Source organism: Castor canadensis, chromosome 19, assembly GCF_047511655.1.
Source record: "Castor canadensis chromosome 19, mCasCan1.hap1v2, whole genome shotgun sequence".
NCBI lineage: Eukaryota > Metazoa > Chordata > Mammalia > Rodentia > Castoridae > Castor > Castor canadensis.
The window spans coordinates 35,815,441-35,887,529 of record NC_133404.1 but is presented as its reverse complement, the minus strand read 5'-3'; the positions used below and the strand labels follow the sequence as shown (position 1 = coordinate 35,887,529).

Sequence of the window (72,089 nt, the reverse complement as noted above, 5' to 3'; positions counted from 1 at the left end):
AAGCTCCTAATTGAGCTCTGTGGCAGAGTGGGGAGAAGTCTGAGAGAAGATCAGCGCGGGTGATGTGTACCCAAAGCAGGGAGTTGCTTCTCCTCTTAGGGGAAGCTTCCAGACTATGAAAAGGCCCTATTTATTGAGCCCCTAACATGGATTTAGTGTAGACCAAGCAAAGGGCATATATGATCCTTATACTGTCCCCGTGAAATATGGGCTACTTTTGCTTTACAAAAGAGGAAACTGAGGCACGGAGTGGGGTCATGTATGAGGTGACCCGAGGTTCAGACCTGGACAGAACTCACCCCGCCCTCCCCTTAAGCACTCTGCACTGTGACTCCCACCCGTCCCGTCTTCATTTACCATTTCCCTTTTCTCATGAAAATTCTGACTCCTCCTCTTGATTCACCTTTCCCTTCTGTCTCCACATGGTTTCTGCTCAGGGAGTTGGTGACTCTGCTTCTTTTTTTCCTTTTCTGCCTTGTCACAACAATCAAGTTCACCAAAGCTTTCTTTAGTGTTTGAACAAGGTCTTTACACAGCCTTCCAGCAGCCTCAGACCTTCTGACTGTCTCAGCAGCAGTTCATTCTGTCACTTGCTTGGCTCCTACTGTCAAGACTCGACTTTGGACTTCTGTGCCACTCTCTGCTGTGACTCATGGCAGCCCTGTGTTGGCCAGGCTCTCAGTGATTTGCACAATGCTTTCATTATGTCAATTATGTCACAGGTGAGCCCCCATCTCCAAGCACCTCTTCCTGGTTTCACCATTTAGGACATCGTGTTCCACTAGATAATCCTGTCTTCCAGTTTGAGACTGACTAGACCCAGGGTGGATATTTGACCCTGGGTAAGGAGTCTTTTGGGTGGCCACAGGTGCTCAGAATCTCTCAATGAAGAATTTCCTTTGAGAAACACAGAGACTGTAATCAGGTATGAGGGCCATGCCAGGACCTCCTGGAGACTGCAGATGTGGACATAGGGAGCCATGAAAAATTACAGACCCTCCAAGGAACAGGGAGCTGATGCTGTAGGCACAGGGGTCTCAGAGGAGACCTGCAAGCCCATAGGGTGAGGGGTGGAGGAGCTGTGACTGCTTTTTCAGATTCTGTTCTCTGTTCTGTGATAAGTCTTCTTTCTTGGTAGAGGAAAACCCTTCTGGGCCAGTGTTAGTCACTGGCTTTCTGTTTTCTTTTTATACAACTGGGCTAAGCCCTTCCAGGGGCATGGCAATTATGCCAGGAACCTGAATCTTCTGAATGCCCTGGTTTGGTGGTGGTGGGGGAGTGGTCCCCATCTTGGATCCCACGGCATTCATAGGTCCTCAGCAGGTGCTTCTGCCTGGTGGTTGTGCCTGGGCCTCCCTGCAGGTGAGCTCATTTGCCTACAGACTCAGTTTTTTGTGATGAAGTACCATTAGCCATGAGAGATACAGCCCAACCATTAAAAACTATGAAGAGAAGGCAGTTATGTCTCAGACATGGCCTTTTTCCTATTCTGCCTTCACTCTAGAAAGATTGATACACTTGTGCAAGACTCCAGTAGGTGGAGACCAAAGGAGTGTCTTTCTTTGGATGGCCACTGGTGGGTTTTTCTCTGGATGGCCCCAGAGATACTTTACGAAAGTTTGTGTTGCTAAGCAGGGAGAGAGACCTGGCTCAGCTAGACAAAAGAGGGCAGTGAAAGTGGGGAGTAGTCCAGGTCTGGAAGCTTGCACCCAGAGCACAATGTGGGAATCATTTGGCAATGACTATGTGGGGGTGAGAGAAATGGCTTCCAGAGGCAGATACTCTACATTTCTCATAAGATAAGCAGGTGAGGCTCTACCCTGTGCTCAAGGTGTCCTCCAAAGGCTTCTGAGTGGCAGCTTTGTTGTGACTAATGGCTGCTTACAGAGGGAGGAGATTGATATCCAGACTGTAGGAGGGGCAGAGATGAGCGCTGCCTTAGTGTTTGTCTCCTCCCCCTCCTCACCCCCACTGGGAAATAGGATTGAGAGTAGAGTGGAGGAAGGACGAGAGATCCAGGGATCCAGGTATGGTGGGCTCTGGGAATCCCTGGGAAGGATTTCCAGGCTCACCTGAGCAGTGAATTGTGGGGAAGGATTGAAGACCAATGTTTCTGTCCTAGTGGGGATGGTGGAAGCCTGAAGCTTCGTGAACACTTGGATGGGGAAGATCCAAGGGAAATGCCAAGGTAGAAGGCTGACGCTGAGACTGTGAGACAAAGGAATATCTCTGAACTTTCTAGTTCTATTGTCAGGGTTCTGAAAATATGGCTAGGTTGGACTCACATCTTCATTGGATGGGTCCGAATTAAAAAAGCAAACAAACAAACAAAAAAACCAACCCCAAAACACATTGAAAACCAGAAAAATGCCAGCAAAAAAAAAAGAAAAAAAGCAAACAAAAGCAACAAAAAACCCCCCAAATTACAACTCTTAAGGGTCTGTTAGGCTAGCACTGATGTTACACTTCCTGGGGGCTTGGGCAGAACCCACTGCTCAAATATTGGAGTAATTTCAGTTTGGCATCTTAAGATTTTAACTCTAATATAGCAATGAAAGTCATCGCCTTCTTAAAAGAGAGCCACTTTTTCTTACTTTCATATGTGTTTCCTTTCTAAGCCTTATTTTCACAGCTAGGAATAGGTTCCTTTTAAGTTTCTGCATAAATAACCTTGTCCCATTACAGCAGGGGTAGGAATGAAGCAGTGCTGTAATGAGTTGGTTCCAATAACACCTGCCCAATTCAAGCTTTATTTTGCTCCAATCCTTTGCTCAAAAAGATAACTACTAATTATACATATATATATATTTTGTACCTTAGGAAAAGAAAAATGGAACTGAGGACATACTCTTCAGTTACTTCACTCTCGAATCTAAAAAAAAACCCGAAAAACAAAACAAACTATCCCTTCACTGAAAATATTTGAATCAGCTCAAACAAACTTTAAAACTTGAGTATACACCTTTGTGAAGCTCATAACAAATAGCAAACAGATTTAGACAAAGGAATGGTCACTCCTAAAACTTCACTTCCTGCCACCTCCTAATTCAAAGATGAAGGTGTTGCTACCTGGCCCAAGTTGGCCCTTAGGAGATGGATAGATTTTCCTTAGAGGCTCCCATACCTGCCTCTTCACAATTAGACTGTGAACTCCTTGGGGATAGGGAATGGCATCTGTTCTGCTTCTCAGCTTTGCACCTGGACTGTAATGAGTACTCAATAAATTTTATTATCAGTGGAATGAAAATGCCTTAATTCTGCAAGCTTTTGGTTTGAGGCGCTGGTTTCTTGCAGCGGAGCACATGCATTTTAAAATTCATTGTCCCACGTGCAAATAACAGCATTTAGCCTTTGCCCATCAGTCCTGCTATGGACATGCTTCCCCCTTGGGAGGAGGCTAGGTTGAGACTCCACAGTGAAGCGATCTCATAGTCTAGAAATTGCAATGGAGGGTAAATGAGAGATCAAGTCCCCAAATCCTCTAACTTACATCAGAGAGAAGGGTTCACAGAGTTTGTGATTTTCTTTCTTTCCTCAAACTGTGCCCCCCCCTTTTTTTCCAAACACTTTGTCAAAAACCATACCTCCAACATAGCCTGGAGGGTTTGTACCCTAAGACCCACATATTGTCCAGAAAAAGACCCAGGCTGGAGAATTCCTTTTCTTAAACTTTTTTTTTTGGGAGGGGGGTACACCTATGACTTCCTTAGTTCAGAGAATGGTAAGTGAAATGAGATCTTTGTACATGTGTTGTCAAGACATGGGTGAGGGGTGGGGTGGACACAAGGTGATTCCTTCCTTTGGCTTCTCTGGCTATAAAAACTATCCTTAGAGACTTGCTATGACTTCTCTCCTAGAAGTGCCACTGCAAGTGCCAGTCTGTGAGGATTGGGAACTGTGCCTGGGGGTCAGAACAGGAAGCTTTGAGCCAAGCCTGAACTGACTGCTCACACTAGCAATGGTCTCTGTGCTTGCCAGGTGCTTGGGAGTGATTCTATACAACAGAACCACTGAGTGAGCAGAAGGCAGGCTCTCGCATTATTGTTTTATGACAAGATGTTGGAGGTCACACACATCTAGCGTGTGACCAGCAACAGACCAGGCTTACAAAGAGGGCCGAAATTCATCACCAAAGTCAGTTCGTAGGAAGAGACATTTGGTCTCATACTCATGATATTTTACCTTGGAAAGAGCAGGTCATGAGTGGAGGAGAATCAACCTAGGGGACTGAAGGGAGGAGGGGGGCTCATCCGTAAAAGAACTTTCTTTGAGGTCACTTCATGCTGCCTCCCCTTCCCCTGGCCTATTCCAGTCACACCTGCAGTTGCTGAATAGCAGCTTCCTCAATGGCCCAGCTTCCAGTGTGCCCCGGACCAGCCCTGAGTTGGGTAGCCAGAGAACCAGGTTGGGCACAGACAGAGAGCAGAGCACCATCAATAGCCAGGAGGAGAGATGGTTGACCTCCTGGGGAGAAGCAGAGCCCACATGGGCCACGACATTGGCATTAGGATAAATTGCCACTAGACTATCTCTGCAGGAGGTGGGCGTTCCTGAACTGAGACATAAGAGCACAGGACTGAAAAGTTCTATCACCTCTTAAGGCAAAAAGGTAACACTTCTAAACCATGGGATGAAAATACTGAGGACAAGGAGCAGAGAGGCCCCCCTCCAATCCCTCCCCCTGCCACAACATTTATGGATGTCAGATAAAAATGTCTATGCATTCAATTTTACAATTATGATTCTTTGTACACACACATACACACAGATTAATTTCTTCACGCTTTTCAATTGTAAAGTGCTCAGAACTTGGTCTGCAGTGTAGACTTAAGAAACAGGTTGATTGAGAGGGTGAATATGTGCAAATATTATGTACTCATGTATGAAGATGGAAAAATGAGACCCGCTGAAACTGTTCTAAGAAGGTGGGGAGAGGCGGATAAAGGAGAATGATGGAGGGGGTGGATCTAAGATATATTGTAAGCACTTCTGTAAATGTCACAATGTACCCCCAGTATAACAATGATATGCTAATAAAAATAAAATTAAATTAAAAAAAGAGATTGAGTTACTAAAAGAGGCCCAGTTAAGGTTTTTAACTGTTGATGGTAGACTTCAAATATGATTATAACCCTCTACTTCATCTCTTACTAATTCTAGATTTTCCCTACTGGTTTGACCAGCAATTTGAGTTCCTTTGGGCCCTTTGACGAATTCCCATGATGGGGAATGCTGCTTAGTTGTTTGTGGTTGATAGTGTGAGGAATTAAAAGAGTTTTTTGTTTGAGTTGCTAGAGGGTTTTTTCCAGCTTGATATATAGAAGAAGAATAGACAAGAGAAATTAACTCCTGAGAAAAATGCTTGCTGTGTCCTGGGTTACAAACACGTTCACGAGCTTTGAAAGAATAGTGGGAAGAAAGAGGAATGTCAAGGTAACTTGTCAAAGGAGTGACTGACACTTGGCAGGAGCTGTCTATCTGATGCCACTGGGCAAGGTCTCCTTTTACAGCATTGTGTGTGTCTCTGGGGATGGTGTGACCTGGGTGGGAGTGTGGCTGAGCGTATGCCAAGGAAGGTACGGTTTATGAGTGATGTGTGGGATCGATATTATTCTCAGCTCCCAGCATGTCATGAAAGAAGAGAGCAGAGGAGAGGGGAGGGGTGAGCAGTTATGGGAAAAAGGGGAGAAAAGAGGAAGGATTCATTCAAAAGTTAAAAAGAATGGGGAACAGATCATGAAGCTGATTGGAGGAAGAAGCTCAAAGAATTGGTGAGGATGCAGGGAGAGAAAAAACCCTGGCCATTTGGAGTGTGGGTGATAACCTGCTTTCCACTAAATGGATTTTCAGGACCACTGATGGTCCATATGAAAGGGTTTTCTGAGTGGGATCTGTAAGATGGTTCCTATGGTAAAAGTGAACAAAGTCTATTGCCTAAGCCAGCCTGGGATGCAGTGACAAGCAGTCCTTGTCTTTGGAACAGGAATGGCCTGGCCCACACCACAAGCAGGACCTGACCTTTTCTTCCTCCTCTTCTTCCCCTCAGAACTCCTGTGAGTACCCCTGACTCGGACAGTCTCCTTTACTCCACAGTCTTGTAAATGGTTAACAGAAAGAAGAGACAGATGGGGAGGACCAGAAATGAGGTGCAGAGAAGAAATCCATGGAGAAGGATGTGGTTTGAGCCCTGTTCATGTGCAGTCTACCCTCTGTGAAACTTTTTGGGGCAAAAATTCCCTGCCCACAGAGCAACCAGACTCCTGTAAGCCCCCGAAGGATATTGGAAAAGGACTCTTGGGTCAGTTCAAATTCCACATTCTTGGAAAGAAGGCTGGGAGACACTGCATTTCCTTAAGCATCACAGCTAAGCCCTGCTCACTTTGAAGTTAACACAGCATAGGGCTAATCCATGTTTGTGTCTGAGTTTTGACAAAGGAATGGAGCACCTCTATCTTCTCATGGAGCAACAAACATCTAAGACATTTCAGGCACTAGGCTATCTTCCTTGAATTTTCTAGCAACAAGAGAGGCTTCTGTGACTACTTGGAGAGGGACCTCACAGTTGGATTGCCTGGGTTGGGAAGGGCCATGCCCTAAGAGCTTTAGGGCATCTGAAAGTTAAGGTGTGAATGGATGCACAAGGACTCTATTTCCTTGGGATCCTATTGCCTCTAGTATGTGTGGGCTGAAGGAAGTGAGCTTGGTGTTAGGAAAGAAGAGAGTAGAATAACTGATTTGGGGATGGATGAGGCTCTCAGAAGCTTAGAGGAGTGGGGCAGTGAGGTGTCTAACATGGGGCTGTATGGTGTCAGGGGGAGCTTGTCACACAGCTGAAGTTTGAGCCTGACTTTTCTGGGGAGCCTTGGCAGGTGATAGGGTTTGAAGTATTTTGGGGGATGTCAGAACCAACTGGCAAGTAGGAGCAATCAGGGGGACTCAAGGGTAGGAGCAGGGGCTGTCATGCTTGTGTTCTCACTCACAAGGTAGCATGTATGCCTTTCTCAGATTATCTGTTCCAAACCATTGGTAACCCCCACCCCTTCTTTTAAACCATCTCTAAATGGCTTGAATAGTGGTTGTCACGTTGCTTCTTCTGCAATCTGGAGTGGCCAGGGCATCAAGGCCTCTGACGAATGTGACAACTTTAGGATGGATTGCTCTGTGAGCTTTCCAGGTTCCCTAACATACACGTGAGTATTAATTAGCACTGGATTTCTAAATGGTACTTGGGTGGGTCTTATACCAACACATTCTTTGCCCTACAACTATTCTTGCCTCTTTTCATTTTATGATTTTGAGAAACTTTGCTTTAAGTAGCTCATTTTAGTCTAGATCAGCAATTTATCTAGTATTCAATTCATTTAGTTGGGAACTCCATGTGGAATCCCGTCAATTATCTACCTCTTTCATAGGTATACAAGAATGTAGTTTTTGGAGCAAATTTATTTCAATTTTTTAATCAAATGATGGTGCCAAGCTCTGTTGGGCCCATGTTATTTAGAGAGCAACATGTTAGGAGATAGGTAGAAGGTAGTCTCCATTGTATATTTTTCTCCCTTGTAGCATTTGGAAAGCCATGAACCTGTACTACCACTTTTGCATGTGTACACAATGCACACATATACATACATACACAACAAGACTGAGCTAAGGTTTCTCTGTGTTTGGTCAAACCACGATTTAGCCTTTAGTAAGCTTCTGTGGGTGAAATGCCTAGGGTTTTCGTCTCCACAATTGATGGCAAAGAGTACAGATTCCTTAAAAGTGAGGAATGTGGCATGTGATGCCCTTGAGAGGTTTGGTATTGCCTATGAATACACCCCCATGCTCACCTTTTCTGATGTGCCCTAATCTTTTGTGTTTCGCTTCTGCTACAGTCTTGCCATTGACTGTTTATGTCATTACCTTCAACATCAAGACTAAAAAGGTTCAAACATAAACATTAGAGAAGACGTTGAAGAACATGCGCCATCTGGCCCAGGCCTGTCTGCCCCTTGGTTTGCTGTTGGCATCATGATTATGGCACACCCTCTGATTTAGGCATTGCTCGTGGCCTTGCTTCTGCCTAGACTCCCATGACCCTTTCTCCTTTAACTCACTTCCACTAGGTAATTCTTACTCATCTTTCAGATCCCAGCTCCATTGTTCATGGAGAAGTCCTAACGTAGACCAGGGCTTTGAGCTCTCACTGAACATGCATTTATTTCCTTAAACACCTATGACAGGTAAGTGTCATGGAGTTATTTGCAATCTCTTATCAGGCAGGAGCCATCCTTTTGCTTGCTTTTATATTCCCAACATACAGCCCATAATAGGTGCTCAATAAGTATTTGTTGAATGCATGAACGAATAGGTTTAGTATTTGAATCTTGTTTCTACTTTGTGCATCTGGACTTGATGATATCCTGACACCCAGTGAGCACCCTTTGCCAAGTGCCAGCTCATCTCTAGAGACAGAGGCAAACTCTGAAAGAGTCCATTAGCTCAGTGACTGGGGAAGAAGCTGGCTGCTCTTCTCCAGACTGGGCCCCAGCAGAACCACAGAGTGGCTGGTTTGCCTTCTGACTCATTGGTACCTTTGACTTCTCAGTCCCTCTCTTCCCTGAACTCCTCTCTCCACTTTCTTATCTTACCAGGCTCCCATGCCTCATATCCCTGTTTTACTTTTTCCCCAGTAACCTTCTCCAGTCCTGGTTTCTTTCCTGGCTGAAAGGCCTAAGGCCTTCTCCCTCTCTAAAGCTCCCACTGAACTGTCGATTCTGCCCTGCACTGGGCTTTAGTTTCAACTGTTACCTTCAACTGCCACTGGAATGTTCCACCCTTAGCATTCTCAGCGGTTGGCATCCTCGTTCCACAGCTAGACAGACTACAAGGCCCCAGGTTAGGATCCTGCTGCCACCTTCCTAATGGGATCACCCTTCAGTACATAGTGACCTCAAAGGAGTGCACGGTTATTTGATTCTTCTAACCAGATTCCTGATTTATGTTTTCAAGCATTTATGGTCATGTGTGTGACTTCTCTGCCATGGCTTTATGGTTTTTCTGAACTCTTGTCTGAAAAGAAATTCTTATGGATACATTGGCAGGCTCAGCTGAGGAACACTGGGGGTCAACAGGCTTCCCGCTGTCTCCCTTGGCCCACTCCCCTAGGCAACTCCTGACCCCAGGCTTCAGGTGCCCCAAAGTAGGTTCCACTTCAAGGCTGCAAATGCTCTGCCCCTCCACTCTTAGGGCTGGGGTCAGATCATGGAGGAGAAGTGAAGGCTGTGCTGGTGGCTCAGAGAGACAGTGCAAATGCCCTTTTACAGTGGATTTTTGTGGAGTTGCAAGTGTGTTGAGTTCTAAGAAATATGAACTCATTGCTCCTCCTACCCCCACACACCAATGTCTCAGGCCTAGCCAGCCCTCTTCTGGGTATCTGTCTCTACTGGAAAAATTGGGTCTTCTGTCTCATTATGCCTTTAATAAAGCCCACATATTTAGTATCTGGAAGCTAGAGATCACCTAAGAGCTGGCCTTGACCTCCAGTGCTTACTATGTTCACTCTTAGTAGTCCCAGAACATGGTATATTTTGTTCTTTTCTCATTCATTCGTTCATTCATTCGTTTGTTTAATAGCTGTTGAACTCCTATGTGTCAGGCACTAGTGAGTTACTGGGGATGCAAAAAATGTCAGGTGAACAAAAAATGGGTGGTTTGCTCTTGGAGATCTCTTGATGGTCTGATGATCTGTGTGCAGGGAGTAGGTTTTGAGATGGGGTGTGAAGCAACTGTGCCATTAAAGATCAGGAAAGGAAGCCAAGATGTTATGAGAATATGTAGATCAGGTTCAGAATTTTGTTTTTATCCTAGAAGACTTGGGGAGCTATTGAAGAATTTTAAGTGGAGGAAATACATGATCATATTTGGGTTTAGCTTTTTAAAAGAAGATACTAGCTGCTGGTAGAAGAAGTAAAGAATGGAGACTTCAGGAAGCCCTCTAGGCAGTAGAAGGGGTAAGGTGGGGACAAATGGCTTGAAATATAATTTGGATTAAGAGGAACTTGACAGGCTTTGGGTTTAAGGATCTGTTCATGGGGAAGCAAACATGGGAGGAGGACTTGTCTGCAGGGGACTTTCCTATGTTAAGTTTGGTATGTGTTGAGTTGAGGTGCCTTTGACAAGAATGAATGTTTAGGTCTGGAGTGACCCAACCTGAAGATAACAATTGGTGAATTAATTATATGTAATTATGCCATAAGCATGGACAAGGTTGCTAAGCAGAAAGACTAGAAAAGAGCAGATTCCTTAGGACTGGGGAATGGAGTGGAATGAAGAGTAAAGCCAGACACCTGCACACCCATGTTTATTGCAGCACTAGTCACATTAGCCAAGTTATGGAAACAGCCAAGATGCCCTACCACTGATGAATGGATCAAGAAAATGTGGTATCTATACACAATGGAATTTTATGCAGCCATGAAGAAGAACGAAATGTTATCATTCGCTGGTAAAAGGATGGAATTGGAGAACATCATTCTGAGTGAGGTTAGCCTGGCCCAAAAGACCAAAAATCGCATGTTCTCCCTCATATGTGGACATTAGATTAAGGCCAAACACAACATGGGTGTTGGACTTTGAGCACACGATAAAAGCGAGAGCACACAAGGGAGGGGTGAGGATAGGTAAGACACCTAAAAAATTAGCTAGCATCTGTTGCCCTCAACGCAGAGAAACTAAAGCAGATACCTTAAAAGCAACTGAGGCCAATAGGAGAAGGGGACCAGGAACTAGAGAAAAGGTTAGATCAAAAAGAATTAACCTAGAAGGTAACACCCACGCACAGGAAATCAATGTGAGTCAATGCCCTGTATAGCTATCCTTATCTCAACCAGCAAAAACCCTTGTTCCTTCCTATTATTGCTTATACTCTCTCTACAGCAAAATTAGAGATAAGGGCAAAATAGTTTCTGCTGGGTATTGGGGGGGGAGCGGGAGGGGGCGGAGTGGGTGGTAAGGGAGGGGGTGGGAGAAGGGGGGAGAAATGACCCAAGCCTTGTATGCACATATGAATAAAAAAAAAAAAAGAGTAAAGCCAGAGAAGTAGCAGGGACCCCAGGAAAGTGTGGAGTCAGTACAGCCTTGAAGGGAGGGTATCTTTGCTTCTCTTCATAATGATTTGCCTGAGGGAATGTAAGTTATAGATAAAGAGTGTTCTCTGGGAAGGAGAAATCTCCAAGTCTGGGGTGAAGGTGCTATCAAACTCTATTAGATTCGGTGGTAGTGAGAGGAGTATCTGAGGGTTGGGGGCGGCATGGATGGATAAGACCAAGGAATTTCAATACTGGGTGCAGCACTTACTCTGTCTATAGGACTGTGTAGTATAGGCCAGGGAGGTTATAAAGAATGGGAAGAGTGAGGCCAGGGGACAGGAGGTAGGGACATTCTTTGGAGAGGTGGAAAGAAATCAGATAAGGACAATGTATAGAATCAAGGAGTGGTGGCAGAATAGGCAAGGAGAGTGGTCATCCAAGGAGCACATCCAGCTCCAAACATATTTTATAAGACATGTTAGCATACATGGCTTCTTGGGTCTTGAAACAGACAAAAGTTCTTTTTTTCCCCTGTGTGGTTATGTTTCTTAGAGAGGCAAGGAGCAGGAGTTTATTTTGAAAAATGTAAAAGAGGTTAGGAGAAGGTAGAATAGGGGAGACCAGCAATGGTCCCCAGAAGGGAGCAGGTCATGGTAGTAGCACTGTTACCGCAAATTCAAAATTGTCTTTGAAGTCCATGAACTCCAGTCTTCTTAGAGTCACTGAGCACATCCAAGGTTCCAGAGGAGAGGGGTTGTGGAGCGCAGGCTGAGAGAAGCCAGGAAGTTTCAGTGTGGGCCACAGGTAAAATGACCTCAGCATATAGAGGCAGCCATTAATCAGATGCCTTTTACCAGTCCCTGGGGCAACATAATGGAGCTTGGGCGAGGAGCCCCTTTCCCCTTAAGCCCTGGACCCAGCCTCCATTTTGTGTCCAGTCAACCCAGCTAACCCCCAGCTGGGGTCCTGCTCATTGAAGCCCCACCAAGAAGAGGCACAGGTGTGGGCTTGAGGCCCTGGCTGCATATGGGGTGACTGATCAGAGACAGGAAATGCTCCCATTTTGCACAGCCCCCCTCTTTGGGATGTGGCTTCCTCAAGTTCTCCAAGCAATGTTTGGGCAAAGTAAAAGGCTTTCGGATGTGAGATGGTCATTGTTGTCACGAGAGGAGGCCATCTTGTCCTCGAGGGAACATTTTGGAATGATTCTCCCAAACACTTGGGGTCTAGCATGTTCTTCCAGTCTTCAATTTCTCCCTTTGTAAAATGGGGCTGATAGAGTCATCGCTACCTCAAGCAGCCATTTCAGGAATTAACTTATGCACAGAATAGTTAGAACAGACAGACACATTACAAATGCCAATGGACGTTGTCTTAATTTCACCAGGCATTGCCCATTGACATGACTTTGTAGGCACAAATGATGTCTTCTATTGATGTGGCTCTCAAAGTACACATTTCAAGCTGAAGATTGAGAGTCATGATGATAAAATTCCATTTTTGGATTACATAGTAGAGGAATTTGGAGGAACCGCTATTTCAGAATAATTATTAGAGTTGAAGGCATACAGAATTAGGAATCAGAAGACATGTATATTTATTGGAACATCTCCCATGCTCTGGGACTCTCACTGGGGGCTGGGGACTAGGAATTGAATGGGCAACAAGGTAAGAGGTAGTATTTACGTGAATGGAGCTGATGACCATTGTTGGGGAGACAGACCCAGGTTAAGAAATGATTACAAATTATGAATAATGTTATGAAGGGTGAAAATATTGGGAACGATGGGGGTTTTCTACATAGATCATAGAAATCTCTGATGAGATGACATGAAACAGTGTTGGCCTAAACAGAGAGGCAGGCTCGCTTTTCTCTGGGTGCTCAGAAATTGATTTTCAACCAGGAAATCATCAACAAGTTTTTGATGAACTGAAGGACACTCCAAAGATGAGAGGTGTCCCAGAAAAACTCTGCTAAGCAGTCCCTCTGTTGCAAAAGAACATGTGGGATCAGGATCAAGAGGCCTGGCACGGCGGTGCACATCGTTATCCCAGAGGTTTGGGAGATGGAGGTAGAAGAATTGAGAGTTTGAGGCCAGAGTGGACAAAGTTAGCAAAGCCTTAGATAAAAAACAAAATGCAAAGACAAAAGGGCTTATGGCATGACTCAAGTAGTGGAGCTCTTGTCTAGCATAGGTCCTGGGTTCAATTTCTAGTAACACACACACACACACATACAATCTACATGTTTGCAAAAGAATTTTATTTCACATGCATAGAGAAATAAATGCTAAAAATGATTGATGCCAGTAACAGTCAGTCATATGGAGAGAAGGCCAGGTGCCCTGGGCTCTACTGTAGGGCATTAGCCACTACTATATTTTCTGGTTGATGTGAAACCCATGGACTGTGACTCGCTTCCTGCAGATTATGTCATAGGGTTAGTGCCAACCCTAAGGACCACTGGTCAGTGCCTACAGCTTCAGAATAGAGCTCTTTGTGTGAATGTTATTATATGAGTGATTTTGAGAAAATTTAGGAAGAAAGAACCATCAGCCAGTTGGCGAAGGTATAGCTCACAGCTGGATATAGCAAGGTGACATCTTCATAAAGACATTTTCTCAGCTGTACTTTCATCTCAAAGGACTGGAGCAAGCAAGCATTGTAGTGATGGGACACCTCTTAGGTGGCCTTCAGGAGAGAGAGAGCGAGAGAGAGAGAGAGAGAAAGAAAGAAACTCTCTTGAAACCCTCTTGAAAGGAAAGAGTTGGGAGGAAGGGGGAGGTCCATTTTATCCAGGAGGGGAAGATCAGAAGGGTAGAACATTGACCTTGAGTTGTGGTGGAGTTTAGGTGTGTTTGGAGCTATTTCTCTGCTGAGTTTGAGCCCTGTGTTCAAGCGTGCTTTCAACAGGTTTCATAGGAAATGCCTTCTTAACTAAGTGAGCCTTTGACTTCTGGAATTGTAAGAGTTATTTTTTATTAATGGCCCATGTGGATGAACAGGATGGACAAAGGAAAGAGACTAGAATAAAAGAATGCAGAAGGCAGCAAGAGAAACCACAGGCCCTGAGCAGAAAGGGAGATTGGGTCAAGAGAGGTCAAGGATCCAGTGGGGCAAATGCCAAAGGTCATGAAGAAGGAAGACATGAGTTCAGGTAAGCTGAAATGTTTATGCTAGCTGTAGTCTTCACAGGAAAGTTCAGAACAAGTCATCTCACCTCATGTAGAGGTGAAGTGGGGGTGGAGAAGCAGGTGGGGCTGTTTGGGCTAGCGGGGGAGCAGGTGCAAGGATGGTGGTGGGCTCAGAAACAATGGGTGTTTCCCATGTCTCTCTTTTCCCACCAACAGCTTCAGTGTGTGGCGAGCCTCTGGACCCAAGAGGAAATGCTGTCCAAAGAGAGTGGTCATGGAGGGAACCCCTCATCTTGTGGATGGCGGAGATCATATTATGAAGAGCTCAGAGTTCCCCAAATGAACCTATGTGTTTTAACACAATTCAGTCAGACCTGCAATGGGATTTTTTTTTCCTTTTGGAACTTGGAATGGTATTTCTAGAAATACCATTTCTGCAATGTGTTAGAAGAACAGGTAAAATTATCCCAGAGAAAGGCAACACTATAAAACAAGTGGACTGAAGCTCGTACCGTTAGATTTTTACAGCATGTTTGAAATCTGAAATCATTGAAAGAACACCAAGCTGGAAAACTCGGAAACAAATTTATTTTTGCCTTAGGTGCTGTTAGAGGAGTGGGCGTTTCAGGTTGGAACTGTGCGGATAGAGACACATCACTGTTCAGAGCAAGGTGAAGGTAAGTGTGCCCATCGACTGTCACCATGGCGGAAAGGCTGGGACGAAGTGTGATATGAGCAGGGTGCCCTTCTTCCTCCACAAGCCCCAGTGTTTCATGGCCTGTCATGTTGTACTCATCTGTCTAGCAAGCTTCCTTTTGGTGGTTAGTGCTTTTTCTAGCTGGAATGTTGAGGTCTGTTAGAAGAACTCTGCACACACTTACTATTTGGTGCTCTTTGTTTTCTTTCAAGGTATGGAGAAAAGGGCAAAGGTGAGTCTGTGAAGCACCTCATCTCTGGTGGGGCTGGGGAGCAAATGCCATGGCTCCAAATTGATGATCAGGGAAGGGGAAATGGTCTTCATGTCTACTGAGATTCTTTCTCTCTCTCCCTCCTCCATCATCAATGTTGTTACTATAGATTATAAATGTAAGCTTTCATCTTTGAATATATCTTGTAACTGGTTTTAGTTAATAAAGATGGCTTCCAAATTAGCGAGTGAAGTATCAATGAAGCAGTGATCAGTGTAGAAATCACCTCACTAGTTTTCCTCCCAGTATGGGGGCTGCCAGGCACCATTCCAAGTGTTAAAAACCAGCATGTGAAGGAAACAAATGAAGCCCTGGAAGTCTTATGGACACGATGTTTCACTTTCTGCAAGATGGACAGACTGAGAATTTTCTAGATCTTTGTCTACTTTTTTCTTGCTTAACAATTCCTTCAACTCATCTCTTCTTCCCTTTACAAGCAGTCAGGAGGAATCAAGGTGTTCTTTCAACACTTTAGACATCTCCTCAGCTAAATATCCAATTTCATTGCGTGCAGGTATGCCTGTAATCCCATCTATTGGGGAGGTGGAGATCGGAAGGATTGTGGTTCAAGGCAAATGGGGGAAAAAGTTAATGAGCCTCCATCTTAAGAAAACAAAGCTGGGGGTCGTGGCACATAACCTGTAGCCCCAGCCATGCAGGAAACGTAGGTAGGAGGATCATAGTCTAAGCCAGCCTCAGGGAAAATGCAAAACAACCATCTGAAAAACAACTAAAGCAAAAAAGGGCTCAAGTGGCAGAGTACCTGCCTCACAAGCATGAGGCACTTTAGCTCAAATCCTAGTACTGCCGATAGAAATCCTTTTCTTCTCTGTCCAGTTTCATGGCTCATTTCTGTCTGAGACCTTATCAGAATGTTTTTACCATCCATATTTCTACCAACGTTTTGTCCATGGTTACTTATGCATTTGCAAAGATGGGAGCATTCTCTGTAGCTCTCCTCTTGACTCTGAAGCCCACCAGAACCACAGCTAGCAGTCCCTTTATGGAAATCCTGGTTCTTTCTAGCATGCCCCTCAAAACTCTTCAAACCTCTCCCCACTTCTTGGTACCAATTTCTGTTTTAATCATCTTGGGCTGCTATACTAAAAATACCATAGTCCTAGTGGCTTAAACATCTATCTATCTATCTATCTATCTATCTATCTATCTATCTATCTATCATCTATGTATCTATGTATCTATGTATCTATCTATTTTTTACTATCTGGAGATGGGGGTGGGAAGCTCAAGATGAAGGTGCCAGCAGACTCAGTGTGTGGTGGGACTGCACCTGCACTTCCTGGCTTATAGATGGCTGCCTTCTCTCTACATTTTCACCTGATAGATAGGAAGATCATCTCTCTCATGTCTCTCTCTCTTTTTTTTTTTTTTTTTTGATGGGACTGGGATTTAAACTTAGGGTTTCATGCTTGCAAATCAGGCACTCTACCATTTGACTCATGCTTCTTTTTGTTGGGATACTGGTCCCATCCATGGGGAGCTATCTTCATGACCTAAACATGTCTCAACGGCCCCACCTTTGAGGAGTAAGGCTCCGACATACACATTTTGAGGGTGACACAAACATTCATTCATACATCCCATGAAGTAACTCCAATTCAATTCACAATTTGACTTGACAATCATTGCCCTGTCATGATGTATTTTGAGTCTATTGTTTTAAAACTCAAATCAGGGATAAGTAAGTGCTTCAAGGACTGGAGACAGGAACAACAGCCAAAGGAAGCTCAAGTGATTCTGGACCACCATGTGTGGGATTACCAGAACGTGTATAGATGACTCTGTATTTACACAGACCAGAGGGTTAGGTGTGTGTGTGGCTCCCCCAGTCCCTGGCCCCCAGAAATATGCCTCAACTTAGCATTTGCCCCCGCACAGAGTGCTAGATTTTCTATGGCTGTTTTTGTAGCTGGAGTCAGGTGGTGCAGGCTCACTTCCAGCTCATGGAAGGTTGGTTATGCTTCTGTGGGATGTCGCTTAGACTTGCATTTCTATTGCTCTATAGCCTTCATCACCAGTTGCTACCTGAGGAGTGTGTGTGTGTGTGTGTGTGTGTGTGTGTGTTTCCTGCCCATGGACTTTCACTGCTAGGGTATCTATTCACATGCCACATCCTCTGTCCACCCCCTCCCTGGGAGTCCAGTGCTAAAATTGCAGTAGCAAAGGTGAACAGGGATTCTGGTGCTAGGGCACCATGGTGGCCACTTTGAAGGCATCAGCTGTGCAGCAAAGTGGTGGTTGCCTACTGCCCTGCATTGAGTTTGGGTGGATATGGACCCTCTGGTTAGGTGGCACTGTAGGGGGAGGGGTGTCTTTATTTAGAGAAGGTAGAACAAATTTTTTCCCTGTGGTTGAAGGTTGAAAGGGACAACGTTGGTGGCTTTCACTGAGTTATCCTTACAAGTTGGAAGACACTCCTCAATGGCACTCAATTTATCAGCAGATTTCTCCCCATGGTCTTTGTGTGTCCATTTTTAAAAACTATACCTGTTTTGTATTTTTACATTTTTTATTATATTATTGCACTGGGGGTACATAGTGACATTCACAGAAGTTCTTACAATATATCATAGTTGAATTCACCCCCTCCATCATTCTCCTTTATCCTCCTTCCCCCCATTCTTGGAAGAGTTTCAACAGGTCTCATTTTTCCATTTTCATGCATGTGTGCTCCATGCTTTCACCACATTCACCCGCCCACTCCCTTCCTTACGTCTTCCCCACTGGAGATTGTGCCTTTCTGTCTTCGTGTGTTTCTGAGACAGTGTCTCACTATGCAGCCGGGCCTCTAATTCACAATAATTCACAATAGTTCTGCCTTTGCCTCTTGAGTGCTGGGATTACAGTATATGCCACCACACCTGGCTCTACCATTACTGTTTTAAACAGAGAGTCTAGGGTCCTGACAAAAGCATTTATTTGCTCCACAATTTATGTTGGTGTTTCTGCCAGGAGAAGTTAGAAGGGGGTAAAGGCAAAAGGGGCTTTGTACTGTGTCTTTGCAGTGGAGGAGAAGATGGCACCCAGCGGTGCTACCACACAGCTTGCTTTCAGGAGGCAGAATGACTTTAATCCGGGGAATACCTCACTTCATAGAGTGCCCTTTCCCAGGAACAAGACTGATGTTGGTAATTTTGGAGACAGGAGCTCACATTTTGCCCAGGCAATCATGGACTACAATCCTCCTACCTTAGGCTTCCCACTGTAGCTGGGATGACAGGTGTACAATACCACACCCAGCTATTGGTTGAGATGAGCTATTGGTTGTGAACTTTTCTCTAGGGCTGGTGATCCTCCTGATCTCAGCCTCCCAAGTTGCTGGGATTACAGGCATGAACCTCTAGTGCCTGGCCTGCTGTTGGTTTTTAAATGAAAGGTTTGTAAATAGGGGGATCTGTGTCCCTCAAAAGTTAATGGTGGAGGATTATGCATCAGCTGCCTGTGGGACAGAACTTACCTCAACTTCTAGGGGGATCCTTGAGTTACCACATGTGTGTACCCCACTGAAGCAGCTTGGGTCTCATGGGTCTCTGACCACAGAGTCTGAAGAAAACCCAGGCTATTCAAAAAACGTGTTTGCTTTAGAAAAATGTGTTTGTCAGTGCGTGTTTCAAAAACATTCCTGAGGATGACAAGAGGAGACTTTGGTAGTCAGGGAGGCAATCCTGTTCTAGGGTGTTGAAGACCTTTACTTCCTCCTAGGCAGAAACACATCTCCACCCCATCCCCAGCTGCCATCTCAACCATGATCACTGTCAGTCTTAGGTAGAAAAGACTTGTTTATTGCCCTTTAACTTTTACTCAGCCTCTCATCCACTGGGTGACAGGAAAAACACCAACTCGGGTTTTGCATTAACTCTTAAGCTCCCAATTAAACCCTATCTGGTGCAATCTAGGGAAGGGAGGAGGCATCCCATAAGCACAGCTGGAAAGACTTCCCTGCTCTGCGGCTCATATTCCTCACTTCCTCCCCACGCCGAGGAGTCTCCAGAAACAATTAGAGAAGTGGAAAGAAGTTTGAACACTGGATGCCTTCTCAGAATATCCAACCATGTTTTCACGGGTGAATGGAGAAAGATGGATGAATGACACGATTCCAGAACCTTCCACCCCCCAAAAGGTCCTGAAGTGGACTTGAAAACTCACAACTTCTCCTTTAAATGTCCACCTGTCCTTTTTTCTCAACTCTTTGCTGCTGTCCACTGTGCCTCAGTACCCAACTAAAGACCAAAATGAAAAGTATTTGAGGTCAGAACAATGGATCTTAGACTGGAAAGAACAAGAGAAATCATATTGTCTGTTATCCTACTTTCCACAGACTAACCTCAGTGTTGCTCACCCCCCATGACACACCTGTGTTTTGTACAGAATCAACCTTGCTCTTAATATAACATGTAGGAAAGGTGCTTTGTGGCAAAAGATACAGTTTCTCTTCTTTGTGACCAGGGATATATGGGGCTAGGGTCAGAATTCTCCGGGCTTTGAAGAACCATTTTACTTTAAAAAAAAAAATTATGAAATGGAGAGAAGTGAATAGCAAATCTGGGGTCCTTATCTTTTTTTTGTAAGTGAATCCTATGCCTGTGTTTGGAGACAGATGTGGTGTGGTTATTCTGTTTCTGTTTATCTTGGGGTCCACAGAAGTGTATTCTGTGGTGGGTGAGATGACTAGGTCTCTGGAAGTCCAGAAACTTCAAGCAACTCTGGAATTTGATGGAAAGTGGTCATGAGTGATCTCTATGGATTGACTGACCACGTGAGAGGCCATTTGATAATGGACTGAGCCTGAATTCCTTCTAGGAGAGGCTCACCAATGCCTTCAGCCCCTTTTATGAAGAATGCAGTTCTGAGGAACTCAGAACTGTCTGAGTTCTGACAGTATTGTCAGGATGAGGACTAAGGGACAAGTCTGTAGAAAGGACAGCTGGAGTGGGTTGTGTATAGACGGGAAGTAATTAACAGGACAGAGTTGAATGATGGTGGGTACTATGGTAAGGAAGATTCTGAGGGAGACATTTGATGTCATTGTATTGAGAGCCAGGAATTTCTCAGAAGAGGTGGTTATGCTTTTAAGCTATCTATGCACCAGTCTATATGTCACATGCCTGGCTCTCAGGGGGACTATCCCCCACCTATCTCTTGTCCTGGCCTAACACAATTTCCAAAAGGGACTCCTCTTATTTCTAGTTGAGGCATGAAGATAACACACAGACCGCCATGAACAGGTTTGAAGTGGTTGAACTTCAACTGGTTAGATGACTGACTCTTGAACCTTTCACCACCTCAAGCATAAAAATGAGTCAGGAGGGAGATTTTGAAGAATTTTCAATTAATACATTTTAGTTGAAAATATTAAGGAGGGTCATTGTGATATTTCCATACATGCACATAACAAGTATTGATCATATGGATTGATCATATCCATACTTAGGCTGATTTCATTTCATTTGTATGTATACCCATATAGATCCTAGGGTAGTTCTATTTTTTGTTTTTGGAGGAACCTCCATACTGTTCTCCATAATGACTGTACTAATTTACATTCCCACCCACAGCATGGAAGAGTGCCCATTTCTCTACATCCTCACAAGCACTTACTAATTTTTGTGGGGTTTTTTTGGTAATAGCCATTCCAATGGGTGAGAGAATATCTCACTGTGGTTCTGTTTGGTGTTTCTCTGATGGTTAATGACACTGAACATTCTTTACATGGTTATTGTCCAGTTGTATTTCTTATTAGCTCCTTTGCTCATTTTTTAAGTTGGATTACTTATGTTTTAAAGAAATTTTGAAAAAGAAATTTTGCTGTGAACTTTTACTTCCTTACATAAAGCAAGGTGTGTGTTTGTGTGTGTGTGTGTGTTGTCAGGTATTGGTTCTTCAAGTCAATAAAAAAACATGTAGAAAACTTTGCACATGCCAATGACAGGCAAAGGGGGCTGGAGACCGATTCCTAGTTGGGTAAAGGAAAGAAATGAGCTAACCCGTGTGGAAGGATGAGGTGATGTGAGGTGACTGCTTTGCAGGAGTGGTGCATCTGGAGGGTGTTGGGGCAAAGGAAGTGTTTCTCTAGACCAGTGGGAATGCAAATGTGAGGTTATGTAAAGATTTATTCAAAGAGCATCTTAAGAAGGAAGCAGAATTCAATGAAGAGAAGCGGAAGGTATCGCTGAATCCTTGCAGACTTCAGAAAGAGCAAGTGATATCTTGTTCTTTCTGAAGTAAAACTGGTAATGATTACATAAAAGACAGGGAGAGACCCTTCATGACAGTTCAGAAGACCATAAAAGTGTCCACCAGAGAAAACAAGTGAAGCCAAGCTCAGAAGGTGAGGCCAGGGCTGACAGTGCCAGGTAGGTAGGAGTTTCCTTTTTAACCTTACTTCTCTCTCTGCTCCACTCAACCAACCCTGGGAGGGCAGCTCTGACTCTACCCAGAGGGAAAGGCAAGTCGGAAAGGTAAGCTGCAGACTATACCATTTTTTTATCTGTTGACTTCTCTTAGCAGGCCCTGGCCAGGGGCCATGGGGCCAGGTTACTATGAATACAGACTGAAATATACATTCTTATAAGAAACCACATTCTCATTTCTGAGATGAGGCTGTTTTGTGACAAAAGAACCACAGGACTCTGTGTTACTTAAGTAAAAAGTACTCCTCATTAAAGGTTATAACTGAAAACAAAACGTAATTACTTTTTGGTTGAGTCTGATATCAATTCTTGCCAAATAAATTAGACACTTTAGTGACTTCTCAGTCTAAATTCTAGAACAGTTTGTGAATTGAAAAATATCATGGTGAAGTTCGTCTAAGGAAAATATAAATAGGTGTGACTTACCTGTCCAGAGAGAAACACTTAAAATATATACAGTAATTAAAACAGCACAGTGCTGGACTGCTGTAAGAATTCCAAGATGGATAGTCCAGGAGTAGATAACAGTGGATACAAGAGTTAAGTACATAAAAATACTATGTCAAACTAGAAACTGATTGCCCAATATACAGTGCCACACAAATGGTTAACTCTTAAAAAAATAAATTTGAACATTTCATGAATTCTAAATAACTACATAGTGAAATGTAAATAATGAAGTTAGAAATTACTACAAGAAAAAAAAAAAAGACCAGATGGATGGGCTTTTCCCCTCCTGTTGTTTTCTGATCGCTTATTGAAATGCAATGGGAGTGGGTACAAAGGAAAACGATGCTGAAATTGATTCCATTGATACCTTTGTCAGGTACACCACAGTCAAAATGAACATAGTGATACTTGTTTTCTCCCTGTGGGACGAGCTGTGTACACAGGTAAATACATTTTCAAAAACTCCTAATTGTGATGAGACTGCTGGGTCTGGGAGCCTAAAGGGCAGATGAGTGAGACAGTATCCCATCCCCCACGGAGAGCCCCATGAGCTCTGCACCCTAAGGAGGAGACACGTGGTCTCATAAATCTGCCAGGGGCTGATAAACAGAAGGCTGTAAGGTTGTTTCCCCCATAAGGGGAAAGCAGACCAGCTCATGGAAGAGAGCCCATGCGTGTGAATCCACGGCCCATGATAAGAACCCACCTAACCCTTACCCTAACCCAGGGTTAAAGCATCCGTAAAAAGCCCCAGCCTTCACCTGAGCAGGGAGCCCTGGGTTTCCCAGCACTGCTGCACTGCTCTATCTGCAGCCTTTTCTTTCTCTAATAAATCCTACTTTGTGTGCCGACCTTGTTGTCCCACGAATCAATCCGCTGACTCAGGAGCCAATTCTTTGGCCCATGGAGGCAAGAGCTCTTGACACCGGCCAGCAACAAGACTTTAAAAACGTTAAGGTAAAAATAAAAGTGTCATCTCTGAGAAGTACATAGAGGCATAATCTGGCTGCCTGCTTTCTTTCTGTCTTTCTGTCTTCCTTCCTTCCTTCCTTCCTTTCTTTTTCTTCTCTCTCTCTCTCTCTCCCTCCCTCCCTCCTTCCCTTCCTTCCATCCTTCCTTTTCCTTTCTTCCTCTCTTCCTCCCTTTTCCTCCATTCCACCTGGCAGAGACCACATCTGTAGTCCCCTTTCCCCTTTCCTATAATAAAACTGCTATTTCCCTCACTACATCCATGCGTAATGTTTGGTTTCTTCCTCACCAGAGTGCATGACCAAAATCTTCAGATCAGAATCATCAGTAATTTAACAAAGGTAGAATAATGAAAGGGGGTGAGCAAGAGTAAGAGGAGTGAATGCAATCAGAGTGTATTACATGAAGGTGTGGAAATATCACAACAAAAACCCTTTATACAATCAGTATAAAAAAGCAATAACAAAGACCTAAGATTGTGGACTGAAGAAAACAATTATCAAGTTAGAATTATATGCTTGCAAAAATACCTTTCATAGTGGAACAAACTAAAGATGTTTTTACAAAACATAAACACGGAGTTTGTTTTTTTTCTCTATTAGCCCTTTCCTAAAGTAAAATCTTGAGAATAAAACCAGGACAGATACAAAATGATCCCAGATGGAAGGTTTGAGATGTAAGAACAGATTGAGGTAACATAAATACATGAGGTAACATAAATAAGCTTTGACTATATATGAAAAAAAACTTGAAAATACTCCATAATAATGGCAGAGAAGTAGTTGAGTGTGGATTTTGCATGTGTGCCCCAGGAGACAGCAGCACTTGTAATAAAAAAGATAACTCTGAAGTCCATCAGTAACAGAATGGATAAGTATGCATAGCCAGTCAATGGCGTATGTTACAGCACGAATTATAGGACATGCAGCAAACTAATTAAACTCCAAAAAAATAAGCTTGAGTTAAGAAACATCAAGTGAAATATTCCCCATGTTACTGAAAGTACAAAAAACCCAGCTTACAAAATGAAACAATATATGTCCATAATAATACAGCGAAATTATAAAGAAAGCAAAATTGAGGAGAGTGGTCACCTTTGATGAGGAAGGAGTGGATGGTTATCCACCTTTCCATCATGGAAAGGTACTTCTGACACAACTTTGTTCAGTTTCTTAAATTGGGAAGTGGCACATTTGTGTTAATTATTTAAATATATAATTATGTATATGCATATATGTATATGTGTATGTATTCTATCAATCAGTTTCTAATTATGCCATTCCATTAGATAAGTACCTGGGGGTCTTGGACACTCAGATGTACTTTCCAGTGTCCCCAGTTAACACACAGGCTGCATTGTAGCTTGAGGCTGATCAGGAGATGACGTGAGTACTAGCCACATCAGTATATGAGAAGCCACTGGGACAGGGTGGCAGGGAAAGGGGTGGGCAGGAAAATGGTTAAGAGGCCTCTCTCAGTTTTAAATATTATTCTGATATATAACCCTTGTAAAAGTAAGTGATTCATTCCCATTCTATAGCAGAGCCAAAGTCCATAAAATAGAAGTGATTCAATGGACAATCCCAAAATTCAGGTACAGAGAACGAGCTCAGAACATTCTTGGGTCAGAAATCAATACATGGCAAGGGGCCTGAAAAAACCTCATCATTTTAGTGATGATTTTGCAAAACCTTAACTATATTAGTGAGAGTTCTCCAGTGAAATAGAATCAATAGGATTAATGGGATATATATAGGAATTGGCTCATATGATTTATGGAGGCTGAGGAGTTACCAGCTATAAGCAAGGCAACTGAGAAAGCCCATGGTGTGACCCTGTTCAAGTTAGAGCCAGGAGAACCATTGATTGTAAGTCCTGTTCTGAACCAGGAGAGAGACAGGAGAAGATAAATGTCCCAATTCAAACTGGAAGCCCCTTTGTTCTGCCTCTGTGTTCTATTTAGGCCTTCAATGGGTTGGATGATGATCATTGAATGATTGGTGAGAGCCATCTTCTTTCCTAAGTCTGCTAAAGCAAATGCTAATTTATTCTGGAAACACCTTCACAGACATACCCAGAAATAATGGTTTACTCCTAGGGATCCCTTGGCCAAATCAGGTGGACACAAAAAAATGATCATCACATCACTTAGAGGTCAAAGTATCCTAAAGAAGCTGAAATTGTGATTCACAATCCAGCTGCTAATCCTTCCCAGTCTACCCCTTGGCCATAGCTTTGCTGTCATTTATTTCTCAGGCATTTTATATAATTTCTATTTAATTCAATAGAATTTAATACATAAAAATGGAACACACTAATACAGTACTGACCATGAGGACAAGAATCATTTGATAAAGGTTGGGACTCCCTGCCACTCATTCCCCTGCATAAATTTTGAAAAATCCTCTAACTGATCAAACTATTGCTTTTTCTTTTCTTCTTTCTTTATCCACTATCTCTGATAGTCTTTAAAGGCACTGAATGATGCATAGAGCTATGTATATAACATCTTCATAATCTAATTTACTTTTGTCTTTGGCCAAGCAAACCTCATTAGTATTAGTGTGATTGAGGGCTTTGAGTCATTTTCCCTAAATACTTTTTGTCCAACAGATTATTATCCACATATGTTTTATTTTATTTAATTATATAATTGAACCCTTTATTTAGTTATTGTATAGTTGTAGTGAAAGGATCAATGTTTAGCATATCAAACATCAATAAACATTAAATAACCTTTCCATTTACACCCCATTGCTATATAATATGGCAGTAGCTGGAGTTTAAAGGCTTTTAGATTTAATTTTACTTTATTTTAGAAATTTTAGATTCCATCTGGCTTGTGGGCTTAATCATATCCCAGCCACAAGGAACTCAGTTTTCAGGGACGGAAGCTTCCAGATACACAACACCTGTATATTTCCTTAGTTGTGAAGTAACAACAGTCTTTAATTTGTCCAATCTCAAGCAATTGTTCCTTGAAACACTCATCCCTCTCCTTATTCATAGCAACCTGGTCATGAGAAAACAATAATAAAGACCACAATTAAGATTTGCCATAGTGGTTTCACAAAAATCACCCTTTTAACCTACACGTCAGCCATGTTTGGTGAAATGAACATGTCTGTAACTTCTTTCTGGCTGAAGATAAATGCCTTCTCACAATCCTGTTGCTAATTTGGTCACCCATTCTATTTGTGAATTGCTCTCGTGGACTTTCTGGGCAAACTGCCAGTGGTGGCCAGTTTATGGCAAGGGAACTCCTTATGGAGTTCCAATTTAGTTAAGCAAATCACTTTTAACATGGTAGAAAGCTTGAAGAAAGCGGGGGGGAGCGGGAGGGGGTGGAGTGGGTGGTAAGGGAGGGGGTGGGGGCAGGGGGGAGAAATGAACCAAGCCTTGTATGCACATATGAATAAAAAAAAAAAAAAAAAAGAAAGCAATTTTTGCTTGAGAAAGCACACATAGTCCATGTTTTAAGGTCTGAGTCTCTTCTGTCTACTCCTCTCCATTACTTACAGTTCTTGCTTTTTTTTTTTCTTCTTGTTTTATTGCATTGGCTAGGTCAACCAGCATAATGTTGAATAGGCAATATCTCATTTCACCCATTTTCCAGGTGGTGAAATTGAAGTGAAAAGAGGTTAAGGAGCTTCACAATGGTCATCCATCTATTAGAGATTTGAATCCAGGAATGCCTGCTCTAGAGATTAAATTTTTAATTATTTTGTAATTTTGACAATTGGTTGGTGTCCTTATGGAATTTAGCAGAGTTCCTTTCTTCAAAAGAGGCTTCAAAAGATGCATCAGAAGTGGATGTTCCACCTTATCACATTTTAGATGATCCTATATGTGATTTTCATCCTTGATTGTGTTAATAAGTTGAATTGTATTAATGTATAGACTTACATTGATAAACTCTCTAAAGCCAAATTCTCCTTGTATTCCTAGAATAAACCATACTTATTGATTACTGTTTTATCATTTTAATATAACAATGGATTAAACAAGGGGTACACACTATTAAACCCAAGTAGTTCTTGCTTTTTTTCAGGCATTAATTAAGATAACTGAAGCTTATGCGTATCAGAACAATGACTTCATCTTGCACAGATCCAAAAGCGCAGGTTAACACAGTACATGCAAAGCACAAACTTCCTGTGGTTTGGACTTTGCCTGATGGCAATTAGAAAGGGGCTAACTCTAGTTAAATGATCAAATGATAATTATTGGTTTGAACTTATCTTGTTGGTGTTCTGCTACAGATCAGGGAGTCCTTGTCCTAGAGTTTACTTCTTCTTGTTGCACTGGATGTTTTAATATCTGGGTTGATTTTTGAGTTCATTTCATATCCTGGTCTTCTGTATATCTCTATAATGTCCGTCTCTGAAAGAATTGCTTGCCTGTTTTGACTGAAACAGAACCTTTTCAGGACTGCAGAAAGAATGAATTTCAAGACCAAATTTGTACTTTTTCCCTGTGCAAACAGTGCCCCAAAAGCTCATGTTTATGTTTCTCTCTCTTGATCTTTTCATTCATCAAACCTAGTTTATATCTGAAAAGGTCAAAACTACCCCTGTCCTGTTGAGGGGAAAGGCTTCTTCTAAGGGTGACACCTCTGGCCCAGCCTCAGGGCTCTGTAGTAACGTCTACAGGTGCCCCAGACCCCTGACGTGTGGGCTGACATCCTCAGTTGCTGCTGGATGTCTCAGGTTGAGCAGAATATAGAATCCTTTGCTGGAGGTGAACTAGCTTGGTCTTGCCTGGAACTCATCATTTACCAGCCCACCAAAGATTTGTTCTTTAACTTTTTCTGCATTGAATAATTCTGACTGTCTAGACCCATTTATGCACTAACACTTGTGTTTTTATTTTTTAATTTTTCAAACAGCATTGCTAGAATATCCACTCTGTATAGGTGTATTTCTTAGTCATCCAAGCTACTCCCTTACAGGATAAAAGGCTTTTGATTTTAACTTCATTAAATGGGACTGTTTTGTAAATTCTGCTTTCTTCTGTACAATATAATATAATTTAACAATGTCTTAATAATACAAGATTACTAAGGTAGACATCATTCAATGTGTTGTGCTGAAGTAATGATTTTTCTTTTGTTACTCATTAAAGATGCAGTTGATGTTATATAGATTTTTTTGGGTTATATCCCCTGATACATTAGGCTGTCAAGTAAAATATGACTGCTTCCCAGTCTCTTTATAGTTTATGACATTTTTGTGTGCTTTGGTTGAGGCATAAAGTGATGTGTTAGGATTATAAGCAAATTAAGAATAAAAGGGCCTTGAAGGAGGGTCTGCTTTTCTGACCCTAAAATAAGAAAGTCACATTATATTTTTCTCTCACATCTAAAAATTCCCTTAGCTCGAAAGCAAGAATGATAATACTACTTACCACTTCATAGGAATGGGTAAAGTATAGGTAAGTTAATATCTGTCAAGCATTTAGGACATTTTTAAACCTAAAATTCTATGAATTTATCAATTGAAATTCAGAAATAAAGATGATTACTGTTCTAGGACAACCCAGGGAAACTTTTCTTCTCTGTAACGCTGCTGAACTACACAGGACCAGTTTCACAGTAAAATTGAACCTCCGTCCATGACATTGTTCTTAGGGGAATATGTGCTTGAGGCTCTACACAACAGTGTCCTGGTGGACATTTTCTTGAGCTCCCTCCAGTAGCCAATGGAAGGAGGGAGTCTGAAGTTGTGTTTAGGCCTAACATTGAATGGGAACACTGTGCCCTTTGAATGTTTTCCTCATTTATTCCATCTGGGTAAGACAGACAGCTAGGCTCTGGGACATGAGACTTAGGCTAGGTCTGCAAGCTGTTGACTGCCTATTAGGGAAACAGACACATATTAAAATGTGGCAGTAAGGATACCAAGGAAACATGGTCCAGAAGGGGAGAGAGAATGATGGTACCCAGGCCAGTTAGAGGAGGTGGTGATGCTGGTGTGTGTTGAAATATCAATAGAAGTTAGATGTTGAACAAGGATGGAATAAAATCTAGAACTACAGAGGACATAGTAGCAGGGCTTGGTGACTGCTGAATGTGAGTTGAGGAAGGGAGCTTGTCAGGTTCCCTGGGTTTCTAGTCTGGCTTTTCAGAAAATGGGGAAAGCAACACTACCCTATGGGCAGTGTGTGAATTCTATGAGTTGGTACAAGGGAAGAGTCAGGCACATAAGCAGGTATGAAATAAATTCTCGCCCTTCTTTTACTTGCAGGTGTGAGTTCTAAGTGATTATTGTTTGGAAATAAAGTGAAGCCAAGTGGGTTTATGAGATGTCCAAGTTTTCTGTTGTGATTTGGTCTGACAGCATCCAAGCTAGCTCTGTCAGGGAAGCAGAAGTCCTCCTGCTGAGACTTTATAAAATTTATTTTCAGTTTGAATTCAGAGCCCAGTGTTTGCTAGGCAGGTGCTCTACTACTTGAGCTATACCCCCCAGACCTTTTTGCTTTGGTTATTTTTGAGATAGGGTCTTGCATTTTTGTGGGGCCGATCTGGACAATGATTGTTGTGCCTATATTTCCTATATAGCTGAGATGACAGGTGTGGGCTACCACATCTGATTTGTTTGTTGAAATGGGGTGTTGAACTTATTTTCCTGGGCAGGTCTCAGCCTTCAATCCTCCAGATCTCTGCCTCCTGAGTAGCTGGGATTATAGGTATGAGCCAATGTGTCCTGGTGCTAAGTCACTTTTTTTTTTAAAGTGACCACACACAGCTGAGTGACAAGTCAATTAGTACAGGGAGACTAGGAATATGGGGGCAGAGAGGGACGTGGTAAGGGACAAGCATTACCAGAGAAGATGAACTTATGAAAGTCTCCAGGTAAGTTTTGCCTTTTCCCACTGCAACCTTCACCCTAGCTTTTTTTTTTTTTTTTGATGAGACCACATTTAGTGCCCCATTGCTTCTTACAACCCTGGTCTGCCTACCCACCTTGCCCATCATTCCTTGAGGACAGGAAACCAAGTCTGCACCCACTTACGTTCCTTGCCCTCTGGGTCTCCTTTGGTACAGTCCAGATTATTGGTGACATTGAGTGTTACTTTGAATCTTTCCTCCCCACATTTCAACCCCAGTCTCCCTGGGACCAAAGAAACACAATTATCCACAGGTCTCTCTGGTTATGGCTTGCCTTGAGCTAACAGAGCTGTCTGCCATACTGGGAGAGAGATTTCCTAACTCAATCCCAAAGAGCGTTTCATATCAGTAGGTGTTACGAGGCAGGTGGTGGTGGGCAAGTGCCCACCCCTAGCCCTAACGTGGCCTCTGTAAGGGAGGGAGGTCTGAGCCAGGAGAGGGAAACTCAATCACAGTGTAGGAGGCACAGGAGGCTTTTAGTCAAAGTGCCAGTCACCAGGGGCCACTGATACCATCACATACCAGGTCTGGTTACAGCTCCTTGCTTCCCTGGAGCACCGAAGAGAAGCCAGCAGTGGAGACCTGAGAAAAGAATGAAAGCAGGATGCTAAAAGAGTTGGAAAGGGTGGCTGAGAGGGAGGGCGGAGGAGGGAGGAGATGTGAGGGACAGCAGGACTGCAGCATAGCTCTAACTCTCCAGGTGAAAAATCTCTTGAGTTTTGGCTCAAGTCACTCTCTCACCTACGCAGACAGAAATGCCTTTTCAGGGGATGTTGGGAGTGCCTGAGAAAAGAGCAATGTCTGTCAAAAACATAAACTTCTAATCCCTCTAGCACGGAATATCATGCCAGTTTTGTGGCATGTGGTTCTTCATTCCTGTACCTTTTGTCACTGACACTTGGCTTGAAATTGCCAGAAAAGCCATGGGACCTTCTCTTTCCTTCAATAAGCTGTTGATTACTGAGTGTGTACTGTAGCCAAGCTCAGTCTTGGTTCAGAAGATCTAGCTTCCCCCACCTCTAAGGAGCACCCCACCCAGCTGGGAAGAGGAGCCTCAGGCTACACAAAGTCAATGTTAAGTTGCTATTGTGCTTCTAGAGCTAGGGGATGCTGTGCTGGCTTGTGTCTCTCTAGTTTTCATTTTGCTACTGAATTGAGGCCAAGAAGCTAAGCCACATATGAGGTCACTTATCATCACTTTTTTATATGGCCACAGACAGGATGTCCTTTTTCAAAGTCTTCCCCTTTGATTGCAAAAGACAAGACTATATAACTCTGGATGCATCTCTGATTATTACTGGATAAATAAAGGAAAATGCCTGTTACTGGCCCCTTTGTTATCAAAGAAGGATGGCCTTTTTTTTTTTTTCCTGCACTAAAATGTTTTCTTTAGGCCTGGTGTTAATGAAATTCTTTGCATGCATTACCTAATTCATTCCCACAATAACACTACCAAATAGGAATGGTTTTATTGGGCTATTTCACAGATAAGGAAACTGAGGTCTAGGGAGGCTTAGTCACAGGCTAAAGTAAGCAATATAATAAGATATGAGATAACCTGAACTTTCAGATACCCAAGCTTCTTGACCTAACTTAAAGGTGACACCTAACTGATATCTGATATCTGTCATCACTCACATCAACTCTTGACTGTCTTTTCTTCATTCTCTCATGTTACTGAAAGGGAACTTCAGTACACTCAAGCCGAAAGCAAACCTGTAAGAGGCAGGCTCTGTGCTTGAGCCAGTTCTGCTTCGGGCAGGGAGCTAATCAGATGAGACAATAGGGAAAAAGTGTGGGATGAACACATGTCAAGTGACAGAATGGTGGGGTGGTTTGGCTTCAAGGGCCCTTTCAGACAGAGGGTGTAGCATGGCCAAAGACACGGAGGAGGAATGGGGGAATTTGCCTAGCAGGGTCTGCATGGAGTCAAATAAGGAAGGTCCCCACTTAGCAGGAGTGGGGTTTTAGGCAGGTAAATGACTAAATCACATCAATGTGTAAGAAACACGTTTCCTACTTTACTTCTTCATGATGTAGGTCCTGGACATATCTGGGAGAAATCCTTATGTCCAACCCATCCTATTTTTCCCCTCTGGTGTTTAAATTGGCTTATTCCTCCAAGGATGAAAGAAAATCCTTTGGTAGCTCCCAGACCCGTGCCTGGGGTGTCCTGCAGTGAGCAGGGACTTGCATAGACATCAGGCTGATTCTTGCCTCCCGAGTCTGATGAAGTGTGACATTTTGTGAAGTGTACTTTGTAATATTTTGTGAAGTGTATTTTGTGGGTGTACTTTGGTGCAGCCAAACTATGTTTCTGTGGTTTTTTTTTTTTTCTTCCTCTTTTCTTTTCCTTTCTCTTTCTTTTTCGTCTACCTTCTCTTCTCGTCTTTTTTTTTTTTTTTTTTTTTTTGCAGGGAGCTTTTCTTTTTTTCATTCATAATGCAAAAAAAAAAAAATGCTTCCTATATGTTTAGAAAATCCAATTCAGGCACATGAAGAACTTTGGGCCAAAGTCTTGATGCCCTGCCTGGGGATTGGGCCACACAGTCTTCAGTAGACAAATGATTACATTGTACATCAGAATCATTTACAGAGCTCTGAAAATTCTCTTTTTCATATATTCCATTAAGTCTGGGAGACATCAAGGGCCCCAACCACACCCAGAAATCATAAAACACCATATGGAATTTTACATTATTTGGAATAATTTTCATTTGCCCTTTCCTTTATTTTGCCCTCTCCTATCCTCATAGCCACATGGGTTGGCAGTCAGTTTAACTCTTTGACAGGTGGGGCTGGGAAACTTTTGGATGTGGGGGATTGTCGTGGGAGGTGTAAGATGTTGACAGTATCCCTGGCCTCTACCCCGAAGTTACAAGTCTCAGCATATCAGCTATGACAATGAAAAACATGTCTACACATTGCCAGAGTCCCCTGGGGGAGAAATTTCCCATACTGAGAACTGCTGCTCTCATCCTAGCTTCTGTACTTCTGAGTCACGTGAACTTTGGCAAATGGCTGAAACTCAAATTACAAGTTCACTCATTTAAAAAATGGGGACCCTTGTATCTACTTTTCAAGGTTGTTATAAGAATGTCCTTGTCAAATGCAATCATTTCACTGAGTTCTCAGAAAACTTGAGTCTGCCTTCTCCATCTAGTCCCATAGCCAGGGTACAGGAAAAATTTTTTTCTTTCTTTTCCCTCCCTCCTTCCCTCCCTCCTTATTTTCCCTCTCTCTCTCTCTCCTTCCCTCCTTCCTTCTTTCTTTCTCTTTCTCTTTCTTTCTTTCCTTTTATTCTCTCCCTCCTTCCTCCCTTTCTCTCTTCTCCTCTCTCCCTCCCTCCCTGCCTCTCCTTCCTTCCTCTCTTTTTTCTCCTTCCTCATCTCTCTTCCCCTCCCTTCCTTCCTTTCTTTTTTCCCTCCCTCTCTCTTCCCCTCCCTCCCTCCCTCCCTCCTTCCCTCTCTCACTCGCTCCTTTCTTTCTTCTTATTTTCTCTCTCCTTCCTTCCTTCCTCTCTTTTTCTCTCCCTCCCTCTCTCTCTTCCCCTCCCTCCCTCCTTCTCTACCTTCCTTCCTTCCTTGTCTTTTAATTGATGGTACTAGGGATTGAACTCAGGGTTTCATGCTTTCTCTCTATCACTAAGCCATACCACAGTCCTTTTGCTTTTAGTTTGTTTTTCAAATAGGATCTTGCATTTTTGCCTGGGCCAGGCCTGGGACCTTAGTCTTCCTTAAGTCCAGTCACTACATCTGGCTTATTTTTGTGATAGTTTCTTGCTAACTTTGCCAGGGCTGGCCTCAAGCTGTGATCCTGCTATCTCTGCCTCCTGAGTAGCTGGGATTATAGACATGCACCAACCACATCCTGTCCTATAGGAAATTTTTCTACCATTCATATAGATCTGGATTTCCTTGTGCCAATAACAACATTGATAAATTGGACTTTATAGAAATGTAAAGGAATAGATTCCCTCCAAGACTAGCATATGATCTGTTTGACAGTGTATTGGCTTTTTGCACTCTGGTCTTAGAGCATTCCATTTGAGGTATAGAGCTCATGAGCTGCCCACTGAACCCAGGGTCTAGTCTAAGTTGATTTGGGCACTGCAAGTTGTGGTCATTCTCATCCTTGTCTATTTTTCACCATCTGCTTGTACTTCCTTATACTTATCATTTTTTTTAAACCTTTCTCTTTATGCCCTTTTCCTTCTTTGTCTCTGTCTTGCACAGGGCACAAACAGTTAATGGCACTCGGCCTGGCTGTGTCCCCAGTCCCTGTAGACTACACTGGAAGGATTGAATGAAATTGATAGTCCTAACATTACATCACTCAAATCCCCAAAGAAAGCGTAGCTGGGCGAATAGAAGGCATGACCCTGCAGGAAAGAGCTGTCAAGGGCAGTGATTGGTTTATCTTTCATGGAAAGAGAGACGTATTGAATTCTAGATGAAGAGGAAGGAGATGTCTGTGGGTCGGGTAGGGCTGCTGCGGTACTCTGGCACTTTGGAACGAGTGGTGGCTGCTGGGTGTGTGCTGAACCCTGGGACACTCTTTCGGGGAGCCTGTATCTGAGGAACATGCTCACGTGCCTTGTAGGTGAGCACAGTTTGAAGGTCAGGACCCTTCATCAAAGGGACTTTTGAGACTCTTGCCAGTTCAGGGTGCCTTCAGGAATGAGGCCACACACAGGTGGGGACCTGAATGCAGGCCAGGCCACTCTTGACCTTCAATTTCACAGGGCTTGGCCTCAGAGGACCATGCAAGTCTCTGGTGGCTCCCTTTCCTACTTCTGGTCCCCTCTGCCTTATTACAAGCTCATGGTTCTCTGAAAATAAGCATCAGTGGGGACTTTATAAGACAGACAGCATAGTGTACTGGAAAGAGTTTGAACTTTGAAGGGAAGCTGCCCCTAACCTGAAACTTGACTCATTTTTCTTGTAAATATGTCGCCCTCAGCAAATTACTTCATCTCACATAGAATCTTCATCTTAGTCTTTAAAATAGAAGGTGAAATAACACTTACCTGTTAGAGCTTTTATACAGATTAGATGTAACCTATACCAAGAGCGAGCCTAATATGTGACTTGTATTGTTACTTATAAGTGACAACAAAAGCTCAGAACTATGAAGGGGCTGGGATGTGGTCAGCAAACCAGAAAATGTGTAGGCAAGGATATAAGTCCCATTTTATGGATTGCGGTGGACAAAGTTCAGAGCCCCAGGGCACCAGGCAAACTGGATTCCTGGGATAAGAACATGGTTATGTCTTAGAATGAGATCCCTGACTCCCACCCATTACATGTAGGTGTCAGCATCTCTTGTTCTGTATCATAAACACCTGGTGAGGGTCTCATAAGGAGGATGTTGAGCATTGAGGAACCAACAGTTACTTCTTCCATCAGCCTCCAGGAGGTAGAGGTTGACAGTGCCCAGTGGGGGACAGATATAAGCAATCCTGGACACAAATGCTAAAATGACCGAGGGCAGGACACCATGAGAACACATTTCAGGCCTAGTGTATCCCTGGGCACTAGGGACAGTTGACCTAAAAAGCAGCTGAAATCCAAAAGTTGAGTCATAGAGACAAAAAGAAAGGCAGGCAGAATTTTTAAATAAAGAAAATAGGTGGACATGAAAATCCAAGTGACCCCAAGGAAAAAGAGGTAGAGAAAATTTGTCTAATGATCTCAGATCTCTTTTGAGGTCTTTCCATCTTCCTCGGGTTGGGGCTGAGTGTCCCCCTGTGTCTTCCCAACGAGTACCTCTTTCTATTCATCATAGCTGAACACTTCTTGACCAGGAAATCAAGAGAATATATAAAAAGAAATCACTTTTTTTCTTTTAAAATTGCATGTACTTCCTAATTCATCAGTTTTGAATAAAAATCCATTTAACAGCTTGTTCATGATTTCTCTCATTTTTTGGCTGACTTTTAAAGCATCTATTTTGATAATGAGTTGGAAAGCACAAGTTTTAATCAATGTCTTCCTGGGTTTTATCTCTGGGTCATAGCTTTAGATTAGAGAGGAAGCAACTGAAATTTGCTTCTGGGTGATAGTTTTTGCCTGGCTTTCTATGAAATTACTTCATTGTTTTCATACAATTTTAGAAGCCACAGGCTGTCTAATGTCTATGATCTCAACTGACCTCAAATGGATGAGACAGGGGCTGAGATCCCCATTCTACAATAGGTGAATGAATGTTCAAGAGCTGCTATCAACCTTCAGGGAATGGACGGTTGGGGCCCACAGTGGTGAGGGAGAGAAGATCCCTCATTCAGTCCAAGTGATTCGCAGAGGAATGGTGCATTTGGTAGGTGGTGAATGTTAAGAAAGAACTAGGACTTCTGAAAACTGTATCGTTCATTGCACTAAATTATGGGTAATGAAGGAAGCAGGGAAACTGAGTGGTGAAGTGGGTTGAGACACACTGTTTTTTTTCTCCAACAAGTCTTCAGTTGCTTTAAGTCACTTCTAGCTAAAAAGACATGGAGAGGGGGATCTAGCCATTGCCTCAATGGTGCCAGAAGCTCCATGTTGGGGGGTGATGTGACTTGTCAGTTAATAAGGGAGAGAGGAAATGGTATCCATGTAGTCTGCATTCTAAACTTGTGGCTGGGCGGAGGGTCATTGTGGTAGAAACAATTAGAATTTCGTGGTTTCAGACCTGCCTGTGTAAGACCCTTGATTCTGCTATTTGGAAGGCTGTGTGGCTTTGGTCTACAACTTAACCTCTTCGAGCCTCAGTGCTTACATATGTAAAATGGGAAATCACAACCTATCTCTTAGGACTGTAGAGACAATTAGTGAGATGATACTTATCAATTGATTGGGGTCATATGTGACAATAAAAAAATGTTGTTAGAGAGACTGGGAGCTACAGTAGCTCAGGCTGGAGTCAGACATTTAGATAACCCTTCACTGTTCTATACAGTAATGCATACTTACTTGACCCTGCAAAAGGGGTAGGTAAAAAGTTTTCTGAGACAGTCTTTCCAGGTACAGGAAGAAACTTGCTTTAAATGTCCTGGCTGTTCAAGACTCAATTTTATCTGTGTACTGCCTATAACCACACACAGCTCCTATCTCTCCCTCTTCTATCCATGCTAATCTTTCTTTACCTGGGATGTACTAAGCTTGCTCTTATCCCAGGGTCATTGTACTATGATTCTCTCTGCAGTTCTGTTCCTTTGTCTGACTCATAATTAAGCTTTAGCCTGATCCTTTCTGAAGTGTCCTCTTTGACAACAGAGTTTAAGGTAGAAAGCCTGAAGCACCTTTCCCATATCCCATAAAACCCTGTGTCTCCCTGTGTCAACCTTGCATCACATTGCTGTACTTTCTATATCATCCACTCCTCTAGGAAATACCTTGTTTATTTATTTATTTGATAAATAGATTTTAAGCTCCATGTGAGCTGGGATAATATCTGTCTTGTCTGTACCTCTGTCTCCACTGTCACTGCTGAGTAAATGAGTGAAGGAAAGAATGAATGCTGTGACTGGAGGCTGGTGGGGCTTCAGTTATGAGAGTTGGTGATCTGCCAAGGAAGGGAAACAAGGGGGGCAAGGTGACAGTCCCGTGTGTGTTGGGCAGTAGAGGAGAGAAAATTACTGAGATGGAGGAAAGGGAGAAGTTTTTGAATTCTTCACCCACCTAGATCCCAGAGTTTCAACATCCTGCTACATCAGAGCTCAAGTCTGTCCTCTGATCTGAGGAGCGAGATAGATCAAGTGCCAAAGTAGGGTACCTTCCCGAGTTGAGTTGTCAGATATAACATAAAAATACAAGACACCCAGTTAAACTTGCATTTTAGATAAACAGCCAATCACATTACTAGCATAAGTACATACTTAGATTGCTTGGAATATACTTATGCTAAAAATCTTCATCTTTATATGAAATTCAGATTTGGCTAGACATTCTGTGTTTTATCTGGTTATCTTACAAAATGATGCAGTGGCCTTACTTCACCGAAAGGGGCTGCTCCTTTGAGTCACTTTGAGGAAATTTTTTGTCAGTAGCCACAGGGCATCCATTCTCTTGGTCACTGAGCTCTTGAGACAGACCCAAAGGCTGCCAAAAAGCTAACTATGATGCAGAGCACCTTCTATGTTCTGCAGGTTTCTTCCTGAGGTTGTCCCCTTGAGGTGTCACTTTAATCTTCCTTCCTCTCAGGGTAAGGAAAAGAGAATGATAGAACATCAACAATATCTTAAAACATAACATCTGTGAAGGTAGAGGATATAAGGACGTGTACTGAAAGCTATTGAATAATGGGGGTGAGAGGTAAAGAGGCAAGGAGAGCAATGGAAGGGGTTGAATGGACCAAAGTAAAGCATACCTGCATTGGGGACACATTGAGACACCCCTTGCAACAGTGACTTAAATATTAATGAAAGGACTGTGAAAATAGGTACAGTGGGGTGGGGAGGTATTTGTGGGAGGGTGAGGGTGAATGAAGGAGATTAATGGAGGATATATGTGGATAGACTTCATATACTTAAATAAAATAGAACAAAGAAATCTCTTGCAATTGCTTTAAGTGGGGCAGGAATGGGGTCAAGGGGGGGAGATAATAGGGGTGATCTAAACAATGTACAATATAAGCCTATTAGGAATTGTCACAATGAATCCCCCTTACAACAAATATATCCTAATTTTAAAAAACTTCCTTTCCCTCCTTCCCTAGAGCATGTGACCGACCATCTCATTCTCACTCTTTCTTGCTGTATTGCTTTTGCTCTTCAACCATCTGGCAGCACAAGGTCTCTCGAAAGGCCGTTTCCTATTACCCATCAATCCTTTTCTCATTCTCTCTCTTTGGCGTTGATCTCCTAGATTTGATTCAAGGCTTGTGTCTTACAGTTAAATTTTTCCTAAGTGGAGAAGGAGCAGAAATGAACCCTTCCTCTACCATGCCAGACCCACAAGGAATAAGCAAGGGCACCTGGGACAAGTTGCACTGAGGAGTTGAGATTTTCTCAGAGTGTCTGACTTGGTTGCCTTCATCCAGCCTTGTGTCTGGATTATGATAAGCTCCTGTCTGCACTCCACTCCCCTCATGCTTGTCTACCTTTGTACTCACAGTCTTTCCTGTGTTTGGTACCCTGAGGTTGTAGAGGCTTTCTGGAGAGAGCCATGCTTTCTAATGCTGCTAACTGGAGTTAGTTTATCCAGAAGAAAATAGTCCCAATCTGACTCTGGTGTGGTTCTTTTCCTATCCCATTTGTGGTAGAAACATTTGCAGGTTCCCCTCTAGCACCAGTCAGCATCATTTTCTCCATGTCAATGCTTGCTGCATTGACATATCCAGTTGACACCAAAAGAAAGCTCGACCTCCAGCTTTTCTAGCTCAGGAAGCCATGTTCCTTTTTGGTTTTGGGCTCGTAGGCTGACTCAGTGAGTCTCTCACTCTAAATGTTATGTCTCAGCTAGTAGAAAACATCCCTAATGTTGTATCCCCTTTGGATAATTGCTATTGCTAGGAATGGCTATATAATTTGTGGGGTCAGTGCAAAATGGGAATGCAGGGCCTCATTTAGAAAAGAACTAAGAATTTCAAGATGGTGACAGTGCAGCTTCAAACCAAGTATGGGCTTCTATAAAATGCAGATCCCTATGTGGCTGAGCATCACACACATCCATGGAGTCAGGCCTGGTCACGACGCCCATATAGTTTTCCATGGTATATGTCTTTTCATGCTCTTGACTCTGTATTCAAGTGAAATAATCTCTCCAAGTTTGTTTACTTGTGAAGCACAGGCATTTTCCTCATGGATGGGTACTTGGTTAGTGTTCAGTCCAAATAAAATTCATTTCTAATGAGAACAGGTAAGATGGGTGTGTTAAGAGTCACAGGTCTCTCTCTGTTGGTCAGTCCTTTACATTTCTTTCCATATGCAAACCTTTTAAATTAGTGAGGAGAGCTAATTCAACATTTCATATATATGCTGTTTTCATTGCAGTAGCTGTTCACCTTGATTAAGTGACACAGTTACTTTCCTTGCTTGTTAGATGGGGGTAATTCAGGGAGTTATATTATTGAGGAAAAGAAATAGCTCTTGTAGTATTTGGATGTTCAGTAATTCTTCCATGACATTTCTTGTCATTGAAGCCCAGGTCTCTAATCTCAGTGAATCAAGATATTCGGTCTTATATTGGATCTTCGTCCCTTGTGTTGAGGAATGAAACAATTTGCCTGCTGTCAAGTTGTGTGTGACAACAATTTGCTTTCATTTAGACTTAGTTTCAGAGTGATGCCAGATACTTGCTTGACACCATTGTGGGAGAGTTACCTTTTCTCCAACTGGTAAAAATTTTCCTGATATGGGAACCTTGGAAGAAGCAAAGTAAGGCCTTTGTAAAAGGAGATTTGTTTTGAGGAATTGGCTCTTGTGATTATGGAGGCTGGGAAGCCCCACCTTTTGAGATCCAGGAAAGCCAGTGATACCATTCAACCTAAATCAGGTCTGAGAACTGGAAAAGTGGATGGTGGGAATCCCAGTCTGAGGGCCAAGATGAGCTAAGATATTCTGGTTCAAGCACTGAGTGTAAAAAAAAAGAAAAGAAATGGGGAATTCCTTTTCTCTCTGCTTTTTGTTCTACTTAACTCTTTAATGGATTGGATGGCACCCACACCCCACACTGGGTGAGGGAAGATCTTCCTTACTTACTGTACTGATTTAAATGCTAATCCTATTGAGAACATTGGAGCAGACACACTTGGAAACCATGTTTAACAGGAAAACTACATGGGCAGTCAAGATGACACATGAAACCAATGATCACAACATCCTAGAGCTCATATTATCTTAGTTCTAAGTGTGTAGAAGTATCATCTGGAAGCGGGGCTCAGGTGGCTCATGCCTATAATCCCAGCTACTTGGGAGGCTGAGATCAGAAGGATCATGGTTTGTAGCCAGCAGAGTTGAGGTGGGTGGGGTGTTTGTGAGACCTCATCTCAACCATTAGCTGGGCAGAGTGGTGAGCACCTGTCAGTCCAAACTGTGTGGGAGGCTGAGATCGAGAGGATCACTGCTCCAGACCAGCCTGGGCAAAAAAGTTTTTGAGATCCCATCTTAATGGAAAAAAGCTGGGAGTTGTGACACATGACTGTCATCCCAGTGATGGAAGGAAGCCTAAAGTAGGAGGGTCCTAGTCTTGGCTAGCCTGAACAAAATGTGGGACTGTATCTCCCAAAATAATTGGAGCAAAAAGTGCTGGAGGATGGCTCAAGCAGTAGAGTGCCTGCCCAGCGAGTGCAAAGCCTGAACAAAAACTCTTGGTACTGCCAAAACCAACCAACCACCCACCCACCCACCCACCCAAACAAAAAAACCTTAACAAACAAAAACAAAAAAAGAAAACAAAACAAAAGAAAACAAAAATCACACCTAGGAAGAATTTTTAAGGAACAAGAATAAGATTCTAGCTGTGGAAGTGCTACGTCATGGTACCCAGAGGATAGTCTGGGTTGAGAATTTGACTATTTTCAGGAGATTCTGATTCATATGCTTAGTTAAATATCAATAAACTAATATTGAAAGATAAAAATTCAAGGGTTAAAAAAAATTTCTGTGAGGGCATTGGAAACGGTCACTGTGCATTCAACCATTTTCTAGCAGAGTTGGTAGAAGAATTAGCTAACACCACAGAGCTGGTGGAAACAGGACTAGAACCTGAGTTACCTGACTCCTCATGTACTCTTCTTTCCAGTATGTTCTCTCCTGTTTTGCTGAGCACAACATCGATTGGTGAGTTGAACTGACCGACTCCAGTGAGATCTATCCTGTCTCTCAACGAATGGCTCATTTGCTTATTCTTCCAAAGTCAGTGCTCACTTTTGTTTATTTTCACTTTCATTTTAATTGGTTGAGAAGGTCACAGCTGAACACCCACATGGCTCCAATCACCAGGTGTCAGGGGACAGAAGGCATAGCTCTCCAGAGAAGCTGGACAGAGTCCATGCTATTTGTATGTTGGATTTCCTTCTCACTCTTGCCCCAATGGAAACTCAACCCATCCATTCAGTGTGGCCAAAATGAGTGTGACTTCACGAGTAAGAGGAATATAAGCAGATGGCTGGAAAGTAAACACTCTCTGATTTAACCAGGTTCACATACTTTCACCTTTTTTATGTCTTTAATTAAAAACTGAAAAGGTCTTTGCCCTGAAAGATGAATTGAGAAAAATGTCCTATTATGAGCACACGCCACCTTTGGAGTGAAATGATTTGCACTGTAATTAAATGCAAATTGGTGTTTAAGAATAATTAGTGCAAGTGGCCTGTAAGCCCAGGGATTACCTGGTTAATCAGCAGAAATATTCGTGTAATTTCTTCTTTATCACACTTTGGGCACCTGATTGATCACAAACTTCTTTGCTTTGGAAGGCCTGGAATCATAGCCTCGTAAATTCAGACATCAATATTAGCAACAAAATAAGCATTCATAACTTGAGGATTTCTTTTTTAATTTTAATTTCTACTTTCTAACTGATACAGAAAAACATTAAAAATGTGCATATTAATGAGGTACTATGTATTGTTTTTATATATGCATACTTGGGGTAATGTTTAAATCTGACTAAGCATACCTACTTCCTCAAACATTTATTGTTTCTTTCTTTTCGTTTTTTTCGCAGAGCTGGGGTTTGAACTCAGGGCCTACGCAGAAGGTTCTAGAATAACAGACTCAGATTCAAAACCAAGCCACCCACATTCACTGGACTTTTAGGTACTGAAGCCCTCATCTCAATTCCTTTTCCAGGAAAAGTTATTCTGTTGACTCGCTCTTACTAGAATTAAATCATCATTGGTAGAAAATGGTAGCATGGACTCAAAGCTTGTTTCCACTTTCATTTTATGATTTTACTTTTTTAAATCCTCAGATTATATTCACAGTCATCAAGAAATGGAAAGAACCTAAGTGCCCATTAAAAATGGATAAAGAGAATGTGGTGCACATACACAGTGGGATACTATTCAGTCACAAAAAGAATGAAATCCTGTTGTATTCAGCAACATGGATAGAACTGGACAGAAATATTTTCAGCAAAATCAGCTGGGCTCAGGAAGAGAAATGCCGCAAGATCTCACCCATGTGAAGTTCTAAAAAGTTGATCACATAGAATTTGAGAGAAGAATGGTGGTTATCAGAGGCCTGAGTAAGGGGAAAAGTTGAGCAATGGGCACTAAGTTGCAGTCAGATATAAAGAAGAAACTGTTCCAGACTGGCAGAGTGGCTCAAGTGGTACTGCCAAGCAAGCATGAGGCCCTGAGTTCAAAACCCAGTATCACAAAAAATGAATAAATAAGACATAAGAAACTCTGTTGTACTACTGCACAGTGGAATACTAAAGATAATGACAATGAACTATATATTTCAAGGTGCCAAAAGAAAGGATTTTGAAAGTTTTCACCATAAAGAAATAATAAATGGGTAGGGTGCCAGTGGCTCATGCCTGTAATCCTAGCTACTCAGGAGGCAGAGATCAGGAGGATCGCAGTTCACAGACAGCCCAGGCAAATAGTTCACGAGACCCTATTTTGAAAAAACTTATCACATCACAAAAGTAGGGCTGGTGGAGTGGCTCAAGGTGTAGGGTGTAGGCTGTGAGTTCGCTCTCTAACAGTACATGCATGGCGTCTGTGTTGAGTCACTGTGTCTAACATCCCCCCACTCCAGAAGTATTTCTGAACAAGGACAAAGTTCACATTCTTAACACACTTAGGGCCTGAGAGAAACTTAAATTACTGTTCAAGTAACAAGGTATCAGGAAAACTGTAATTAGCACTTTTAATTGTAGATTATTTGAAAAGAGAGACAGACCAAAGGTGGGAAAATGTTTAGTCATCTAGTCAATATCAGTGGGCATTTTGGTATATAGACATTTTATATATTATACTTTTTTTTTTGCCTACTGTATGTATTAGTTACCTGTGTGAGAGATTATTCCAAGTTCAGTGATTTAAATTAACAGGTGCTATAATTCCACAGCATCTCTCTAGGTCCAGAACGACACAGCAGTTTAACTGTGTGGTTCTGACTCAACCTCCCTCGAGATGCTTGAGCCATGACTGGGAAGGAGCTACTTCTGGGATGGTTCACATGGTTGTTGACAGGCTTGTGCAGAAGACCACGGCTAAGCTCACTCATGTGTCTGCCCAGGGGCACTGGCTGGTCACCATAGAGCAGGTACTTAGAAACTGCTTTTGTTGAAAAGCTCTGACTTCTCACTTGGGCCTGCCAGTATCCAAAGGGTAGCAGAAGGCAGGATAAAATCTTAGCATTCCCTTCCTCCCTCTTGAGTCTGTCTTTGCTCTGAGCCAATCTCTCTGTAGTCACCTCAGAATCCAGGAAAGACAGGACTGGGTGATAACACCTTGTGACAAGAGCAGAAAATGCCTTGTTCCTCAGACGATGCCTTTCATATAAGGATCAGGTACCACGTGACCAGCCTGAGCCTGAGATGAAGTTGAACTGGACTGTAACTAGAACTATTTGATAATTATACACACCTCTCAGTCAGTCCCTGCCCCAATTCTTCCTCTGTTTAAACTTAAAACTCATACCAGTACCCCAGGGATAGGCTCAAGTGCTTACTTTGTCCCTTAAGTGCACATAACACATAACAAACCTCATTTCTCTGTCCTTCACCACTACTCATCACTTCGTTTGGTGTAGGGAGGTAAGTGGCTGGACCTGACAGGGAAGCCCCAGAGCTAGGCATCTGGCCTAGAACTCTGGGTTACAACCATACTGAGTGTCCCCACAACATAGCAGATGGCTTCTCTCTTTGGCTGCTGGCTTCCTAGAGAGAGTGGTGGGAGGGAAGGAAAAAGGGAGAGAGAGAGACAGACAGACAGAGAGAGAGCGCTCACAAGTCAATCTCAGAACCAACGTTCCATCACTTTGATTAATATTCTGTTCACTAGAAACATGTCACACTCAATGGGGAGACAACGAAGCTCCATTTTTTGTTTTCTAAAAAAGGAACAAACATTAAATTTGTGGACTTATTGTTTAAATCCTGTGTCTGTCACACTATACATTTAGAAGTGTTGTAATTATAGTATATGTTTCGTTGATTTTTAGTCTTTTTTGAACACAATGGATAAATGAAGAGTTGCATATTACCTATTTCTATATCTTCTGATGGCTACTACCAGAAGTGGTTCTGTATGAACATTTTTGCTATAGTTCTTGGTATTGTTTAATTGGGATGGATTTCTACAAGTAAATAACATGGTCAAGGATATAGATGTCTTTTAGGAAGTTTTTATACCTATTGTCATAGTCATATTCATTTTTGAGATGGATGAGACAATTCCTACCGGTTATGTAACAGATTCACTACAGCAGTTAAAAGTCACGTTTCAAGTCTAAGTGATGGAGGAGTAACACAATGACTGCTTCTCCCCAAGGGGTGATGTCTGCTCCTGTCACTGGTCCAGGTCTCATGGACAGATTCCACTCTGAATAACAGAAAGGGTCCCTTTTCCTCTGAGATTACACAATGAACATGTAGTCTTGAATAAATAAAGTCATCACACTCATGTAATGATATGGTGCTACAGAATCATGCTCAGATAGGAACTTTTTTCTCTTAGTGGAACATTTTTGGATCCTTACTGAAGTAGTCAAACAGCTGTAGTTTCACCCATTTCCTTGACAGACTATAATACTGTGTTTAACGTGGTATTGTCACCTTGGTTATATTATGGAAGTGGTTGTTACTGTTGCTTAACTTTCAGGAGTAATTATAATTCAAATATCATTGTGATAATTCTTTTTGTTGGTGCAACTTTATTGATATGTAATTCACATACTATGTAATTCACTTAAACTGTACAATTCAGTGGACTTTAGTATATTCATAGAATTGCAAGCACATGATTTTACAAATCTTCATCACTCTAAAAATAAACACTGTGCCCATTTGCAGTGTGCCTTAATTCCTTTATTCTAAAAAGAAATAATGATAAAAGTGAGAGCACACAAGGGAGGAGTGAGGACAGGTAAGACACCTAAAAAATTAGCTAGTATTTGTTGCCCTTAATGCAGAGAAACTAAAGCAGATGCCTTAAAAGCAACTGAGGCCAATAGGAAAAGGGGACCAGGAACTAGAGAAAAGGTGAGATCAAAAAGAATTAACCTAGAAGGTAACACACACGCACAGGAAATCAATGTGAGTCAACTCCCTGTATAGCTATCCTTATCTCAACCAGCAAAAACCCTTGTTCCTTCCTATTATTGCTTATACTCTCTCTACAACAAAATTAGAAATAAGGGCAAAATAGTTTCTGCTGGGTATTGAGGGGGTGGGGGGGAGAGGGAGGGGGAGGAGTGGGTGGTAAGGGAGGGGGTGGGGGCAGGGGGGAGAAATGACCCAAGCCTTATATGCACATATGAATAATAAAATGATAATAATAAAAAATAACAAATACCTCCTTTTTATGGGTGCCTGGGACAATTCATGAGAAGAGCAGGCTGGGCATTGCTCTGTAGGACAGGACCTCTCAGGCTGTGCCTTGTCCTGACTGACTCCATTTTACACAATAGCAGTATGCTCCATTTTGAATGCAAATTGCTGAGACAGTAAATGAACACCATCTATTCAGCACAAACTGTGAGGCACAGACTGATAAATAACTTATTTATGCAAATAAAATATTACCACCTATGAGCTTATCAAGCAAGTCAGGACTATAAGGACACATGCACATATTAAAACCGTATCAGAAACACTGGGTCCATGAGCTTATCAAACACATCAGACCAACAAATGATGCAATCCCCTGACTTGGATCTGTAAAAAGAAGGTCACCCAACACTGGGCTGGAGCAGCATTCACTGGCCCTGTAGCACTGATTGACCTGTCATCAGGCCATCTGTACATGTCACAATCAATCAACTGATAAGCTCTGGACTCTCCCTGGGGCTTCAGTTTAGCATAATCCCCCAGCTTGACTTAGACCACCCAAACTGAACTGCCCACAGTTCGTCCCCACTTCTCCTTGTGCCATATTTGGGTCTTGAGGTGCCTTGAGCTGACTGTGGTTCTGCTGTAGAAACTTCAACAGCTATGTGACTGGATTTCATAACGCTGTTAATATCTTACTTAACCAGTTGCAGTGGCTGTCTTTGCATGTCTCTGTTTTCTGCTCTTACCTTCAGAAAGGAAAACCCTTTGGAATCTTAGGGTCATCTTCCTCCTTTCTTAGCTGTTCTTTAACCTATGTATCATGGTGTGAAGAACCTGTGTTTGCCAGTGTTCACAAGTGCCAAGGGACATCAAGAATGCTCAGTGACTTGAAGCTGAGGAAATTGATATGGATTGTGAATTTACTGTCACTCAGTAAATTCTGACATTGTGGAAAGACACAAACAGGTCCATCTCTGTTACTGAGAGCTTGCTTGGGCTGGTTTGTTTACAGTTTTTTTTTTTTGTGTGTGTGTGTGTGTGTGTGTGTGTGATCTGATTCTGGATGGGGAGAAAGAGAAGTGGCTGACTCAACACTCTCACAAAGTTGTCACAGGGAAGAGTAAGTCATTCCTGTGTGTCAGTGCCAATACTTGTGGCCTTAAAAAGATACCTATAGATGGAATATTAGACTTCCTTTAAGGACAATCCCTTTAATTCCTCAGACTGGGGAGTTGAGGATTAAAAATCCCTCTAATTATTCGAACACATGGGGCACATCCTGGCAAACTTCTCTTGGTGAAATCTTTAATAGAATGTTAATCGTATAATGAAAAAACGCTGTCAGCAGTCAGCAATAGGACAGCTATCTTTCTTCTGGCCAAAATTTCCACAGATTTTTTACAATCTTTTCTTTTCACAAGGATAATTCTGGTGAAATCACTGCTGGCTGGTGGTGTCAATAGCAAAATGATGGAAAAGGGAACTCTTCACTTGCAAAGGCAATAGGATGTCAGCTTGTGACCCAGGACCTCTGGGCCATAATTCACCCCCTCCAAAAACAGTGGACAACAATTTCCTTCCCAGGAGGTCAGTAGCAGGAGGTGTAGGGGTACCATGGAGTCCAGATTCAAAGGGACTTTTTAAATGTAATTGTACTGCTGGTTCTGTTTAGCTAGAATGTTACTCTTAGACATAGCCTATGACAAGGAAATAATGGCTGCAATGGTCTTGGGTTGACCCATGCAGAGAAAGATGAACTCTTCTGTTTTGTTAAGAAGAGTGTGCAGTCATCATGATGGCTGTTTCTTCCAGATACACTTGGCATTGGTGGTCAACCAAATGAGACAAGGATTCTTAGGTCAATTCATTTTCCTGAATCATGAAATATACATCAAAACCAGGCATCAAAACTTCAGCCCTATGTGTGACCCCACTCCTCCATAAATGGGGACAAGGGCTTCCCCTTTGGCCCTTGGGCAGAGGCTGCTTATTTGTATTCTGCTCACTGGGTTCCTGGTGACATAAGCCTGATTTTACAGCAGTAAATAATTCAAAAGAGAGGGCTGCTGTAGAGCTGGAAGCCATAGATATTTGCATAAGGCAAGCCAAACTAGGATGCATTTTAAGCCAGCTGTGTTATCTTCATGCACCTTGTACAAGACTCAGATAGTATCTGTGTGAATATTTTCTTATAAAGCCAAAACCTTCCTGTTCCCTCAAACTGATTCTCTACCTAGATTTGAATCCACATTGAAACACTTGAAAATTTTGATAAAAACATTTTTTCCCAGTCTCAAAGTAGAAATGCAGACTTTCTGTGTGTGTGTGAAAGTTCCACGGTTTCAAATGAATTCTGGGAAAAGCAGTTCTTATCAAAGTAAATTGTCTCCGTTATAGGCATCTGAAAGTTTGTATAGCAATGCAGTTTTACCACAACTCTTTTTTTTTTTAATTGGAAAAATGTTCATTACAGTGCATAATGTTTTATTTTTGACGCGCCCTCTAAGAAAAAATATAATTCTTTTTGTATTTCAAGGAGCAAGAATTCTTTTTTTTTAATTCAAGTCCTCACGCTTGCTAGGCAGGCACGCTATCTCTACCACTTGAGCGATGTCCAGCCCTACTTGCTTTGGTTATTTTTGAGATAGGGTCTCACATTTATGCCCAGACCATACAAGGCTGCAATTTCTTCTAATTGTGCTTTCTGCACAGCTGGGAGGACATGTGTACCTTCGTGCCCTGATTTCATTCATTAAGATGGGGCTTTGTGAACTTTTTTGTGAGGTCTGGCCTCAAATGGCAATCCTCCTGATCTCTGCCTTCCAAGTAGCCAGAATTCCAGGTGTGAGTTACCACGCCTGGCCAAGTAACATTGCTTGCATAGTTATTTTGTTTTATTTCAAAAACCTTTTGAATTACTTAATCATATACATTTAATAACTTTTATTGAATGTTAGAAATTTTTTTTTAAGTTGGTCCAACAAATGTCTGCTCTGTTAATTAAGGGAAGCTTCATGAGCTTGATATCCAGTCTTTTAAAAATTTTTTTAATTGTTTGTACATTTATTTGTATGTGTGTACATTGTTAGGGCCACCTCTTCCCTGCCCCACAGCTACCTGGCAGAACCTGTACCGCCCTCTTTTTCTCTGATTTTGTTGAAGAGAAAACATAAGAGCTAATAAGAAAGACATAGCGTTTTTGGTAGCTTGAGATAAAGATCGTTATACAGAGAGATTCCTAGCGTTGCTTCCATGCCCTTGTGTATCACAACCCGCTTTGGTTCATTGCTACCAGACCTCCTCACTACTTCCCGGTCACCGTCCCATAGTGACCTCTGCCAGTTTAAGATTACTTTATTCTCTCCTCTACAGTCAGCACATCAACCACATTCAAGTTTTAGGTTTCCTTCCTTTCTCCCCTTAGTGTGTGACCCGTGTCCAATAATATTACTGCATTTGTTTTAGGTCTGTAATCCGCATATGAGGGAGACCATACAATTTTTGGCCTTCTGAGCCTGGCTAACTCTGCTTAAGATGATGTTCTCCAGTTCCATCCATTTACTTGCGAATGACAAAATTTCATTCTTCTTTGTGGCTGAGTAAAATTCCATTGTGTATAAATACCACATTTTCTTAATCCATTTGTCAGTGGTGGGGCATCTTGGCTGTTTCCATAACTTGGCTATTGTGAATAGTGCTGCAGTAAACGTGGTGTGCAGGTGCCTCTGGAGTAACCTGAGTCACATTCCTTTGGGTATATGCCTAGGAGTGGGATTGCTGGATCATATGGCAGATCTATGTTTAGGTTTTTAAGAAGCCTCCATATTGTTTTCCAAAGTGCTTGTACTAGTTTACATTCCTACCAGCAGTGTATGAGGGTTCCTTTTTCTCCTGCATCCTCACCAACATTTGTTGTGGGTGGTCTTTTTGATGATGGCTATTCTAACAGGAGTGAGATGGAATCTTTGTGTGGTTTTGATTTTCATTTCCTTTATGGCCAGGGATGGTGAACATTTTTTTCATGTGTTTTTTGTTCATTTGGATTTCTTCCTTTGAAAGGTTCTGTTTAGTTCAGTTGCCCACTTCTTTATTGGTTCATTTAATTTGGGGGAGTTTAGTTTTTTGAGCTTCCTGTGTATTCTGGTTATCAGTCCTTTGATATATAGCCAGTGAACATTTTCTCCCACTCTGTGGGTGGTGTCTTCAGTTTAGAGACCATTTCTTTTGTTGTGCAGAAGCTTTTTAATTTCATGTAGCCCCATTTGTCCATTCTTTCTCTTAGTTGCTGGGCTGCTGGAGTTCTACTGCCACATCTCTTTTTTTTAAAATTAGACTTGTTTCATGGTTATGTGTCCAAACTAAGGAGAACACCTTGAATTTCTAGAAGGAGCTCAGGAAATGTCAAAGAGCTGTTTTTATGGCCATATACTGGAATACTCTGCACTTAGGGGCACATTCATATTCTTTTGCTCCATCTTTCATTCTGATTTTAAAAATAAATCAGAAAAAAATAAATTAGCATCTAATATTACAGGGACTTTTCAATTTTGTGATATGTGTACATTCTATTTTAGGATTTATTTTGATTAGGAAACAGCCTTTTTGTTCAATGAAGGCAGCTTGATAAGGACAATCCTAGCTCTTCTTGATTCAAAATACCATGTTGAAGAGTAAGAGGTAGCATATGTGGAAAGTACCAGACCACAGTCAGTGTTTTCTTCTGTCTCTTATTACTCTTTAACTTGTTGAATAAAAGTGACAGGAGGCCATTGTTTTGGACTAACTACCTGTTTTAGACTAAAACTCATTGTGGAATCGCTGATTCTAAGGTTCCTCATTGCATGGTGAAATTAATTAGCTATTTATCTGACCTTCCTCCCCCCTCAAAAAAATCACAATTAGAGAGATGACAGCAAGACTCCCAAACAGGCCATTTTCAATTGATGTGATGACAGTCCCCTTCCTTTGCTTTAAGCATTACACCTCAAAAAATAACCTGAAATAAACTGATGTTAAAGTATTGGTTATTTTCTATTGTTCTGTTCTGGAATGTAATTTTGAAATGATCCATCTGCTATTTTGCTTTTTAGTTTCTGCTTTCTTCAGGTCTTTTCTGTCTCTAAAACCAAACTCCTTTCCTCAGTTCATTGAAACATTTATTCTAACTTATGAAATGAAGTGCTGCTAATTCTAAAGTTGAAAATAAAGCCAGTGAAGATTGTTGAGTTGTTGTAATTTTGTCCTTTGACATATTCTTAAAGAATATACTCTTAGATGTGTACTCCTGCTGTCTTGCTTTTCAAGAAACAATATTTTGGAAGAATAGCCACTTTTGATGTCTTCTGAGTGGTCTTTAAGGGTTCAGCAGGGATATTTTGACTATTGGGTTTGGTCTTCCTTTGTGTGTGTGTGTGTGTGTGTGTGTGTGTGTGTGTGTGTGTGAGACTCAGGGCTTCACACTTGCAAATCAAGCACTCTACTACTTGAGCCACACTCCAGCCCATTTTTCTCTGGTTATTTTAGAGACAGGGTCTCTTGAACTATTTGCCCAGGCTGGCCTCAAAACTTGATCTTCATGATCTCAACCTCCCAAGTAACTAGGATTATAGGCATGAGTTACTGGCGCCCAGTTCAGGTCTTGCTTTTTTACTTTGTATTTGATTGGTGAAAGATGAGAAAGAAACTGATGCTTGTTGACATGCTGCTTCCCAGAGAGAGTCAAGACCACTGTTCCTTGCTTACTGGCATTCTCCTTATGGAGCTGTGATAATCCAAACGTGTACTTTCCGCCTGCTGCTAAATGTCTGAGCACTGATGCAGTAGACTTCTGAGAGATATTCAGCTCTTTAGGACTTTCCCAAGAGAAGTCATCTAAAGGCACCCATATTTGTGTACAATGTGAAGCTGACTCTGGCCAGCCCTTCTTGTCCTTGTGTCCATTAGCCAGATCCAACTTGTGCTTCCCTATTATTATTCCACTATCTCTCCTCCACCTCATCTTCTTGTAGGAGGGAATCACATGCCAGTCAGGAAATAAATCAGAAAATAGCTACATGTCGAATCAATGCATGTATTGCAAGTTTCTCTGTCTCTTTGGGTGCACCCACTGAGATGGGAATGAACACTTAGACATACTAAGGGCAACTTATTTCCAGGTTTGTAGCTTAAATTAACACTGTCATACACTGCTTATGGGAATGAGGATGGGCACCATAGCTTTGTAAAACTAGTATTCTCTATTAAAACTACATATGGTTGATGTGCTCTCTATGTAAGAATGAATACAGAATTTTAAAAACTGTTTAAATCACCATAGGAAGGGAACTAATGTAGGAAGAAGAAAAATAGAGGAGATGAACCAACTTGGGTTATAATACATATACACATATATATCACAAGAAAACTCCTTGTATAGCTATCTTAAACAAACAAAAATGTCTTTTTTTTTCTTTTACAAAATCTGAGAACAGGAGAGCAGAACAGGTCCTGTCTGGAGGGATTGGTACCAATGGGGGGACAGGGAGGATGTGGGGAAAGGGTGTAGGAAGGTGAATATGGTGCAAATACTATGTACACATGTATGTAAATGGAAAATGGGATCTGTTGAAACTTTTCTATGAATGGAGGGAAGGGTGCATAAATGAGAATGATGGAGGAGGTGAATTAAAGTATGATATATTGTAAGAACTTTTGCAAATGCCACAATGTACCCCCAGCACAACAATTAAAAAAAAACACAACTAAATATGCTACTCCCCTTTGCCTGGATAATTTTGCTCCTATCATTTGTTGGCAACCTTCTTTGACTTGAACTTGGCTCATCTTCGCACTCACCCCTCGCCCCTCAGCCTGGATGCAGTACACTGGCCATTCTTCTTGTGGACCTGCAGGAATGAACTTTCTTTGTTGCTGGACACATAGTGCAATTTGTGCCTAATTTACTGACTCCGGTTGAAAAGCACTCCTCTTTGATTGGATAACCAAATAATAATCAGGCCCTGTAGTTTAAGCTTGACTTAAAGAAATCATGTCTAATAAGGCAGAGGCAAGAGAGAAAGTGCCACAGGGCTATCAGGAGTGAATAAATTGTGTTAGCAACTTAGGTCGATAGGAGCAGGACTGAGGAAATGCCCTGTGTTTAAGATTCTGTTCTAAGGCCTCCTTAAGGAACCCACTCCCCATATCAAGGCTGGGTGTGGGCCTCGAAGGCATAATGACTGCTCTATGACCTTCCATTGGTGGCGCTAACCTGGGAAGGGCAAAGAAGATAAAATACCAGTGCTTCCGTCCTCACCTTATCAAAAGTGCAGGCCTAAGTGCTTTCCACACCTGGGCAGCCACTATGCAGTTACCAAGCCATTTGGGGAGGGGTCATAAGGGGATGACTTCAGTTTTGTGCCCTCTAGTAACTCTACCCTATTGGATAATAAAAATGCTTCGATAGCTTGGATGCTGCAGCCCTGATGTGAGCTGCTTGCCTCATGTCTAAGGCGTAACTCTGCTTTACTAATAAATCGCTCTTTCTTCATACTCTTCACGGTTGTTTTACTGTACCTGGAGCAGTATCCCTACCTCAGATGCTGCACACAAAGAATGGAGGGATATCTGGAACCCCAACCACCATCAACTGGTAAGGTTGGTAGTGGAGGTGCTTTAGAAGGCAACTAGGAATTTAAGCATGTAGTCCTTTCCTTCTAACCTTCTTTTCTTTTCTGTTTTTGATTTGGAGGTTGGATTTGAAGGAGTTAGTAATCTCTACAATGAGCTGATTTTCAACATTGTAATGGGTTTTTAAACACAGTGTGTTTATGACAGTGCTCTAAATCCTGCTATGGCTGCTTCAAAGTACAATACAGAAAGATTGTTATAAGTTGAATTTCGTCCTCCTTTTCCTGAATATGTTGAGGTTCTAGCCCCTAGTTATCAGAATGGAGCTTTATTTTGATACAGGGCCTTGACAGAAGTATCAAGTTAAGATGAGGTCATTAGGGTGGCCCTAATCCAATATCGTGTCCTCATAAAAAGGGGGAAATTTGAACACCAAGACACACACGCACACACATGCACACACACACGCACACACACATGCACACGCACGCACACACACACGAGGAAGATGATATGAAGAGACACAGGGAGAAATGACTGTCTACCAGTCAAGCAGAAAGCCGTGGATCAGATCAGCCCACCGAAGGAAACAACCCTGAGGACATCTTGATTTTGGAATTCTTGCCTCTAAAAGTTGAGATGACAGATGTCTGTTAAGACGTCCAGTTTGCAATACTTTCTTATGGCAGTCTTCAGAAATAAATGAAAAGACCTGTGGAACACTTTGATTATAGGCCATAAGGGAGGCTTGTGAATACTGAACACTCTGGTGTAAATTAAGGTGTTTAAAAAGGAGATAAACAGGTAAGAGGTTTGAAAACACTACTGTTTTTTAAGTAAAAGTCATGATCTCTAGGGAAGATCAATGAGTCAAAACTAGCCCAAACAAAATCACTACCTTGAATAAAGAAAGTGACTGAGGTGATAGGAATCTCTTCCCCACCTAGTTGCCTAGGATGGGCCGTTTATGAATTGCTCCATCACTACCTGTGGGTTTGCCAGGCCTGGGGCCATGTAAGCAAGTTTATTCTCTTTCCTACTGGTCTTGGGAGTTTATTCTTTTTCATAGTCAATTGGAAAGTAACAGTTACAAAGGCATTTTGAAGAACTCACATTGAAGTGTTAGGCTTGGATTGAAAATGAGGCAAAAGTAATCAGATTCATAAAGAAAACCATAACAGCCTGGGTTTTACTCTTCAACAAACATTTCCTGAGAGCCTGCTCTACTCCAGGTGCTGATGGGGTGCTGGGGCCCATGCATGGTTGACTAAAAACCACACAGTCCTACCCACATAGCACTTGGACCCATTGTTTAAGAAGCAAGCTTAGACCTGAGTTGCCCAGGGAAAATGTTCACATTCACAGAGGCAGGAAAAGACAGTGTTTTAGCAACTTGAATGGTAGCTGAGGAGGAAGCGGTGAAAGCAGGGAATAGGAGAGGTTTGGGAGTCTGGCTAGACAAAGTTCCCCAATCCAAGTCTCTGAGTTAGCTAGCGCACTCTTGAGTTCACACCCTGCTGTTGTTAGCTTTGCCCAGTTAGGGACTTGCCTTTCTAGTCAAGGGTGAGTTCTGCCAGATAGCATTGAGTTTGAATTGCAATGTCTTTATTGTTCTTTGAGCTTGAGCACCAAAGGCTGGAGGGAAAGCAAATCTCCCTTCAGTGTATTTCATTTGAAAAGTAAAGTTTACCTATTTATTTCCAGATTGTTCCTGCTTTCTACCTCGAAGAGACTTAATGCTGGAAAGCGTTTCTTCCCTCAGCAGCTATTTATCTTGAAACAAAGATCAACTTTTAAGAATGTGTTGCAATATATACACTTTTGGACATGAAAATGAGAGGCTTGAAGAATCTTGTAGATACTTGCAAAAATTCACGAAATCCTGGCTCAGTATTACATCATACTCCAAGAGAGCTCAAAGGGGCCAGGTTCTCAATGGAGAGCCCACCATGCAGGCAGATCTTATGCATACAATTTCTGTTCCTAGAAAGAGGGCTTCTACCTTGGTGAAGTTATTGGGGGAATCTTTGAAAGACCTCAAGAGGCTCTAAAACTCTGGGAACATTGGGAGGTCATGGACAGTTAAATCTACTCCCTTTACAGACCTGGATTCTCCTGGACTGTTTTCAAGGGTCTGCTTCCTTCTATCATGAGCCATGTCTGCCTCACCCCTTCCTTCTCTTCTACCTGCACACTTGCTCTTTCCAACAATACATAACAGAAATCCCAAAGACTTGCTAGATTTAGTCTAGCAGACCCTTATTCTTAGCTATTCATCTGGGAATTTAAAAATTACAGAATGTCATGCTGAATGCCATCTCAGAAAGGTGAACTATTTCTTAGTATTAGAACAACTTTGCATTAAGCATTTTGGTATATGAAAATGTTCTGTAAAGACGATGGAAACCAGGGATCTGCTAAGCCTGAGAAAGAAAATGGAGCTGACTTTCTAATTTTTGCAGAGAGCCTATACATACCTCTGGTTCTGGTTTAGACATGGAAGTAACTAAGTCTATATTCCTGCCTGCAAGACCCTTCCCATTTAGCATGGGAGAGGAGCATCCATGCAGTCCCAATGCAGTGCAGCACAGAATCACGGAAGTTTGCCCAAGATGCATGGGGTGTCTCTGTGAAGGAAGGGGGCAACGATCAGAGAAGGATTCAGAACTGAGCTAGTGTGGAAACTCCATGGTGTAATCAGTTAGCAAGCCAGTTTTCTAGGCAGAGAAATGTCTAGAAATGCCTTTGTTACTCTTGCTAATTGCCCTCTGAGCTTGAGCTGAAGCAAAGCATGGCATGTCCAGCAAAGCGCAAGGGAAGGGGTGAGTGTGGCTGGCAGGCAGGGTATTATGGAGGCAGGGGCAGGGAATGTGGACTAGGACAGATCCAGAAGCCTTCTGTGGTGACTGGAGTTTCTTATGTCAGCCATGAGCAGCACTGGGGGAAACTTAAGGTCACATTTGTATTTTGGAAAAAGCCTGCTGCAGGTGTGTTGAGCCTGGAGACAAGAACAAAACTGGAAACATCCAGTTTAGTATCAGAAACACAGGGTTGAGCGATGTGGCTCTGGTAGGTCTATTGCTATGATATTAGGAATATCCTATAATCTCATCCAGCCAAACTGAGAGCGCCTGGTGGGATGTACTTTGCTTATTTACAGATTTTCTGGACTAACTGTTTCCTAACCAAGCCAGTACCTCCCCTGTGCACCTGGATGTGACACTCACTCTTCCTAGCTTTCACGCCCAGAGGAAACAAACTAGTTATTGGGATTGTCTGCCACTGGGGATGCAGCAGCTAACAAAATGGACAAAAGTCCCTTCCTTTGAGGAGCTTGCATTTGAGTTGGGGAAAACAAAAACCAGCCCCACACACTAGAGGCTAGGTAGTAATGAAGGTATTGGCCAAAAATAAACATGGGAAAAGGGATTGCAATTCATAATTGGACACCAGTGAAGCCTCAAAGAGGGGGACAATTTAACAAACTTGACCCCCCACGGGACTTTTATCTAGAGGGTTAGGCTGTTTAAAACAGGACAAGTGTGGTCTCAAGTGCTAACAGAGGATCTCTGCTTCCTAGTGGTGCCATGGACACCACTTCCTGTTTCTGCAGTGGGCAGCCATATTGACTACAGAAAACAACCTACCACTCCCTTTTCCCCTTGAACCTCCAATTTATAAAGATAAAAACATTCAGTTCAGCTGTAGCATGTTTTCTAGCTTCTTACTCAACTTTCCAGCTGGTTTGACTTAGTAGGACACAAATATGTCACCTTACTGGCCCACACTGTGAGCAAGGGGTTCAATAAAACCCAACATTATTATTATTATTATTATTATTTTATGTTGCAAAGTTTTTGGGAGCTCCACAGTTGTGGCAGATAGGATGCTAATTACATTCATTGAAAATTTACTCCAAGAGTTTGTGCATAGAGTTCTGCATCTGGTACAAGGAGTGCGCATGCATCCATCTCCCTAGTGGAAAGGGAAAGCAGGGGAGCATCCCCAGTTTCAAGGCCATTTTACACATGACCTGAAGGCCCCGCAGTTGAACACCACTGTTCCACAAAGGGACGTGGCTCAAGGACACCTTCTTATATACAGCAACAGGATCACACCTTGGAAAATAAATCAGTAATTCATTAACATCATCTAAATACCCAGTCCATATTCAAGGGTTTTTGTTCGTTGCATTTTTTGGTGTGGTTTTTTTGTGACAGGGTCTTATCACCTGGCTCAGGTTGGTCTCAAACCCTCCTCCTGCCTTAGCCTCCCAACCGCCAGAATTACAGCCGTGAGCCACCATGGGTTCTAAGAATTAGACCCCAACTAAGGCCTACACACTACCTGTGGGTTTCTCAGCCACTCCCCCTCTGTCTGTCAAATCATTTTGCCAAGACAAATCCTGATTACTGGGTTCATGTGCTCCCCTTCTTATCCTGACGTGGAAAGGGATCAGAAGGTAAGGTCAGGTTAAAGATCATTCCCGTCTTGGCAGGGTGTTTTTTTATTGCTCTCTAATGTTTGCAAAGGTCCAAACATCTGCATTTATAGTTTTACACATGAACTTTTCATTCTTTTGGAAAGAAATATTTTGTTGCAGAGACTTTCTCAGGATTGTTAGAAGGAAAATTAAAAACACTAAAAAATATCTTAGATAAGATTCTTAATGAGCAGTGATGATAATTATGAGGATTACATCTTAGAAAGAAGGTCTTTGGGTCAGTAGACATAGGTTGAAAATCTGGGTTTTCTACTTGTCATGAGGCAGCTTACTGAGGGAACATCAATGATGAAGTGAAATAATATCTTCTAGCACTCTGAGTAAAAGACTTGTGGTGTATAAAACATGTAACATGATGCAGGATGTCAACAAAAGTTAATGAACATATCACATATGTAAAACATACAATATTCTACCTGCTACCACCCATTCTATTTGTTTCTCTTTCCATATCTTTACCTTTCTCATTTTTAATTCCTGTCACATGTGGATTGGAATCTGCATACATTTCAATGTATACATGGTATAGTGGAAAAATATTTGTTTAGTATTCTAAGTCTGGAACCATCTTGTAGTAGCAATCGAGCCTAAGGCAATCCATGCTATTTGCTTGAGCACAGTTTATTCACTTGTAAATAGGCATGATCATATCCGTTCTGAGAACTTTGTATGGTTAGTGTGATACTCACACAGGTTCCACCAAGTGAGAATGGTGAACGTGTTGACTGACAGGCTAAGTCCAAGGTATACTGAACAGCTTTTAAATAAATGAATGCGATCCAATGACATGAGGTAATTCGTAAGTATTGTCTTTCAAAGAGATCATGTTGGGCTTCTTGGGTTTAATTGGTTTTCTTTGCTCCTGAGTCATTCCACCAAGATTTGCTAGTTTGAGGACCAAGAATCATAAAATGAGAGAGGTAGGCTGAATCTTGGAGGTCATGTGTTAAGTGGAAAATCACCTTGTTGTAATGGTGCTGTCCTAGTACTTCACTAAGGAAGTCATCAAAAAAAGGTTAGTTCAAGAAGAATTAATTTAGAAGGTATCACACATGCACAGGAAAGCAATGCAAGTCAATTCCCTGTATAGCTATCCTTATCTCAACTAGCAAAAACCTTTGGTCCTTCCTATTGTTGCTTATACTCTCTCTTCAACAAAATTAGAGATAAGGGCAAAATAGTTTCTGCCTGGTAGTGAGGGGGTAAGGGGGGAGAGAGAGAGGGTGGGGAGTAAAGGAGGGGGCAGGGGGGAAAGGGGCAGAAATGACCCAAACATTGTACACATATGTGAATAAAAGAAAAAAAAATTAAAAAAAAAGGAAGCCATCACAGAAGCCAGTGAACACAATGGCTGAAATACTAAATAAAAATGTTCAAATAACATAAATTGGTTTAAAGCACACAGTGAAGAAGGAAGGGGAAAGAGATGAGAATGACACCCCAGGAGAGGGTATAAGCAGAGTGGCACTATACCCCTTGCATTCTGCATTAGGCAATCCTCAACCCCTTTCTCTCTCTCTCTCTCTCTCGGGTTATGGGGGTTATGAAGAGGAACAGAGTTAATAACAAGGAGTCCAGCGGGTGGAAACTGTCTGAGGCCAATACACACATTTGTTTTTGTGAGCCTTGGAGATAACTGTGCTTACTCATAGCTGTAATTTGCCCATATTTGTCTGCTGGCTTTTATCTGTATCTGAGGATAGGTACAGCCAAACTGGTTGCTCTCAATGAGTATCCAATGTACGTCCTAAAGGATTTTGACTACCTCATGGATACATAACGCAATTTTGAGTATTTGGAATCTCCAGGCCCTTCTACCCTTCTCATCTTCCACCAGAACCCATTTTTGTGTTTCACTTTCTTTTTGTTTAACATGTCTATGTCCCCTGTCCTCATTGGTCTGTTTCTCTTCTTTTCTTTTTTTCTTTTTTCTCTTATTTTCTATAATGAAGTTACACATCTTAAACAGTACAGCAAACACCTATGGCAGCCAGCAACCCAACTTGTTCATGCCTGGGAAACAAGTGTAAACAAGGCAGGCTGAGCATTTGGTAGGGAAGCAAGTCTGGCCACAGGCCTCCTCATTCTTAGTCCCACACACTGTGATTCTTTAACTTTCTTCCCGTTCTCAGGATGAAAAACAAGGAAGCTCAGAGAAGGAATTGGAGACCAGGGCCAGCCATCTGAAACAAATAAACAATGCAGCCTGCACTGGATCCTCTGAATACATTTGGAGCCAAGAATGTCATCCTTCCATTTTGCATTCTGCATGGTGGAGTAGAGAAAGCCTGACAGACTTGGACTGGAAGACCCAGATTTGCCATTTGGCTAAGTAACTTGACCCTAACAGAATGCCTCCTTTTTTCTAGCCTATAAAATAAGGACATTAATGTTGTTACAAGAATTATATGAGAAAAGGTTTGCAATGTGCTAATCCTTAAGACTGACTTACAGTTGGGGCTCAAATAAATGTGAGTTCTGCTGTTTTTCCAACATTTCCTCTCAGTTCTTCATTCTAGGCTTTAAATGGTCCCCAAGCTAATGGCATTCACTGTGTCTATTGACTTGCTACAGTTTTGACACAGGGTGGTGACAGGGGTGGTATTGGGGCTGTCCTCCTCTACTCCCCCCCCATAGTGAGAAGGTTTGACTTATGGCAGGAACTATCTTGCCACAGACACCACTGTACTGGTTCCCACTAGGACTCTAGGGGATGCGTCATATCCAGCCAGAAGTACTTCAAAGAAGGACACAATAAATTGTGCTGGGGACTCACAAATACAGCTGCCAAGGGCAGAGTTGTACACGGCAGGCCTTCTTGTTCTTTTAGAAGAACTCTGAGCCTCTGGGATAAAGTTTCCTGTAAGTGTGGGTGTTCAAATGGGTTGTTTTGATACATGTGACTCCTTTCAGAGACTAAGATATGAGAAAGCCTGCCAGAAAATCATCACAGAGGAATAAATAATATCATAACCATAACCCAAAGCCCAGAAGTCTCTCCACACTCTCATCTTCCAACACCCTTTTCCCAGTCTCTAGCTACAAATTTGTAGAGGTTTCAGCAAAGAGGTGCTAGGCAGAAAAATGTCCCAAAGCCATCTTGGCTCCACGTGGCCCGCCCATGCTAGGATGGGGAGGATTCCAAGGTAAACAGACTGCGTTATCATTCCAGACTTTCTTGGCACACACAGATGACCCGTTTCCAGCCTCCAAACATACTTTGTGTGGATAATGGACAACTAGATACCGGGTAAACATAAGGAGTTTGCAGGTGTTCTGTTCCTTTGTGTTGGCCAACCAGATGTTCTTCTGTGATACTTGCCTTTTGGCCCCCCCAGGGGGGCCTGGAACTGCACTGAAATGTCACTCTTTCTTCTCCCTTTCAATGAAATAATGCAAAGTTCTCATGGGAGATTTCCTAAAATGAGCTGTAGATTTCACTTGCAAACGATGAAGGCATTTTTGTCACTTTCTTCTCTTTTTTCCTTTTTTCGTCTTCTCTTTTTCTTTCCATGAGGCTTAGGCCAAGAAGCTCCAGTCAAAATAAGCATGTAAATCTTGACCTTTTAAAAAGGAGCTACTATAGCAGAGGTATAAAAGTCACCTTGGGGAATTTCAGCTATGAATTTCATGCCTGTGTCCCCATGCATGGACTGGCATACAGTATGGCAGATGTTGTTCACACACTGTTCTAAACCAAGGCCAAAGGGGGACATGCCAGGGCTATTTCTACTGCTCCTGATTAAAACAGATGGCATTCTGGGGACGTTTGAGAGTGTTGGGACAATGAGTTAATTTTCTCTCTTTTTGGACAAGTGTGCTATGGATCAGTGGGTCATTCTGGAGAAGGTCAAGTGCATCAGAGTATCAGAAAGATTGGAGGGAGGGCAGAGATGTAAATGAACCTGAGTTTCGGAACTGAAATGTTTTAAAAAACCACTCTGAAGTTTAATCTAATGTGTCTTTAGTCTGGAAAGGCTCTTCTTGGTTTTCATTGAATCAGTCTTGGCCTGAACACTCTAGAAGGGAGAAGATAAGGTAAAAATCCCTTTTACTATTGATCCTTAGAATTCCTGGAGCAGAAGGGAGCTCCCCATTCCTCCAGTCCCCCTTTCCCAGCCCAACCATAGCAGTGTGCCATTGCTCCTTACTTGCTGAGTCTTATGTTTGCCAGTCTTCCTAAGGCACACCAAGTTCAGGACAAATGGGGATGCTCAGCTTTCTGCTGTTGGGGGTCTTCCAGCCATTCCCCAACTGACGACTAAAAGACGTAGCCCTAGTATGTCCTGAGGTTGATTGTGGAAAATACACACAGTATGGGTTGCTGCATAAAAATGTCAATTTCACACTGAAGTAGTAAGTGCTTCTCAAAGGGCTAGAGAGTTATAAGATCTCATTTGATTTTGAGAAATAAGACCTGATATAAATATCTGTGGCTTATAAAACACGTTGGCTTACTCTGTTTTAACTCTGAGGACAAATTTATGAGACATGAAGAATTAGCTTGGTCTCAGTTAATTTGTGTGATTTATCCAAAGTCACTTGGCAGTCAGTGGCAAAACCAATCTTGAACCTCTCACTCCAAATCTAGTGCTTTTCCCTGCTGTCTTGGGGTTCACTGGAGTGGGCACAACTGTTGATGTTTTATAGATGAGAACAGGAAGCAGGAGTACTCAACAAGCTAACCCACAGTAGTTTGTGTCAGAATCTTCAGAATAATGCACACTTTCTTATTCCTAGCTTGATGTTCTTTCTGGGTACCTAGCATTCCTTAGTAAATTTGGGAAACTGGAGCTATTTGAGATCATAGGAAAAGAAATTAAAAATAAAATTTCTATCCTAAGGATGATTACAAATTTTTACTATGTATATCACTACAATGTATAAAAGAAACTAGTAATAAAACCCCCTCTTACTACATATCCATTTTATTTGTGGATTCTATTGTCCAATTATCCTTTTAAACTATTACAATATTTGTGTATGGGATATGTCTGCCTTGTGAAAGCTGTAATTTTGCATTCAAGGCATGACGGGTAATTATATACAGGAGTTGCACCTGAATTTCCCATCTATTGACAGAGACAATGGAGTCAGTCACAACCTTGTAATTTCCTTTGGGTGAAATGTATTTGTTTTCCTTTCCAATACAGAGTTTAGGGACAAAACTGAAAGGTTACTGCAGACTCACAGGGAAAGGTTGACTCTGGGACTTGTTCTGTCACATGCAGAAGGACTTGCATTGTTTGCTCTCAGCGTGCACGGAGGCAGGAATTCATACCTATGGGATATGCAGTGACTCTGCCTGGCAGCCCTGGATGGCGGGATGTTCAATGCTAGGCTAGCTTGGCCTGCACCCCAAGCTGGCTTTCTGAGTGAAGGACCAGAAGATAACTCCTCACAGCATTTCATTCCTAAGGAGGGGAAGGCCAACGGCCAGGTCAAGGGTTCCAGCAATGCAGATTCTCTGATGCTTTACACTTGTGCTATCATTTGTTCTACCAACTCTGTTTTTGCCATAACCATACTTCAAGAGACTAGCACAACACCTGGCATTGAGCAGAGCCAGTTGTGAAGCTGGCACTTAAATCATAATAATAAATGTGCAGAGGAATAAAATGAAGCTTAGATATGGCATTATGGGGATGCCTTGAGTGTCCTTACAGGCCAAACACTCAACATCCACCGCAAATTCAGCCCAACCTGGAGGACTGCAGTGCCTCATTCTCTAAGCAAAATTAAGTAGTCATTTGCTGTGGACAGACTTGGTCTTGGGCAAGTTATTTACATTTTCTGTGCCTGGCGTGATAAAGTAGGCGTAATGGTATCTGAAAACATCCCTACTGTTGAGTGAATTAAGTCTGATCTTCCTGTTGGTATTATACTTTGTGGTATGGGGTCAGGTTCTTAGCGCAAGGCACATCACTCTCAGAGACACAAACTTACCCCTCACTCCTGCCTGGACCCTCCGGCACCCTTGTTCCCCTGCAAAACATGCCTTCCTGTGAGGTGGGAAGACCCTTCTTCCTACACATATTTGATGACCCAGCAAATGCTAATATCCTCATTTTTTAAAAAATCCCTTTCCCCTCCTGATACCTTTTATGGCATTTTGTTTGCATAATAATTTTTGTATTGATCACATTTAATTTACCTGGAATTACCTGACTTGCTGTTTTTAAAGTCAGGGGCTATATTATGTACATTTTGGTATTGCCCAAACCTAGGAAAATTCTGAGTACAAATTAAAGACTTAAATTTTGTTGGGTAAGCAGTTGACTGAATGAATGAGAGAAGACTGAACAAATGAGGGAGTATGGCTATCACCTATTTTTAATTTTTGGAAAAAAAGCGAGATACTTTATGCACAATTCAAGTTCAAGAGACATTGCTAGCATGATCTACCAGGTGACAAGCTTCTGGCGTCTCAGCCTCCTAGCTCAGTACCTGGCAAAAGTTAGGGGTTTAGTGAAGACTGACTGAACGAAATGAATGCGTGAACAGATGGCCTGATGTGCAAAGATGTGGGTGACCTTGGGCTCCTTTTGTTGATTCATTTTGTTTGTTAGTCATCTTTTGTTCTATGCCTCCCCTATTCATCCCTTCTCCTTGATCCTGTCTAGTCCCAAGTGTTGGAGCCACTAATGTCCTTAAGATGTATTGGAAGTTGATTCAGGGAAGTTTTGAAACTTTGTGAAATATGGTACCACGTACAGTCCCACTGATTACTTTTAAACCTGACCTTCCTTCCTTGAGTTTCTGGCATCCGAGATCATTAAAAATAGATGGCATTTTAGACATTTTAAACACCTATCTTTCTTTATTTCCACCATTAGTTTTGCTTTTTCTTCCTGTGGTTCTCTGAGGTTGAAGAGAGAAACCTCAAGGTCATTTTCAATATCAGACAGTCTCTCTCTGCTCAGGACCCACATTACTATTTGAAGGTAACTTGAGTCTCGTACTATGTACCTTTTCAGGAAAAAAATGTCTGACAAAATCATACCTTATAATCAAGACACAGGGTTCTAAAACTTGAGACATTGGGATTAAAATGTGACCACTCAAATGTTGTTAGGATTTGAAATGTGGGGAGAATATTCAACTAGATTATCTGTCTGATAATGAGATAGCTTGAGAGTCAAGACTCTTTTTTATATTAGCATTTCATCATCAACTGGGCAGTGGTATAGCAGCCTCTCCTCTGATCTTAATATTCACTCCCTTTAAAGGTTAGATCAAAAAGAATTAACCTAGAAGGTAACACCCACGCACAGGAAATCAATGTGAGTCAATGCCCTGTATAGCTATCCTTATCTCAACCAGCAAAACCCCTTGTTCCTTCCTATTATTGCTTATACTCTCTCTACAAAAAAAAAAAAAAAAAAAAAATTCACTCCCTTTAATAATGTATGTGGGACTAGCCTGAAATCCTTGCCCCAGCCCAGTGAAGGTCAGATCACATCACCTATTTCTTATTGCCTCACCTACTTTGATTGCCTGCTCCTAGCATTCAAATCCAACTCTGTTTTCCTTTGTAGATTTCATGTTTCTTTGAAGCAGACACTTTCCTTACTTATTTTTTCTTCTTCTCCACTCCAAAGACCAGAATTCTGTCCAATACATGTCTGTGAATAAATACAGACTTTCTCCAAAGGATAACAGATCCCAAAATAGCTCCAAGACAGAATCGTCAAAGCAGGTTGCATTTTTATTCTGCTTCAATCCCGTGTACACTAATGACTGCAAGCCTTCCATTTTCTCCTGATCTGTGTGTTCTAAGTACTCTTGTCAAAATAATGAAAATGATGTCAGGCTGTGTCATTGATTGAATCTCAGGGAGTGAAGAAACAAGCCTCAGAAGACCTGCTTCTGCTTTCACAGGCAGCAGACACAGGGCTGCTGGTGTGAAGTCCCTTGTGAAAGGCTGGCCTGAGTGCCTGACAAAACTGCAAAAATACATGCTTTCAGTATTGCTCTGTAACAGTGTCTGAAATCAATACCCATAGCACCGAGCTCAGGAGAGAATGGGAGCCTTGCAATGTTGCCTCGTGACATTTCAGTTGCCCCCAAGGGCTCTCTGGACTCATTCAAACCCAAGGCAATGCTAGGCAGGAGGGGTGTGTGTGTTGCGGGGCTGGTTCTTAGCTATTCTCTTCAGAAATCCTGAAGTAGTTTTTGATCTGTGCAAACCAGTGGGAGGAAACGAGACCCAAAACCCTTGGCTCGTGTTTTGTTCGAGCAAGGTCTGCTTTAATTCAGTGAATTGATTTGTAGGGCTGATGTCATGAAAAGAGTGATTCATTTTGCAGATGGGCGAGAGAAATAAAGCAATATGAGGCTGTTCTTGATGGGTCCCTAGGGCCACCCATGCCAGAAGTGGGTGGCTGACCTTGCTGGTGACCAAGGACACCAGTGAGCTCCTGCCAACATGTCTTGTGCAGAAAGTGCAGATGTTCAGTGTAGTATCCAGCAGAGAGTTGACGCTTCTCTAAAGTCATGATATTAAAGTCCTTTATTGAAATTAATATATGTGTTTCCCCATTTTAAACAAGACCTATAAGAGGTCTGTGAATACTTACGGAGCTGTTTTGGGAACTTGTGAAGTACCCACTTTTCTCAGTGATCTTTTTCTTTCAGCAACTTCTAGAACTCCCTGTGAATTTATCTGTTGTACCCTGAGGTTCATCTCCCTCCCCCCCCATCTATCTCTTGGTAGTACTGGGATTGGAACTCATAGCTTCACACTTGCTAGGCAAGGGCTCTATCAGGTGAGCCACCCCACCCACCCCCAGCCTTTTTTGTTTTAGTTATTTTTCAGGTAAGATCTCACGATTTTTACTCAGGTCAGTCTGGGCCATGATCCTTCTGTTTATGTCTTCCACATAGCTGTGATGACAGATGTGAAGCCCCTCCACCCAGTTTGTTTGTTGAGATGGGGTCTCACTAACCTTTTGCCTGGGCTGGCCTCAAACCTCAATCCTTCCCAGCTCTTGAGTGGTTGGGATTACAGGCATTATGAGTCACCATGCCTGGTCTTTTGAATGATGATAACAAGGGCATCCTAACCGAACTTTCTGTTTCCATATTCTTCCATCTACCATGGAGTGACTCTTCTGCTTCCAGCAAGCTCATTCTGCCTCAGGTAGGTTCTACTTCATTCTTGACGTTATGCTCCAGTGCCTTTCAGTAGTATCTACGGGGTAGTTCCAGACATGTTGAATGTGGTCATTGTATCTTTGCTACAGTATCTGGCTTTTCCTTCTCAGGTATCTCTTTTCTAGAAAGGTAGGACTATTTGTCCCTTCTCAGACATCACCTTACTGTCCTCACTTGTATAGCAAGCTCCTTTCCATTTGCAGTACTCTGCTCAAGTACAAGTTCATGTGTATACTTTTCATCCTTCCATGACATGAGTAACTAATCGTTCTACAGCCTTCTGATCCCTTAAGATGTTGCACAACCTTTTACAGCAATATTTATCATTCTGTGTTACTATTATTATTACTTGTCAGCACTGGGGTTTGAACTCAGGGCCTCATGCTTGTTAGGCAGATGCCACTCTGCCAGCCCATATCATTCTGTGTTATTTTACTGTTAATATTTATTTGCATATAGTCTCCCACCATAAGCTGTGAAAGCAGGAACTCTACTTAAAATTTTTGTTTAAATTTGTGGTGACCATTGTGGTGTCTGCTAGCTGTCAAGTGGCTGCTTTGATAAAAGTTTGTGTTGAATCTTAGAATTTGAGATACTTTTCTCTTGGGTTTGACCATCTATGAATATGACATACTGATATATCCATATTTATTGGTTATTGCTACTCCTTTGGGATTGCCTATTGAAACCATGTTACCTGAAAATCAAATTTCTTTGGATTCTGGCATTATGGTTTCCTAATTTGCTTCTGATCTACATTGTTGTTTTGGTTTAGAATAGTGCTTCTTAAGTTTTTTTTGTTGCCCCAAATCCTGAATCCTGATGCAAAAAAATCGTATATGTAATAATAGTGTTCACATAGTTCTGGAAGTCTATGCCAGAGGTAGATCAACTTAGAAATCCCCTCAAAGAAGAATACTCTAGAAAAAGGAGCCTATCTTGATTTTTTTTTTTTGCTTGATAACTAATCTATGAGGATGATATACTTATTATCTATGGGAAAGCCCGGTTTCATGACTTGCTCTCTTATTTCTTGGGACCAGTCTGAGACTAACTTGACCGGTACTGAAATCAGAATGATCATTAAGTGTTCATGTTTTCACAAGATTGTTGATATTAGTGTGTTTTATGTTATTACAACAAAAGATCTGAGGCTGAGTAACTTATAAAGAAGAGTTTGTTTGGCTCATAGTCTTGGAGGCTGAAGTTCAAATATGAAGGCACTGGCTCTGGCAGGGCCTCCCTGCTGTCTGAGAGACAACATGGCAAGACAGGAAACCAGAGACTGGGGAGGGACCAGGCTCCTCTTTTATAATAGCTCTCTTTTGAGAATTAGCTGGGGTCCCATGAGATGTACATTAGTCCCTTTGAGGGAAAGAACCCAATATCTTACACTTTGCCCCACCTCTTAAAAATTCTACCACCTCCCAGTATCACCATACTGGGGCCAAGCTTTTCCCTCATGAACCCCTGGGGGACACACTCAAACCAAAGCAACTAGGCTAAGTCATTGCTTTGGCACCAACTAGGCGACAGGAGACAATCCCAGTGACTTCCTGTCCATTATTCCCGTCCACTGAGGCATAATTTCTGATGGGTGGAGGCACTGGCTCTGGAGTCAGAGTGTCTGTGTTCTAATCCTGACTCCACTAGGAGTGTGAGGTTGAGCAAGCTACTTACTACCTTTCAGCTTCAGTGTCCTCATCCGTAACATGGGAATAAGAAAAATTGCCATGAGGGAACAGATCAAATATGACACATCATAAAACATCAAACGTCCTATGCAGGAGACTTGGCTTGGTGCCTGCTGTGGCTTCAAAAAACAAAGGCTATTTAGCTTGATTATTTTTATTTTTATTTTCTTCCTCTTCCTCCTCCTCTTCCTCCTCCTTCTTTGTAGTACTGGGTTTTGAACCTAGGGCTTTGTACTTATTAGGTAGGAGCTTTACAACTTGAGCCACCTCTCCAGTCATTTTTGTTTTGGTTATTTTGGAAATAAGGCATCACTTGTTGCTTAGTCTGGCCTGGATCACAATCCTTGTATTTTAATCTTCCTGCTGTGGATGAGATGACAGGTGCAAGCCACCATGCCCAGCTTTTTTCCATTGAGATAGAGGTCTTGCAAACTTTTTTGTCAGGGCTGGCCTTGGACTACACTCTTCCAGATCTCAGTCTTACAAGTAGTTAGGATTACAGGTGTGCGCCACCAGCTCCTGGCTTCTCTCTTAATTTTTATAAATTTGTAAAACAGGTCTTGTGGTATATTTTTAGAAGTGAGAAAAAAATGATGAAGGCCCGAAGAAGTTATAAAAGGACAATATTTTTTAAAAAGTATTTTTCCTGATTTGTTGAATTAATATTAATTTATTTGATTTCCACTGATTTTAGGTGAAGTGGATGGAGGTGGGGTGAGTTCCTTGCTGTCATCTGTACATCAGGGATTCTTGCAACCTACTTTCTTCAGGAAAAAAACCCAAACATTCTTTTGATTTTTTTTCTATGTGTTTTAAACAGAAGCCATCAAGTTATTTGTTTTGTGATCTGGCTGCAGAGCAAGCAGCAACATGTGTTGCAGAAATACCAAGGAAGGAGAAACCTTTTGGCATGGCTGATTGCTGTACTTCTCACCCAAAATAAACCCCAAGTGAGGTTATATGAGAGGTTTGTTCCATGTTGCTTCAGTGGGGTTTAGCATTCTTTCTCTTGGATCATGCAAAATGACTTTTGTCTAAATATGAATTTGACACTCTTAGACTTTTTGCCATTTGAAAAAGCAGCCTTCTGTAATAGTGCAGGAGACATTTTTATTTGTGTGTGATGCATTACATCAATGATTCACAAACAGGGGCCCATGTTGCCCCACCCACATCTGCAGGGGACATTTGACAATATCTAGAGATATTTTCAGTTATTGTAGCTCTCCAGCTGCTACAAGCATCTCATGGGTAAATATCTTCCAGGGCACAGATGGAGAATTATCCAGCCTAAAATGCCAGGAGTGCTAAGGTTGAGAGACCCTGAGTGAGATTAAATTCTCTTTTACATTTTTTCCTTCTAACACACATGCAGAGGATGGATTTTGTGGCTTTGTCTACGGAGGTGATCAATGCCTCGGATTTTTCCCTGGCTGTCAGTTATTGACTTTCTCTCCATCCCCTTATTGCTGGGGATGCTTGTGAACAGCGTGGAAACAAAGTAGAGCTCCAACTGTCTCCTGTCTCCCTAACATGTTCTTTTAATTAGATGAGGAAAACTTATCTAATAAAATCAATGGAATGGTAGGCCAACAAAGAGATTAAGGAGACAGGAATAGACAATCTTGCTGATAAAAAAAATAGAAATGTGATTTGAGTATTTCCTGAGGGAAATTATTCATGTGATGAATAGATTCCTCTACAGTCATTTAGAAATGAGATTGTTCCATTCTTGACTCCGAGGCCCCCAAACATTCTAGGTTGTTCCTCCTAGCATTCCATCTGCAATACTTAGAACATTAAGTGAAACACAGATGTTTGTGTGGTTATTTTGTGTTGAATTTCAACATGATATCCCAAATCTTGTCTGCATTAATTAACAAATTAAGATTCCAAAACTGTGGGTTTTTTTAATGCCCAATATATTTTAGCACTCTGCTAGCTCTTTTTTTTTCAGATTTCTTTTTTTCATTATTATTTTATTATTCATATGTGCATACAAGGCTTGGGTCATTTCTCCCCCCTGCCCCCACCCCCTCCCTTACCACCCACTCCGCCCCTTCCCTTTCCCCCCTACCCCCTCAATACCCAGCAGAAACTATTTTGCCCTTATTTCTAATTTTGTTGTAGAGAGAGTATAAGCAATGATAGGAAGGAGCAAGGGTTTTTGCTGGTTGAGATAAGGATAGCTATACAGGGAGTTGACTCACATTAATTTCCTGTGCATGTGTGTTACCTTCTAGGTTAATTCTTTTTGATCTACCCTTTTCTCTAGTTCCTGGTCCCCTTTTCCTATTGGCCTCAGCTGCTTTTAAGGTATCTGCTTTAGTTTCTCTGCGTTAAGGGCAACGAACGCTAGCTAATTTTTTAGGTGTCTTACCTATCCTCACCCCTCCCTTGTGTGCTCTCGCTTTTATCATGTGCTCAAAGTCCAATCCCATTGTTGTGTTTGCCCTTGATCTAATGTCCACATATGAGGGAGAACATACGATTTTTGGTCTTTTGGGCCAGGCTACCCTCACTCAGAATGATGTTCTCCAATTCCATCCATTTACTCTGCTAGTTCTTGAACAATGGAACTTTGAGAGAATGTGATTCTTTTTTTCTTTTTTTAATTATCATATTTTGTTGGGGATATATTGTGGCATTTACAAAAGTTTTTACAGTATATCATAGTTGAATTTACCCCCTCCATCATTCTTTTATCTCCCTCCCTCCATTTCTGGAATAGTTTCAACAGGTCTCATTTTTCCATTTTCATGCATGAGTACGTAACATTTC

General features: G+C 42.1%; 1 long non-coding RNA gene across 1 annotated transcript; it reads left to right on the top strand.

Annotated features, from left to right (window-relative positions):
- The first annotated feature begins 21,256 nt into the window (after window positions 1-21,256).
- Window positions 21,257-42,724, top strand: LOC141419254 (uncharacterized). Its single transcript, XR_012444031.1, has 3 exons — window positions 21,257-21,548; window positions 41,637-41,674; window positions 42,564-42,724. It is a non-coding gene; the product is annotated as an uncharacterized lncRNA (long non-coding RNA).
- Window positions 42,725-72,089: the final 29,365 nt, after the last annotated feature.